At 42.6% G+C, this 72,089-nt stretch overlaps 1 protein-coding gene across 2 annotated transcripts; it reads right to left on the bottom strand.

Moving 5' to 3' along the window:
• Window positions 1-12,199: 12,199 nt before the first annotated feature.
• Window positions 12,200-42,201, bottom strand: SNX18 (sorting nexin 18). 2 transcript variants are annotated; one of them, XM_045438099.1, is made up of 2 exons: window positions 40,127-42,201; window positions 12,200-14,919 (listed from the first exon to the last, which is right to left on the bottom strand). In XM_045438099.1, the coding sequence occupies exons 1-2, from the start codon at window positions 41,745-41,747 to the stop codon at window positions 14,666-14,668; spliced, it is 1,875 nt and encodes a 624-aa protein (XP_045294055.1). In that variant the 5' UTR covers window positions 41,748-42,201; the 3' UTR covers window positions 12,200-14,665. The 2 variants fall into 2 exon arrangements, with proteins under 2 accessions (XP_045294055.1, XP_045294066.1); XM_045438110.1 differs by lacking the exon at window positions 12,200-14,919 and adding an exon at window positions 38,598-38,731.
• Window positions 42,202-72,089: the final 29,888 nt, after the last annotated feature.

Here is a 72,089-nt window from a genome sequence, read left to right on the forward strand (position 1 = left end):
CTGAATGAAATGGTACAGGCAGGGCCAAATTTAATTAAGTTACCTCAACATGGATTGTACTGCTCTGTGGGACTGTAATGTAGACATTGATAATGAAAGAAACCAAGAATGAGAAAAGAGGAAAGGTGGGGAGAAGAAGTTAAAGCCCTAATTGTTTAGTAAGATAAACCTTAGCTGAAGAAGCCAGTGAATGTTCCTAGGAATTTTATATTCTAGTTAAGTAACTGTGTCCTTGTATCATTTTTAATAAGAGCATTTCAACCTTAGAGAATACTTGAGATGGTGCTTAATGGAAATCACATTCGTCTCACACCTGCACCATTAATTATCAGGCATGAGGACGCAAAAGAAAGACAAGCGGACTCAAATCCCAGTTTACATGACTCTGGGAAAGTTACTTAGTTTCTCCACCTGCAACATGGGTCAATTAACACCTACCCCCCCCCCCCACTCCCCGGGGTTGTTGGGAGAATTAAATGAGACGATGCTGGGAAATGCCCAGCACAGCTGGACCTCTATAATGTTTGCAGTTTCTCCCATGACTGCTTAGTAGATAACCAATTGGTTTTTGTGAGGGTTTTTTAGATTTTTTCTTTAAATTGTGGTAAAAAAATATACATGACATAAAATCTGCCATCTCGCTCCTTTCTAAGTGTGCAGTTTAGTAGTATTAAGTACATTCCCACTGTTGTGCAACCGACCTCCAGAACTCTTTTCATCTTGCAAAACCGAAACGCTATACCCATTAAACATCTCCCATTTCCCCCTCTCCCCAGCCCCTGGCAACCACCATTCTATTTCCTTTGTGAATTTGACTACTCTAGGTACCACATATGAGTGGAATTTGCCTTTTTGTGACCAGCTTATTTCAGATAATCAGGTTTTTGGATCACTTGTTTTGACCTGACAAATACTGACGCTCAGACAAAAGTTTTGGCAGCTGCATGTTATATTGCAATATTGCACGATTATCCAACTATTTAGGCAACACGTGACTTTTCAAAAATAAAGGTGATCCATTATGAGTTAGACCATGTAAGTTGCATGGATGGATTTTACACTAGTATGGTCAATTCCCAAATCACCTGCTACCACTTGTGCCTTATCCCTTTAACTGCTTTGTAAATTTCTGGAGGTCATGTGGTGCCTGGCATGTATTAAGAATATGGTAGGGGCTCCGGGGAGGCTCAGTTGGTTGAGCGACCGGCTCTTGATTTCAGCTCAGGTCATGAACTCATGGTTCGTGAGTTTGAGCCCCACATTAGGACTCTTTGCTGACAGTGTGGAGCCTGAGATTCTCTCTCTCTCTCCCTCTCTCTCTGCCCCTCCCCCAAGTGCATGAGCATGTACTCTGTCTCTCAAAATAAATAAATATTTTAAAAAAGAGTAATAATGGACTAATAAATTAATAAATCAATGGATTCAGGTCCAGTTTTATGAACTGTTAGCAAGAAAATGTCTGTCATAGGGTATTTCCTTTACTACTGATTCTGTACCACATCTTTACTCAACAACTGATGTTACTTACAGAATCCAAAAGAGATCAACTTTTGGATCATGGGCACTTCTGTGTCCCATCAGCTTCTTAATGTCAACACATGTCAGATTTGTTTAGTTTTCAAATTCTGTAGTACTAATTGATTTTTAACAGTAGGACTCGCAAAGATTTAAAACATTAAACTATTCAGAACTGGCCAGGGTGAAAAGAAATAGGGGCTCAAATACAGTGCTAGTAGAAATGTAAGCCTTTAAGAGGGCAATTCAAAACTTTTTGTAACTCCCTCCCCTCCCCTTAACTCTGCAAATTAATTTCTAGTTAGTTTATTCCACAGAGATGGTCGTACAAATGTTCACAGATGTATGACTGCGGTACACTGAATAATGGTCCCCGAGAAACGGCTACATCCTAATCCCCAGAACCTGAGAAATTGTGAATATGTCATGTTCATGACAGGGGGTAATAAACACTGCAGATAGAATTAAGGTTGCTAATCAGCCGACCTTAATATAAGGCCCTGCTGGACTATACCAGGCAGTCCTAGTACTTAAATGTGTATTTAAATGTGGATGAAGAAGGGAGAAGAGTCCACGTAGGAGTGATTCAATGTTCGTGTGAAAAGACTCAGCCAACATTTGCTGGTCTTTAAGACGGAAGGGAGCCAGAGGCCAGAGGGGATGTAGCAGCTTTTAGAAGCTAAAAAAGGCAAGAGAAAGGATTATCCCCAAGAGCCTCCAAAGACAAAGGCAGCCCAGCTAACACCTTGATCTTAGCTCAGTGAGATCAGTTTTGGATTTCTGACCTCCAGAACCGGAAGGCTATAAATTTGTGTCGCTTTAAGTCACCAGGTTTGCGATAATTTGTTACAGCAACAATGACCAATACAATGACTATAGATCTTCCGAGTAACATCATTGTGACAAAATTTGTAAGCAACCCAAAGCCCATCAATAAAATCCAAATAAAATATTGTGTCATTACTGTGGATGCCTTTTAGCAAAGAGACAACTACTTGAGGTAACCTCTCTCCCTGGTTTTGGCAAGTGCTTGCTAATCAGTTTAAACTAAAAGAGAGGGGAAATAGAGCAAAGAATTCAGTTAATAAATGGCCCTGCTTGTAAATGCACAGCAAATATAACACAACACTGAGATGATAGTACCTTTGGGTCACCCAGTCTTATCTCATCCTTACAATTAATCTATAAATATGCCAAGCACTGTGCTAACCATGGGAAAGTACAGAGAAAAGAAGCTGAGTAGAGAAGGGGGAGAAGCAGGCAAGAGAATTCTATTAAATGCAAGAAATGCCAAGGCAGAGGAAAGTATGGGCACCTCGGGAGCACAGGGAGGCGTACCTAACTAAGTCAGGGTGGTAGGTGGGACAGAGAGAGCTGCCAGGAGGAGGAAATGCCTGAACCCAGTCCCATTGGGGGAGCGGGAGTCAGCCAGACAAAGAAGACTTGGAAGGCCTTGCTGGCAGAGGAAACAGCTTACAAAAGGCTAGCTGGCATGATGTCCCGTGTGGTGTGTGGGTGGGGTGGCACAGGAGAAAACCAGTAAACTCGAAAACGCTACACAAAGACGTTTACAGAATTAGCTGTTTTGCATTCTCTGAACCTCAGTTTCCACGACTTCATAATGGAATCATAAAACCTTCCTTGCAGGAAAGGATTCAGGGATCTGCCCAGAGTCTCGGGGCCAGAATAGGAAGAGCTGGCTCGTGGGGGTCCCTGCCCCACACTCTTTCCTCCAGGCCACGGCTGCTCCCAGGACAAGTCCCTCTGCCCAGGCAGGCTGGAACCATTTCTGGTTCTCTAAAGCCTCAATGGATAAAAAAAATGAAAGACATTTTGTGGTATATTTTAATCATTTATATTTAACAGATCACTGCTCTTAACACACACAAAATACAATGAAATAAAATTGTGTTATTCAAATGGATGACAGACTAAAATTATACTAATTCATAGTTCATTGCAGGCCATGTGTTCTGGTAATGGAACATTTAAATTTATATAATGAATGTTTTCTTCTTTCAATCTCTTCACTGATTGTCTCTGACTCTCCATAAAACCTCATTTAGAGAGAATCTTTGAGCGCCTTGGAGAATGAGAAGCCTAAGCAGCCTGCCAGTGCTAGGCCCTGTTTATACTGCCTTTAAGAAAGAAAGCAAAATTGTGCATCAGAATTAACGGGGCGGGGGGGGGGGGGGAGAGGGTGCAAGATAGGGGGTGGCAGAGTGGAGGGCTTTTAAAATATACTAAAGCCTGTGCCCCACTCTCTAGATTCTGATTCAGTTGGTTTAGAGTGTGGCCCAAACACCTTTAATAGTTTTGGAAGTTCCCCAGGTGATGCTCATGTGAAGCCAGGGCGGAAAAATACCATAGCTGAATGTAGGTGAGACTGACAAAGGAATCCTTCAAAGTTTTATCAACTCATTTGCAGGTATTTGTTAAGAGATAAACAATGGGAAAAAAATAGATGAGCAAAAGGAAGTTTCAATAAAAAGTCTCATGGAGGACAGACAATGGTACAGACAGAGGAACCCTGGCCAGCAGGCAGAACACAAGGCACAATGGAGGCCCAACCACAAAGAGCAATAGACCAGATGTTTGCACATTAAGAGAGTGAGAAGGAATCCAGAAGAACTGGGAAGTCTGTTAAAGTTTGCCTATTCAGTCTGCAGATGTCATGTGGCAGCATCGAGACCAGGCTGTGATGAGGTCCCCGGGGTGGATAGAGAGGCAACCACTGGGCCCTCAACCCGTGTTGGAGGTACCAGCGCTGGGCAGAAGGAGCCACTATGGCAACCAGGCAGACATAACTGCACTGAGAGAAGAAAAGATCCTCAGACCCTGACCAGGATGGCCAACCTACAGCTGAAATATGGGTAATGTGGTCCTAGAACCGTAGAAGTCAATTTTCTGTGTCAGACTTCTCTAGTCAGGCTACCATACCTCGGAGGCAGTGATGAGGTGGCCCCTAAGAACTTAAGAGTATTCTTAGAACCGAGTTATAAAATTAATATTTAATAATCGGAAGAATCACTCTAAGGAGAATAAATGGCTCTTAAATCAGAGCAAGATAGACCATTAAACTATAAAGTAGGAAGTTTTCCACCAAAAGGGCAGTCATCAGCCATGGAGGCACAGAAAACAAAAGAAGACACTGTTGTTAGGCTTGCTAAGCTCTACACCGGGCACATGGTTCCCTGGTCAAGGCACTCAATTCGACTGTCCTCAGTCTCCACTGCTTCCACTTTAGTGTGGGCCCCCATCATGTCTGGATTATCACGAAGTCTCCTAACTGGTCTTCCTGTTTCTGCCTTAGCTGCCTCCATAGATCATCCAAAGTGACCCTGTCACACATGAGGTAAATCATGGTTTTCTTCTGCTAAAACCCCCCAGGAGCTCCCCATCTCAGAAAAGAAGCCAAAGTTCTCACAACAGCCTCCATATATAACCTTCTATGACCTGGATCCTCCCCACCTCTGGGAGTCATCTCTTCCTGCTCAGCCCTGTACCCACCACCACCTCTCCCCTCTACCCCCATTCCACAGTACCTCCCTGATGGGCTTCTAACATGCCAGGTATGCTCTCCTGCCTCAGGTCCTTTGCACTTGCTGCTGGTGTTCCAGAATGTTCTTCCCCTAGGTATCCACATGGCTCAACTCTTGAGTCCTTCTGGTCTTTACCTCAGGTTAGAAGCCTATCCTGGCCACTTAAAATAATAAATTCTCCCACTGCTCACTACCCACACCTCCCCTCCCCACTTTATTTTTTCCCGTGTCACTTATCACCACCTATATATTACATATTTCACTACTTTGATTATTGGATCTCCTTTACTGGAATGTGAATACATGAAGGCAGGGATCTGGGTTGGTTTTGTTCACTGCTGTATTCCTAGTGTCTAGACCAATGCCTGGAAATTAGGAATTCAATCGATATTTGTTGACAAATGAACAAGTTAATCGAGCCAAGTGTCTGGGGTATCTCTGCTGTGCCGGTGGCTTCATCAAGCTTTTGAAGCAAAATGACTCAAACGTGAGTTGATGTTGGGTAACTACCTTTTCCACAGCAACCTCTCGATGATGATACTTTCCCATGAGGTAAAGCAGGAGAAAATATGCTGGTCAGAAGACATGGGGTCTGGTCCCACTCAAAGGTTCTGCACTGAAGGAGTAAGAGAACCAGCATGACAATTTATTAGTTTTTCGTCTCACTCAGGGCTTCAGCCTCCACAAACAGCTTTGATGGTGGTGAATCCCCAGTCTCGACCTGTGAGACGCCCCAGCCGTCTGCTCAGAGGCCAGCCTTCCTCATGATTCGTGGAGCTCAGCTTGCGCTTTTCTTTCAACTCGCCCAGTTGTGTTGAGGGAGAGCAATCAGCAGTAACCTGGCATACAGAGATTTGACACTCAAAACGACAGTCCTTCACAACCGGCTGGGCAGGGCGTGATGTGCGGTCATGTGCCACGTCGCCGAGGCGCAGATTTGAGTCCGGCAGGCTGGGGCACCGAAGCAGGCCCACAGCTGAACAAAGCCGGCACTGTGGCCCGGCTGTTCTCTCCTCCTGTGGCCGACTCCTCTGGCCGCTGGAAGTGTAACAGAGGTCTGTCTGCGGAAAACTGCCCTCATGAGCAGCCCACCGCCGGTGCTGATGGTGCAAACGCGGAGGGCTAGCATTTTGGCATTTCGTTTCCTTCTTAAGATGTGGTCGGTGTCGTTCAAAAACCTGGTGAGTCACAAAGATCGTCTGTTCTCCAGACCACAGTTTTTTGGTCTTCGCGGCCTGTGCCTAGCCCCTCCCAGGAAGGAGGAAGTCAGGAACAGGGCTTGTCCTCAAGGGGACTACCACACCGCCTCCTTGGTGCTCCAGCACGTCACCCTGTATTCTCAAGTAGGTTGTAAAGTGGTTAATAACACACGTCGCGGAGTCAGGTGCCCCTGGAGTCCGGAGGCCTGGGTCCAAATCCCAGCTGTGCCCCTCTCTGGCTGTGTGACCATTCTGTAACGTCTATAAGCCTGTCTCCTTGTGGGTAAAGTGGTTTTGCAAGAGAGTTCCCTAGATCAAATAACGCAGGTAATGGCAGGTAACAGAACCAAACCTGGCGCATGATGAACACTTAATGTCTAAGCGGTAGGAAGAAGTAGATCTCAGCCCAGGACCTGTGGGTACTTAGCTGCTACGTGCCAGCAGCAAAGTGACAGGGGTGTAGACAGGGGATCAGACACTGGGGTTGGAGCAGGGTGGAAGGCTTCGCAGGACAGGGGGTGAGATGAGGGGCTCTGATCTAGAAAAGAACAGCCCGCGCCACAGACAACAACAGACTATGGTGTTTCCCAGACTATCTCTCCCTGTACAGTCTACACGTTCTCCTGAACAGCACACATCCTGACGCTGCGGCATTTCAACAGGGAATAACACAATGAAGGCTGACTTGGCCGTAACTGTGGGTCCACTGCCCGTACGAGACTGATCCTTCTATGCTTGTACAATTTGCTTCCAGGTCTAGAGGTGTTTACAACTTTTTTTTTTTTTTTTGCTAATGCCTCTGTCAATTTTAAAATTTATCTTCAGTTATTTTTAATCCAATTTTTATTTTTTAAATGGAAAATACATTCATTCAAACTCAAAAGATACGAAGGTATACAAGAAAAATCTTCTGCCTACCCTTGTCCCCCAAGCCATGTAGTTCCCAGATCCCAAAGCAAACAACATTACCTTGTTACCAACTGTTTCCATCTACTGACAGAAACAATCTATGAGTACATAAACAAATATATTTATTTTCTCTTTAAGTTTATTTATTTGAGAGAGAAAGATTGCATGCAGGGGAGGGGCAGAGAGAGAGGGAACGAGGGAATCCCAAGCAGGCTCCATACCCTCAGCACAGAGCTGGGCTCAAACTCACAAACTGTGAGATCATGACCTGAGCCCAAATCAAGAGTCGGACACAACGAACTGAGCCATCCAGGAGCCCCTATTTTCTCTTTTACTCAAGGTATAGCCTATAAAATATTGTTCTGCTCTTTTTTTTCTTGAAAAAACTCCATATTGGTATATAAAGAGCCTTCTTGTCTTTTTTTTCTAAACAACTGACACCTACAGCTTTTAATCCTTCAGATAACTATGCAATTTATCACGAAATCACCTGTCAGCATGAGTACCTAAAAGGCCAAATTTTCTTTTTCGTGGATCTCAGAATAGGAGCCATTAAAAAGCAACATTTTTCAAGAAAGCCCTATTTCTGGGATTACGGGTTTCACTCTCCCTGTAAATACTTTGGTTCAGATGAAGAACATAAGCCCGTGGACTTGACAGTGTCCCCCAGGTGCAACCGGGGGAAGATGTGGCTGGCCCCTGCTAACTCCAGTTGGCTCACAAAGCAGTTCACAAAGGGACCAGGTGATAAAGAATGATCAAAACTAGACTCGGGATGCCAACACATTACACTGAAACACCATCGGTTCTAGGCTGAATCTAATTTGCTACATCCTAACCTGTTTTTTTTGTTTTTTTTTTTCCAAGATTTTTCTCCCCAAGGGAACCATTCTGAATCAAAAATAAAAATTGTATTTTCTAAAACTGCTGGGTTGAACAAAAGCAGAACCAAGTGGCCTGATCAAACTTGGTCTAGGCCAGTATTTTATTTGATTCAGGGCATGGTTACTTCAACAGCCACCCAGAGGCATTAAATTCAACTTCCCAGACTGAATGCATTGACCATCATTTAGAAATGTCTGTCAGGGGCATGAGGTCAGGGCTGAGATACTAAACACTGAGCATGCTGCCCTCACAGTCCTAGGCGTAAAGTTCGTATTTTTAAGGTGTGAACGCAGCAGGCATCAGTATAATTGCGATTCATCTGGTGAACAAAAACAGAATTCTGAGCTGTCCCCAGCAGATATTTCTGGTAAGAGCTCCAGGACAACTTTCTAAACCTACTGGTAGTTAGCTCTTTGGGACCAAGTGGAGAGCGGTATTGAAAAGAGGTTCCCTCTGGAGAGCTGAGCTCCTCACCACCCTAACAGGAGGAATTTGAGGAGTCTGGAAAGTGGTGAAGTAGGCTTCTAGGCGGAATATGCCAGGACGCTGTACGAGGGTTCTGGGAGCAGGAACCCGGAGAGGGGTCTGGACCTGGGGCCGGGCTGCATGGGGGCAGAGACAGCCAAAGCAGGTAGAAAAGGTGGAAGAGCTGTGCCGAAGGCAGGATCTCCTACCTGAGAGCCACGTGTGGATTCCTCAGTTCTCCACAGCAGAGCTGATATGGCTAATGGCTAAAATTCTAACGGCTAAAATCCATCTTACCCCTTCTCACATCCTCATGGAGGATCTTTATTGTTCTTACACTTGGCATGTCTTGGGCTCAGGGATTTTTATTTGTCACTCAATTCTCACAAGATTTCTGTGAAGGGGATACTATATGCCACTGCAGATAGAAAACGGTCACAGAGAGATTGACTAGCTCAGGGTCACACAGTGTCTGGGAACGTGGCTATCATCATTAAGTACCTACTTGTAGAATTTTTGTCACTTCCCATGTTTGTTATTTAAAAAGGGAGTACTGAGAAGTGGTTGAGGACTTTACATACTTGTTAATCTAATACTCTCAATAATTTGATAAAGTCTAAGTAGGCCTATCCTACCCTTGAGGAAACTGAGGCTCAGAGGCGAGTTGGGTAAGCTGAGGTCTTTCGGAGCGGAGAAGCTAGGCTGTGACCCCTGGCATCGCCTCTCTTACTGTAATGCTGTGTCAACTTCCCCACTATGCTTGCAGATAAGTCCACTGACTCAGCAGTTATGAAGCCCTAAGAGACATTTCCTGGAGCTACTGAAAAGTTAAACCTCTATTCAAATAAGGTCCGATGCATCTGGGCCCTCAAAGTTAGAGAGCATTTCCAGATAGGCTTATGGGGCTCACAGAAACAGAACACCATGTTTTCTAAGTCCTTTTGAAGGTAGCTTCACAATTGGAGCTCGGGACAATTGGCCTTGTCCTAGGCAGACTTCTGGTACAAATTCACCCGAGGAAGTTAAACTGTTCTCAACCCATGTAGGCCCCTATAGCAGTTTTGGAAGCTCCATCTCTGCCACAGGCATGATGGGATTGAGACATTCTGGGAATAGAGACAAGCGGGGAACTTGTGATCCCTAGAAAGGCTGTAGACATGACCCAATCCCAGATTCACTGCCCCCCCAAAGCTCAGACGCCTGGGACAGAGGTAGACATTTGGCTGGCTTCTCCAGGTTTCCTGCTCCTAGGTCCCTAGCATAGCATCCTTCTGTACTCTGCCCAGAAGTCTATTCCATCACTTCCCAGGCCTTCCTGCATGCAGCATTCTGTTGCTGCTACTTGTGACCAAGCAGAACTTGCCACAGCTAACTGTGACCCTGGCCAACTGGAATTAAACATTTGACATTAGTTCCTATGGTTCTGCCAAGGCCATTTTTATGGCAACTGAAACCTGTTTATGTTTGCACAGAGGTGGAGTTAGAGAGAGGGGAAACCATTGGGTTTTGGTTCCTTTTCTTCTCTCCCTTAATATCACTAGGGAAACATTAATACCTTGCCTGCTTCCCCCATTGAGACAGAGCAGAGCGGCGCATTGACAGCCAGGGACGCAGTGACAGGACCACAGACTCTCATCTCTCCCAACAGAAATGACTCCAAAAAGGAGACTTTCTAAGCCTCCCTTTGCGCCTTCGAGCCCAGGGCACAAAAAGCAGAATCCCTGTCAATCCAGCAGTGGGTGGGGACCTGGGAAAGTGTTGGGGTTCCTGAAAAGCAGGGAAATGGCATCCAATGTAATCCAGTTTAAGTTAGCATTGGCTTAAGCCAGATCCCCATCTGACTCTCGGCTCCATCACTCAGTTGATGTAATCTTGGGCAAAAGATACGAGGTATCTCTGATCCTTTTCATTAATCTATGAACAGGAGATGGAATCTCCAGGTTTATTGTGAGGACTACCAGATGAAGTCCATATTGAGAGGTCCCAACCATTTCCTTTCTTCCCTCACACACACTTGCAGAGAACCCATCCCACCACCAATCCCACAGGTGATTTGTCCAGCTTGGGTCAGGTGTCCCCCACTGGCCTAAGGAACCCAAATAGATGTCTGGGCCATTTTAGACATACTGGAAGATACTGAGAAAGCCAAGCCGCGGGAAGGGAAAAAAAGAATAAAACAGACTCATAAAGAAAAGAAGTTGACAGATTACAAACCCCACATAGAATGCAAGCTTAGTTCCAGAGGGGACTTTGGCCTCATGTGGGATTCACCAGGTCCCTGTACTCATCCATGATCCTTTATATCTTGAATTAGGATGGTTTGAGCTGGCCTCTTTCTGGAAACCAACACAACAGACCCCAAGAGAGATTGTGTGAATTACTTTACTTATTAGGTATGTGTCAGACTCACAGTCACTATTATTTCAAAATGATTCACTCACCGTTTACTGCTATGTGCTTAATAGTTACATAAGATACTGACAGAAGCAGACCCAGTAGGACGACAGGGATGGCTTATGGTTTTAAACTAGTCAAACTAGCTAGTTTCACAAACATTTTCTATGACGGGCACAGATGGAAGCTTAAGACCATGAACACACTATTTTTCTGTATAAGTCTTTCACATTAAGTAAATGCCTCCTTAACTACTGGAGAAAAGATAATTATAATATTCCACTGAAGCTGAGAAATAAAGCAAACTTTGTTTATTTCTTTAAAAGATAAGGACTGATCTGTACTAATCATAACATTTTGAAGGAAAAAAAATGTTCGACACTTTTAGTCTATAAATAACTAATACCCTAATTTTTACTTCTTCTGTTAGCCAAAGAGAAGGCTGCAAACGAGAAAACTGGATAACGCTTATTGATTTAAAAGTACCAGACATGGTTATTTGTTTCTGAGGAACTGAAAACCTAAGTGGAAAAAAAAAAAAAATGCCTATAGCAACGAGCTTGGTAAAGAATGACATTTAAAGGTTGACACATAAATTTTACATGCTTGACTTGACAGACTACATTTTTCAAGTCCTTAATTATGAGAACAGCAGCAAAACTTAAGACAATTAAAAACCAGCACTGAAGAATCTGCTGTGTTGTTACAAATACACGTAGGACATCTGTGTCAGTGAAGCCCAAAAAACGAATCTATTCTCAATGACAGGAAAACCTCAGATTGCGAGTAACTCATTCTGCGAGTGTTTCACAAGACAAGCAAACATTCCTAATAAACTTTAACTTGATAAATGAGTGACGTCTTGCAATATGAGTAGTCCGTGATGCTGAACGACACATGCTCACCACTGAGTCAATGGTTCTTGAAATTTGCTTTGATATACAAGTGCTTTGGATTACAAGCATATTTCTGGAATGAATCCTGCTCGTAAACCAAGGTTTAACTGTACTGCTCTATTTAAGCCAAAGTGCACGGACTCTTGTTTCACTTTCAAACGTGTTCCCTCGTTCTGGGTTTAAACTGTGCCTTTAGGTACAACAGACTGGGCGAATAATGGAGGTTGTATATATTGCACAGCTGCAAAACCAGTCTCACTGCATGACAATTACAGCACATCAACTAGTCCGTCTGTAATTAGGATAGCAAAACCAGCTCAGGCGGACACCCTCATGTCATAAATACATCACGTATCAAAATTATAAATTATAGAAATAAAGACAAATAATGGCATGAAGGGCATGATAGTTTATTTTTTAAAAAATTGTACCACACTGATCATAATGACCAGCATACACATTATGATGGCTTTTCTCTTGGGTATTAACATTGCAGTATTTTTGTATACTGAAATGTTTCAATAGGACCAAGAACGTTAGAGAAATAAAGATCTTAGATGAAAATGAACACTAATAATTCTGGTGTCCTACCCCACAGAATTCATTTAAACCCCTTATGAATCAGTGGCATTATAATGTTATGTAGTTATGAAGAACAAAAGTTCTCTTCTAAGTAGGCAGCATGAACTTATACCTCCTTGTACTTTAATTTTTAGTTTTTATAATTTAAGCTATGTCCACCCTGGCTAAAGCACAATCATAACAAGACACCTCAGATAATTTCCATGCTACCACTGCACATCTTTAGTCATTTTACTTAAAAAAAAAAAAAAAAAAAAGAATCAAACCACCATCAAAATAAAGAGGCAAATAAAACTGATTTTCAAATCATTTGAAAAGCATAGTGCTTATCTGTCCAATACAGACTCAAATTTAAATTAAATGCTATAATTATAATCTCCAAACTTCTGCAATAAAATTAACATAGATATATGGGTTTTTTTTTTATAGAACTATATTTTGCAATCAACAAGATAAAGTTACTTTTTAGAGAACAATATATTTGGTTACAATTCCACAATTCCACATATCTGTAATAGAAACAAAGCCACATGATGTTAAATCTGGCTCTAAGTTACCTAAAGTATAAAAATTTGATCAAAATTACAACACTCTGATCTTAAAAATTCAACCCATATGAGATTTTTTTTTAGAATAAATGTGCTGTTGAGTAATTATTTCAATAACCGTTTCTTTTTTGAGTGTCTGAAAACTGACCCTGTCTTTTTTAATCAGTGTGACTCACCAATATTTCAAATTGACCTCTTTACTTCTGTGTTACCATTTCAATATCCAGGGATTTGTGAGGCAGCATAAGTTTGACTTCATAAAAACAGTAGATACTTTGACCTTTCAGTGACACTTTTTCAATCTGTAAACTCAAGAATCACATTATTTATAGCTCAGCAACTATAAAAACATGGAGATTTTGGCATTTGAAGCCAGAATCTCTTTGTGCTTTTTAAATTAAGCTGCTTTTGAATCTTTTTGGTATTTATCAGCCATTCATATTTCCCTTACAATAATAGAAGAATATATTTAAAATAATTTTTAAGGTTAAATGTCCTGGGGGCTTACAATATGAAAAAAAAAAACAACAATTTTTTTTCCTTCAGCATTTGGAATAGTAGTAATTATTTCTGGTCCCTCCTTAGATCAACCAACGCTACTTTCAATCACGTATAACACTGAATTTTACAGACATCCCTGAAAAGTTTTTGATTAAGTAAACGAGTGAATCACAGTGGAGTCTCAATCAGTTAACAGTGTAGATCATTAAAAAAAAATAACACACACACACACACACACACTGAATATTAAAATCTTCAAGATAAAAAAAAAAAAGAAAGAAAAAGAAAAGAAAACCCTCTTAAGAATTAAATTAGGTATGTGTCATCACTGATTCTGTGCTTGTGTCCCCAACTGATTAGACTCCTCCTTCTCTGTGTTATAAGACATGTTGGTTTTGATCTCCACGCCAAGTTTCTAGGACACTTGCGTGAAGAGGCTATGCTACTACAGCATCTAAGGAACAGAGTGGCACCATTTTATTCCCTAATAGACTTCATATTCCAAGATGAGCATCAGGTCTCCCTCGGTTGCCCTCACCAGCATGTGTCGGGAGACAAAACTTGCCAGGCAAACTGATGACAGCTGACCGCCCACCCCGCCCCCAGCGCCAATATGAGGTTACCAACAGGTTTGTCATTGTATGCACTGGCCTTTCACTCTTTCAATCAAGAAAAGTTGTGGTTACTTACAAAAAAAAAAAAAAAAAAAAAGAAAAAAAGAAAAAAAAAGGGAGGGGGTGGAGAAATGAAAAACCAAGAGTTTAAAGGCACAAAGTCGCATAGCTGCTCTAGTTGGAGTTTGTAAACAGAGAATAGGTTGAATTTAGGTAATCCCAATCTATGAGAGTAAAAAGGCATCCGCAGCAGGCTTTTATCCAGCCAGCTTCTTTGAGACCCTTCATGGGTTTTGAGGTCTACAAAGTATGCACTAAAATACCCATACTTCAAAAAGCAATAAGGCAAATAGTATAATCATTATTCCAAAAGTTACAATGGTAGTGTAGGCATACATAGTATAATTTAGTTACAATGTGTGGTACTGTTTCTATTATATAACCATATTAACTGTTTCTTTCCTACGTAATTATATATTCAGCAGAGCTTCAGTTGAACACAAAACCATCCTTGTACCACCACTGATAGTTGGCAATAGCTCTTTGATAGCAGTTTTTATTCTGCTGTAGAAATATCCTTGAACTGAAAAAAGTCCACAACCCAATGTCCAGTCATTAAACACTATCATATTTGTGAAGAGCTTCTTCCAACTTCTGTGTCACTTTTTGGAAAAATATTATTTGCTGTTGTAAGAAATGCTGCATCTGTGATTTAAAGTCTCTTACTCGAATTTGATGGAAGTGGTGAATTTCAGCCAAAGTGGCAAAAGAAATAGTGTTACAGCGATCTTGAATGCCATCAGCCTTTTGGACCTCCATCTTCCCTTCTTCCACGTGTCGCCTACTCTCCTTTACTTTGGTAAGAGCTCCTGTAGTTAAAAAAAAAAAAAAAAAAATTAAATACACACACACACACACACACACACACACACACACACACACACACACCCACACATATCCTAACAACATAGCTACATAGCAAACAGACTCCTGCATTATAAATACTTGCCTACACTATTTCAAGCCTTTTGGAACTTAAAGGGATGAGTGTTATTACTTATTAAAAACAAAGGAACCTGATAGGGTTACTGAAAACACCACCGTTGCTGCAATTTCACTTCTCAAAACTAGCACCTGCCATTGACCAAGTACCTATAACAGGTTTCATCTCTTCCAGGGAGAGATACTACACAGAACAGATAATAAACTGCAAGTAATGGTCTCTAAAAATACAAACCAAGAAACTGCGATTTTCATTTAAGAGAAAGGGTGTGACACCATTGCACACAAATATATTAAGAAAGCTATCTATAAACACAATGCCCCACAGAAGATGCAAATCTACTTCCTCAGAAAGTCTCACTGAAGAGATACCGTATAAGACCCTAGAACCACACTCTGAAACTTGTTAGTGCCAACTTGGGTTGTATTTTAGAAATTATTCATGTCATGAAGGGGACTTGGAAATGCGGACAACGTACAACTGGAGGCCACCCTCACTGGGGCTGGCCAAACCTGTATCTTATTGGCACTGAGGGGGCCATTCCGTGTTCTATCAGGAGACCCACACCTGGAGCATGAGGCCTGTGAAGTAAGAATTTGCCACCTTTTCTTCAGGGCTGTAAGGACCAATGAGTTTTGAGTCTGCCCTAATGATGATCTGGGAATGAAGCCAGAGGTGTCATAGCCTCTTGTCAAGAAATGTCACCAGAGGAGCACCTGGGTGGCTCAGTCAGTTGAGCATCCGACTTTGGCTCAGGTCATGATCTCACCGTTAGTGAGTTCAAGCCCCGTACTGGGCTCTGTGCTGACAGCTCAGAGCCTAGAGCCTGCTTCGGATTCTGTGTCTCCCTCTCTCTCTGTCCCTCTGCCACTTGTGCTCTCTCTCTCAAAAATAAACAAACATTAAAAAACTTAAAATTAAAAAAAAAAAAAAAAAAAAGGAAATGTCACCAGAGTATGTACAAGGGAGAAGGAAGGGGACGATCACTCTGGCAGGTGCCACGTGAAGACACAAAAAGCCAAGGATATTTAGGGGTAGGAAACAAAGGACCTTCATGGGTTCTTGGAAAAGAATGATGATCAAGTTCAGATCATTTGCTCATGGCCACCTCAGGAATTCGGCCTTCCTGGCTCCATCTAGCAGTTATTCTACTAAACCATGACGAAGGATGAGAGAGAAACCTCTACCACACCTGGCTGGGCAGTCTTCACCATGATGACACCAAGGGGGACAAAAGAAGGGGGCCTGTTTAGGAGGAGGTGGGAAAGCTGAGGAATTCTGTTTCAGAAATATTCAGTTTTAGCTAAGGATGAAATACACAAGGGGAAAAGCCCTGTGTCTAAACTTCTTCAAATCTCCTAAATAATACAGAGTTAAACCTAGCATTACATAAAACCCTTGGAGGGTAAACAGTGTGTTTGTTTTGGGGGGAATTTATTGACACAGCTCAAAGACCTGAGAAATTAAAACCCACCGACAAGTGTCACACATACATATGCAGGTATGTGTATACATTTTCATTTATTTATTCTACACGAGGTCTTTAAGTGAAAAGCAGTAGAGACCCCACTTAACCCCATGGCAGAGACAAGGGGTCTCCTCTGTAGAGAGAAGTCATGGGCATTAACACGGCTTCAATTCCACCTGACCAATTCCACCAGGAAGCCGTCCCTTTAAAGTGTGGCACTTTTCACTCTTCTGCCGTTGCCCCCTGGCAGGGGAGCGAAGCCATAAAATCCGCCTGCTTGTCATTTATATCAAAGAGAAAGAACTCCTCCCCATAAAAGAGAAAGAAATCATTTTTCATAGCAAATTTATCTTTCTTGTATGTGTCCATCTCTCACAAGTTACATACAAAAACTGAAGTGGAAAAGACCAGGAAAGCATAATGAGACAGAATTAAAGGAAACATTTTTTAACAAGATGACTGAGAATATGAAATTATGAAATGCATGTTTAAAATGGCAAAGAGAGAGAGAGAGAGAAAACAGGAAGTTAAGAGAAAAGTCTCAGGTAATTTGACTATTTTATGATGATTCCACTCGCAGGTGCCCAAGCCCACTGGGCACACACCAAGGACATGCAGCATCCTACCCTGTGCCTCCGTGACATGTCTGTGCACACGCTGCCACACTGGTAATATGCTCCAAGGATCACTCATTCTAGTCATCAGAGCCTGCAGAGTAGAGCCCTGCATATGGGGGCTCTGAAGCCTGGCCCAGAGCTGGGTGAATGTCCAACTCTAAATGACAACCATATTCTTAGAAACTACCCCCATGATACGGCATTGCACATTGCGCATCTCTAAAAACCAACTTAAAAGACAATGAGTCTCAGGTGTTTGCAATTTATCACATGGGCATACATTTTCAAAACTCCTGGACCCAACAGCAAGTATTCAATCTTGCTGAGGCCTAAGGACCTTTTGCCATTTAACACCTTTAAGTGTCTTAAGTGTACATCCTGAAAGAGCTAACGGGAATTTAAGACTCGTTTTTCTCCCAATCATCAATTTAGTAAGTCACACAAATCTTCCTACCTTCAAGTCCCAAAAGGCTCAGCTCTGGGGCAAGGATTTGATTTGTTTAACAAATGTTTATGAAGGACCTGATGTCTACAGAACACATTGCTAAAACAGAGAGATTCAAACATTTCAGCATCAAGTCCCTGCCCTCCCTCCCTTCCTTCTCAAGGAAGCCACCTGGCAAAGCCCACGGAGGACAGGCACACAACCAGGACATGAAGTGAAACAGGGCCACAAAGTATGTAATTCTGCATGGGAGTTAAATATGTCTTTCTCAAGATAACATGTGAAATCGTGTCACGAGGGAAAATGCTCAGAGGGCCTACTACATGCCAGGCACTGTGCTGAGGACAAGGTTGGGCGTGGGAAGTTGGCAGGAAAACAGGTATATAAAAACAATAAACAGTAGCTTCCCAAACCAGCCAATGATATATGCTAAGCATTATTCTAAAATTTGTATGGAACCACAAAAGACCCCAAATAGCCAAAGCAATCTTGAAAAAGAAGAACAAAGCTGGATATATCACAATCCCAGATTTCAAGACATACTAAAGCTGTAGTAATCAAAAGAGTCTGGTACTGGCATAAAAATATCCACATAGGTCAAAAGAACAGAATAGAGTCCAGAAATAAACTCACATTTTTATGATCAATTAATCTATCACAAAGGAGGCAAGAATTTACAATGGGAAAAAGACAATAGTGTTGGGAAAACTAGACACCAAAACAATGAAACCGGACCACTTTCTTACAGCATAAACAAAAATAAACTCAAAATGGACTAAAGACCTAAATGTGAGACATGAAACCATAAAATTCCTAGGGAAAAAAAAAAAACACAGGCAGTAATTTCTTTGACATCTGTCAAAAAATTTTCTAGATATGTCTTCTCTAGCAAGGGAAACAAAAGCAAAATTAAACTGTGACTATACCAAAATAAAAAGTTTTTGCACAGCAAAGGAAACCATCAACACAAAAAAACAACCTCCTGAATGAGATAAAATACTTGCAAATGATATATCTGATAAGGGGTTAATATCCAAAATATATAAAGAACTTCTACAACTCAACACCAAAAAATTAAATAATCCAATTAAAAATGGGCAGAGGACCTAAACATTTTCCCAAAGAAGACATGTAGATGTCCAACAGACACATGAAAAGATGCTCAACATCACTAATCATCAGGGGAAATGCAAATTAAAATCACAATGAAATATCACTTCATCTGTCAGAATGGCTAAAACCAGAAACACAAGAAATAACAAGTATTGGTAAGGATGTGATGAAAAGGGAACCCTTGTCTTGGAAGGAACGCAAGGTAGGAACCTTGGTGGAATGCAAATTGGTGTAGCTACTGTTGAAAATAGTATGGAGGTCCCTCAAAAAATTAAAAATAGAATTACCATATGAGCCAGTAATTCTACTACTGGGTATTTGCCCAAAGAAAATGAATACACTAATTTGAAAAGATATATGCACCCTTATGTTTATTGCAGTATTATTTACAATGGCCAAGATATGGAAGCAACCCAAGTGCCCTCGAGAGAATGGATTAAAAAGATGTGTCACACACACACACACACACACACACACAGGAATATTACTCAGCCATAAAAAAAAATAATGAAATCTTGCCATCTGCAATAATATGGATGAAGAAGGTATAATGCTAAGTGAAATAAGTCAGAGAGACACAAATACCGTATGCCTTCACTCATACATGGAATTTAAGAAACAAAACAAAGGGAAAAAAGAGACAAACAAAACAGCCTCTCAAATACAAAGACTGGTGGTTACCAGAGGGGAGGTGGGTGGTGAGGATAGTGGAACAGGTGAAGGGGTTCAAGAGTACACTTACCTTGATGAGCACTCAGTAACGTATGGAATTCTGAATCTCTACGTTGTACACCTGACACTGTGTATTAATTATATTTGTATAAAAAATATATATAGGGCATCTGAGTGGCTCAACTGGTTGAGCAACTATTAATTTCGGCTCAGGTCATAATCTCAGGTCGTGGGATCGAGCTCCGTGTAGGGCTCTGCACTGAGCATGAAGCCTGCTTGGGATTCTCTCTCTCTCCCTCTGCCCCTCTTCCCCTAGGCACTTCTCATATACTATCACTAACCCTACAGCAATTTTACAACAGACATTACTCTTATTTTCACAAGGAAACTGAAGAAGCTACTCCACCTCTTTGAGCATCAAATTTGCCAGGTAACCAGGTAAGATATGGAGATAGGATATGAATGCATGATTGACTTCAAAGTAACCACTATTTAGAAATATTTAGAAAAGAAATTAAAGCCTGAATGGGCAAAAAACCCAGGTGGACCTAGGTGAGCAGGGTGCTGGGGGATAAAAGCTGGGCAGGTGAGGATCAGGTATTTCTCCTTCTTCTCTCCACCCACTCCCCATACCAACCCCCCCCCCCCCCCCCCCCGTGGCTGAGGTTCCTGCACCATAAGCCACCTCCCTTATGAAGTCCCTGGCTTCTGTTTTGATATACAATTCAGAAGGCCTTGTGAATATGTAAAAGAACTATATAGGTTCTGAAAATTTCCTTCTGGAATCTCATTTAACCACATTCAATTCACTAATTGTGCCTGTAAAGCAATTTAATATTTATAAGATGTCTGATCTTCTTGTCTTGGTAACAACACTTAGGTGTCACAAAACATTGAAAAAGCAGCACATATTTCATGATTTTGAAAAATCTAAGCCCAAATATACATGGGCGGGGGTGGGGGGGAAGGCATCTCTTTCTCTCTCTTGTTCTCACTATCTGCCTAGATCGTATAGAAAGATTACATAAATTAAGAACTACAACCAAAAATAGTAACATACAATCCCTTTAAGGATATACAGCCTTTGCTTCTTTGCTCTGATGTAGTTAGTCATCCCAGAAAAAAATATTTATTTGGCAAACTAGGAAAGACAGAACAAATCACTGAGGAGAGTAAGTACCCAAAGGCCAATTCCACTTGGAATTCTGGTTTAACCCACTTAATGCAATTCAAATCCATTAGCATAATGTATCAGGATTACAGCAGCAAGATGACAGGAGATATAAGTGACTTTTTTTTAAAAAAGAGACCTAGTTCCTGTTTTAGGGAGCTCAAATTATTTTTTAAGGTGACTTATGTGCCTAAAACAATGAAGGACCTATACAAAGTGGCATATATTAACTTCACAGAAGTACAAACAGGAACTGGTTTGTACACTCACTATACATAGTGAGTGCCATGTATAAGCAAGGAAGATTAGTCTCCACAAAACTGTACCATAAATTTACAGCAAATTTATTTTTAAAAATATTTTTAATGTTTATTTATTTTTGAGAGAGAGCGAGCACAAGCTGGGGAGGGGCAGAGATAGAGAGGGGGAGGGAGGGAGACACAGAATCCAAAGCACCTCCAAGTTCTGAGCTTTCAGCACAGAGCCTGACGGACACGGGGCTTGAACTCACTGAGCAGCGAGATCATGACCTGAGCCCAAGTCGGCCACTTAACTCACTGACCAGGCGCCTCTAGAACAAATTTTAAAACAACCTCTTTTAATTGAAATGTAGCTGACTTACTCCCAGATCTGCCTTCAGAAGAAAGAAGATTAACAGTAAAACAGGTTGACAGCAATATACTTTTTAAAAAATCATTAAGAGTTCCTGAATATATCCTGAGTTGAAGTGACAGCAGCCTAGTTCCTCCTCTGAGTATATAGCAGCTGGCTGTTAAAGTTCAGGATGAAAACAACATCCTAAACCAATTTTAAAAATAATAATAAAGTTACCTTTTGTAAAATATTTTGCAAAGTTTAAAAAATGTATTATTTCTTTTAAGAAGAAAACCATTTTGGTCTTAAATATTCATCTCACAACCCTCCAGCTAGTTTTTCCATAGACATTTAACACACAGGAAGGGTTTAGTGTGATTTCTTTCTTACAAGAAAGATAAAGTCAAATTACTAGGTAAGCTAATTGTATAAGTTAACTGACGAGTTTACTGCCTGAGAATAAGCGGGAGAAAAAAACAAAGTGACATCTTTTAAACAGCTCAAGCTGTCCATGTGAACAAATTGCAAGGGTGTTTAAATTCTTGGGGACTGACCAACAGAACTGCTTTCTGAAGACCCCAGAAGCTTCCCTCTACCCTATCTCTACCCACTGTGCTTGTAAACCCTGGGTCCTGTCAAGATGAACACAGGAACATATTTTTCCAATAGAACTGATATTACAAATACTGGTTGGAGGTGAATGAAATAGTATTATTAGAACTAGAATTTGGGTTTTGTCATAAGTAGCTATGTTTCCACAGTTGATTTGACAATTCTCAAACTGGGAATTATCTGTACGTATTTCTACACTTCACATATTTTCATATTGAGAATTTTAAATATCACAAGAAAGGCAGAGATAGACAAATTTTGAATCAGGTGTAGCCCCTAAGGAGTGAAAGTCTGGAGAAAAAAAAAATATCGGGACAGAGTTAGATCAGTACACACTTGCTACTTTTAGGATCGCTTTAAAAATTGGTTTGTAGCTGCTTAAGAAGCAACAGCAGAGGTTTGCTGTAACCAGCTGCGAGCTGTAACGAGGCATTACTGCATCATGTAAGCATTCTCTCAGCTGTACTGGTTTTTACCAAACCCAAGAGGAGCGTAAATAAAAGCCAAAAGCGTTGCCCAGAATCTAAAGAACAAAGTGAACACACATTTTTATCATAGAATAAATATAAAAACAGGCAAAGGTTTTCAAAATCTCTACCTTTTAAGTGGCTGATTTAGGAGGAATCTGCCTCCTGCCAGCCCCCTCCCTCATAAACATCAGACCGCCACACTGCTTTCAAAACAGAAAAAGGAAATGAAAGAATACAGCAGAGACATTACACAATAAAGTCTAAGGTACAAAGTGGTCACTGCTGGATTAAACAAGAGACCTGGTAATATTCATGGTCAGGACAACAGTTTTAAAACAAAAGAAAAGTTAAATAGGAGTGATCAGAGGGAAAAACATTTTAAACTGGGGAATATAAGTACATCATTATGAAATTGTTTCTTGGGCTAACAGACATAGGTAGTTGCGTCTGGAATACGCTATGAACTGAGTAAGATTTTATTATGAAAAGAGAACATAGGCAAGTATTAAATTCTGAGATTAAATAAGAAGGGGCTGACCATACGGAGCAATGTGAGTACATTCTTTCCAGAAAATAAATAGCCAGTAGAATGGTAACATAGAAGGAAATAAACTTGTGAGAAGGTAACACATGAAACAGTGTATGTTCTTCAAACGTATTTTTAGGATAGGAAAAAGTTATTATTGAAAGCAAGGCAACATATTTCAACCATTCCCCATTACTATGCTCCCAAACAGGCAAGGGTAAGCCAGCTGCGCTCCAGGACAGGGGCTGAGTCTAACACAGTTGTTTCTCTCCCTCAGGGAGTGCTGTGGAAGGAGGCAGAAAGGAACACAGAGAAGCCTCCTCCCCAAAAAGGCTTACAGGTTAAGAATGAACTTTCAACTGAGCACTCAATTATTAAATTAGCTGGGTGGAGTATTAGAATTTCTCCACAAAACGGAAAGTTCACTGAGGAACCAATAACCCTAAGACTTGATTGCAAAAGGGGGAGCAGGAACCCTGAGGACTTCCTTCTCCTCACTCCACCCCTGACAAGATACCCACTGGAGAAGTCAGTAGGGCTGAGTCTGAGGTGACAAGGGCAGAGCCGGTTCCCAGAGTTTGTGAGTGGTGGGGGGGAGGGGAGGGCTGGCTTTGTTTTTATGGTTGTTGTTGAAGAGCTGAAAGGACCTTAGAAGAGTCTTTGGTACAATTTCTCTCAATCTTACCAGTAAGTAGCTAAGTGGTTTGTCCAAAGTACCACAGCTAGCTCATGACAAAGAAAAGAATCCCCAACCCCTACCTGCCAGCCAGTCCTGCCACTTTGCATTTAACATTCCCTGCAGGGCCTCTGCTGCACTCCAGTGAAGAGGGGTCCCTCCCTTTCCACACTGGGAGTGATAAAAGGAAAACTAAACGAGTATTTTTTCACTTTGCTTCGGGACCTGTTATTAACAAAATCTCCTGGACTTCTTTGGCATTGTTATCTGCCTCTGCACATGCAAAATTCCCAACAGATTCATGCTTATACTTACTGCAATTGCCCAGGCTCAAAGAGAGGCACTCTGCCCCCTTCCCCATCGCCAAAGTTCTGCAGAACTCAGGTCCTAAATTCAATCCCACCCCTCTCTGACCATTTTCTTTGAATCTTACCAGTGTGAGCCATCTTGCACAGTTTTAAAGCACGCTCAGGCTGGAAAGAGCGAAGCATGAAATAACTACATCCTGGTTCATAATCCATATGTACTCAATTTCCAAGGGATTACATTATGCATGTTTCTAAAGAATACAAAATAATTACAACTAAAGAACTTAATCATATGACAGGGCTCATTAATATTATAACTCTAAAGGACTCCAACTCAAACAAATTTCATTTTATAGATTAATTATGATCCAGGAAGTCAGCACTATTTTCAAAAGCATCATATTATTTACATAGCATTAAATTATTTCCATCAGCAAAAACTGCTTAAGGAGCATTTCTGTGTCATTTTGGTGTTTGTAAAAGAGCAGTGAAGGTCTGGTGTCATCCAGCCAATAAGCACGAATCAAGGGCCCACTGCAGGCTGAACTAAGCCACCAGCAAATGTAGTCAGTCATAGTACACTACACTGTATTATTTCCTTCTGATTTCCAGAGAGACATCACTTTCCTGGCAACTTCTGACCCAGCAAAGTGAGATGGGCGTGTGGGGTGGGGAGCCTCTCAAACACTTCCCTGCTTCAGGCATTTTAACCCGGGAGAGCCCTCAACTCAGTGGTAGAAGTTGTGTGGCCTCCTTTCAGTTTCCCTCTCTGTGTCCCTCTCTTCCACCTCCTGGGCCCTTCGGAGCTTGCTGGCTGCCCCAGCTGCCCCCCACCTCCAGCTGGGGCCAGTGTCAGCACCTGAACTTTGCCTTCCTTTCCTCAACCAAATCTCTTACACTCAGTATGTTTTGTCCCTCCTAAGACCAATTATACAAAAGGCCTAGTCACTAAGCAACAGGGATCCAAAGGCTACATTTTCTCCCTTTTAAAAAAAACAAGAGGAGGAGGAAAAAAGAAGCCAGCACTTTATTTAATTTTGAAATCATGAATGTGGCAAAAACATTAACTAGATTTTCTGTCTTCCCAGGGCCTTGCCCCAGAAAACCAAAGCCACGGTATGGGGGACAGAACAGGAGGTGGGCTGAAAGGCAACACAGCAAAGTAGAAGTTGCCCAAGACTGGACTAGGCCTGTTTTTCTTCATTCCCTCCAACACATAAAACTTTGAAAGAAAATGCTAATTTGGTCAACGTGGCCAATTTGCTCTTATTCTCTCATCACTGGTCCCCACACCCTCTCATCCCTGCTAACTCCCCATTAGCTTCTGCCCCACCCCCTTCCTTCCTCCCTTTCGGTCTCCACCCACCCACTGGTTGATTACTCTCTCCCCTTTCTGCTCCAATATTTACTTTTTGGTATTTTTTTAAATAAAACATCTCAAAAAATAAAGGCCAATATGCACTTAACAGAGAGAGGCAGAATGGCTGTCCATCCAGGCAAAATAGTCTGTGAATCATACCACTGTGCAAATCTGTGCTCTGCACTTTGCATATCTCTTTTCCCTCTAACCCCGAAAGAAAAGCAATTATCACTCCCATTTTCAGAGGTGGAAAGTGAAATTCAGGAAAAGTAAATAACTTTACTGAAAGTATCAGGCTGCATGTGACCTGGGTCTGCCCAGCTTCTCAACTCAAGTAGTTAGTTCCCAACTGAGACTGCCCCACCCATGACCTCAAAGACCCTCAGAGGAGCCCCAACACAATGCACAAGGGTAGCTCAGCGACAGGCCCCTCAGAAGCCACATCTCAGGGATAAGCAACCCACGAACCATCTCCGGGTTCTCAAAACTCGATTCCTGAGTCAAATCATCCCCAGTGGGCTCCTGGTTTAGAGGACAATAATAACCTCCAGGGGGTGCCAATAGTAACACTGAACTTAAGTCAGTGAAAGCAATTTTCTGAAGGGACTAAAGGTCCCTACAGCTGAGAACTATCAAAATCCAAAGGTAAAATTAATATAAAATTCACTTTCAATTCATAAATATAATAAATGGCAAAGAGAACTTTTGAGTAATTTTAAAAATGAGGCTTCGAAGAGAGTCAGACACAAGGGTAACGAACTGCAAAAAGAAAAAAAGAAAAAAAAAACAAAACTGGCTGCCAGATGATGTAAAAATCAATCATTTAAAGAATCTAGGCCTCTGAGTTTGGTCTGGTCCTGAGATAGTTTGTTCTAGGGAAAAGCCTTGTGCCATGCCGACGAAGAGGCCAGGCCCTTTCAGCTCAGCTCCATGCAGCAGTCAGCAAACGTGGGAGGGCAGGAATATGGCAGGAGCAATGGGAGCACTCACTTGAGTGTACCTTACATCCGAGGACTGCTACTAAGCACATACCCCTGCAGTGCACCCTGCTCCAAAACTGAAGGGGGAATCACACGATTATACCTCTTGTGGCTTACTTGGCAGGACAGGTGGCTCTTTGCGAGAAAATTTTATATAAAGCTTCTTGTGTTTCAGCTTATATAGAATATCAAATATGTGACAAAGTTGCCAGGGTTGTAGATTCAAGAGAACTCTGTAAACATGGTATGTTTTTACTTCAGAAGAGTCTGCATACAACAGTGAAAATGCTGACTTGCCTCTAGCCATGCAAATATAAATAAACACTTTAAAATGTGAGAATAGGAAAAGAAAAGCATGTATCGTTTCTTTTTTTTTTTTTTTTAAAGATTTTATACCCATAGAATCCTCACAGATAGAAAGGGCAGGCTTGATAATTATGAGCATACAATAAAACTTTTTAAAACAACCAATTTTGTAAAACAAAATCCATATGATGGTTTAAATTCAGAGAACACAATCGATGCCTACGGGCTGCAGCTCATAATCCCTAATTTCCTAATTCTTTTGTTACCTGATACACATACATGGATGTACAAATTAGGGCAGCATTAGGTATGTTTGCAAGCTGCCAGCACTTTGGGTTTAGATGGCCTTTGACCTATGATAAAACATACCTGAACCAGGGAGAGTGAACTCTGGAAACTACCTTTAATAGTTGTGTTTTTTTTCTAGGAAGATAAAGGGAGACATAAACTAAAATACCTAAGAGAAGCTGCTAAACAGACAAGCTGCTCCGCACAGGGCAGAACGGCGGTGAAATGGCATCAGCTCTTTACAGATACTGAGGAAGCGTGAGCCCCAAACCCAAAGCCAGGTCCTCGACCGGATGAGTGCCTCTGAGAGTGCCACAGTTAACACTGTACTTGGAAGAGTAATTTTAAAGAACTGATTTCTTGCTTTCAAGTATTCTTCCCAAATAACGTCTCGTTTTTAACTTTAGAATTCTAATTGTAAGCCACAGTGTTACAAACTGCCACTTAGCTATGGTGGCACTAACTGGTGAGCAAGCAGCACAGCATTCATCACCGTCCTTAGTGCCATCCACTGTGGCCACTATGACTGTGTGAAATGGGGTCACTTAGGTCAAGGGGTTTTAAGGTGGAGCCAGGAAGCCATTAAGGAGAAGGGCCTTCTGCACGTCCTCCCGCCCTCACTGGGTGGAGCCATGAACTTGCGAACTGGGCCAAAGGGCCTGCGTTCCAAGGACTCAGCCCAAACACCTGTGGCATGCTCCAGTGAGGCTCTGCTGGGTGACAGCCTTAGCAACCAATTATATTCAACCCAGATTTAGTTTTCTGCCACCAACACCAATAGAAATTCTTTGTAAGCCACATTTATAAGCATTCCTTTTTGATTTAAAAACCCTTGATTTTGTTCTCTGGGAGGCACTGTTTGGGTTGCTGCCCAAATCTGTGTTCATGGAACTGTAATTCTGGGACCCCAAACAAATACTTTTGTTTTCATTTTCAGCTCAGCCTCTTTCTTCAGCTGACATCTAGCAGTTCACATCGCTTTACGATCACTGAGCTTTGGGGACAATTCCTAAATCAGCTGTTTCAAACTTAAAAACACCTCTGACCCTGGAGTTTTCCTGCTTCCTCATGCTGGCAGGGATCAGGTTTCCAGGGGTGACAAGTCTTCACTTGGTCTGTATCTGGGCTCCCTTGAACTAGACCATAAATAACCATCTGAAGACAAAACAAAGCACTCAGAAATACATCATTTTTAAAAAGACCTGAAACACAAGTCATAAAACATGAAAACTTACAGAGGACCCATGCTGACACCCATGTATTTAAAGATATCTCACTGCAGACAACAGGTAGCTTTTGTGATTTTCACAAATGTCAATATACCTAAATACAATAAAGGCCCAGAAAATAGGATTTAAGACTCCCTTCAGCCCTGTTCCTTCTCTTTCCTTGTAATCCTGCTCATCTTCTTCACCTGTCTATTTCTCTTCCTGGCATCACTCCTTTCTGTCACCAAACTTAAAACGTGGAAGGTAAGAGTACATTCCTTAGGAAAGCCACTCCTCACCAAGTCTGGCCACTCTACTTGGCAGGTATCTCAAGCTCACCTGCTACTTTCCAAAACCACCCGCATGCCTGGTCTGCCTCGACTACTCCAACAGCCCTCTCATCTCCGCACTGAGCCAACAGATGGATCTTCCGGACGGCCTGCCCTGGGGCCAGGATGCACAGTGGTGAGGGACACTTCTAAGAGCTCACAGTTAAATTTTGTGGCTCATCTCCTGTCTGCAAAATGGGGATAATGAGGGTATTTACCTCAAGATCTCCTATGAGGTTTATATGGATACAACGAACATAAACATGAAGCATAATGCCTGGCGCATGGTAAGCCCTCAAAATATGTTTTCTTTTTTTTTTTTTTTTTAATTTTTTATCATGATTCAGACTTCACTTTTCAGTTTCAAACCTTTAGTGGCCGTTGCCTGTCTACAGAATACAAAATGTTCTAGCAGGCATGCTAGTTACTGCAGCATAAAGAACACTAGTTTTCAATCAAGGCAAAAAATGAACTCAAATTCTGGCCCTGCTATTAGCTGTGCAATCCTGAAATTCACTTAACTTTCCGGAGCCTTAGTTTTCAAAGGTCTCACATGGGGATAACACCCCTTTGGGGAAGATAATAGCTGTACTGGGTTGAACAGTATCCCATCACCACCACCCAAATGCACATCCACCTACGGCCTGTGACCTTACCTGGAAATCGCCTTTGCACATATAATTAGTTTAGGTGAGGTCATCCTGGATTAGGGTAGGCCCTAAATCCGATGTGACTAGTGTCCTTAAAAGGAGAGGAGACAAAGAGACAGGCACACAGGGAGAACATCAGGTAAAGATGGAGGTGGAAAGTGGAGTGGTGGGTACAAAGGCCAAAGAACAGCAACGATGGCGTAGGATTTCCCCCAGAGCCTTTACAGGGCACGTGGCCATGCCAACACCTTCGTTTGGAAGGTTGTCTTTTTAGCCATGTTACAGCAGCCCTAGGAGTCTAATACAATAGCTAGGAATTCACGCATAGAAGTATTTGGCATGCAAAATGATGACTCCATGTTATACACGAGGAAACTGCAACCAGTTACACAGTGAAGCTGGTGGGAACTCCACTCCACCTGTTTGCAGGATGCATGCAGTCAGACCCGCTCCTACATGGAATTAGACACAGTGTATGTAACTGCCCAGAATACTGCTACTCACACAGTAAATACTCAAAAGATGGTAGCAACTACTATTACTACTCATACCCCAGCTCCCTAACCTGCCTGACCTCCCAGTTAAGGGTAAACAAACATTTTCCTTAAGGGTCAGATAGTAAATACTTGAAGTTTTGTATGTCAAGGCAAAACCGAGGCTTTTATACCCATTAAAAATGGAATCATTTAGAAATGTAAACACCACCCTTAGCTGAAGTGCTGTAAACAGGGTACATGGGTAGGTGTGCCCACAGGCTGTAGTGCAGACCCCTGCTCCAAGTATCTCTGTTGGTAGCTCCAGTCCCTTGTCTGCAGGTCATTTTATACCCCTCCCTGTCCCTTACCCTCACTCCTGCAGGCACACAGCCCCTTCTCTCTCCTCCTCCCCAACCCCACACACAGGGCCCCAGTTGAGGATTTCATCATGTTTTGCCTAAGTCACTAAGAGCCTCCCATCTCACCTCACCCACATGCCACCCTTTACACCTGTCACTAGGACCTGTCCATCTAAAGTGCAGGCCTGAGCGTGTCAATACCCTATTTGATCTTTCCATGACTCTCCCCTCTATCCCCTCCAGCACGAGCTGTAAACCGAGTGGCACATTAAAATCCCACGGGGAGCTCTTTAAAGAACACCACCACTGTCTAGGCCACAGGTCCCTAACATTCTGATTCATTAGAGCCAGGGTGGGGCAGCTGTATTCACTCAGGGCAGAATCTGAGAGGCAGCCAGGATCTAGTCCCTGATTTTTGTACATGATTGATTCCCTCTGCCCAGAATGCCTTCCTGCCTCTGACTGCTAGGCAAACTTCCAATTTATTTTCAAAAAACTTCTTACAGTGAGACTGGAAAAAGCCACCCCTGAACTCTATCCTCTCCCCATAGTTGATTACCCCATCCTCTGTCCTATTTCACACCATGGCACATGCCCACGACTGCACATGCGTCATACTGTATGGTGACAGCTACTCAACCTGTCAGCTGGCCTCACTGACCTGAGCACTGGGCATGCAGCATATCAGCTATTATATGCTTATCCTAAAGCATGTCCAAGATCAAGAATGCACTTTCTGACTATTTTCCTCTGAAAGTCAAAATATGACCATCTACTGAAGCGTACGGGTGGCTCAGTCAGTTAACTTTCTGACTCTTTTTGATTTCCACTTAGGTCATTATCTCATGGTCATGAGATCAAGCCTCAAGTTGGGCTCTGTGCTGACAGCGTGGAGCCTGCTTGGGATTCTTTCTCTCCGCCCCTCCCCTACTCGCATGTGTTCTCTCTCAAAAATAAACAAACGTTAAAAAAATATGTATCACCTTGATGGGCACTGAGGAGGGCCCTTGTTGGGATGAGCACTGGGTGTTGTATGTAAGAGATGAACCATGGTAATCTACCCCCAAAACCAAGAGCATACTTTACACACTGTATGTTAGCCAATTTGACAATAAATTATATTTTAAAAATACATGTATATCATATATATATATATATATATATATATATATATATATATATATCCCACCATCTTTCAGAGGAAGAAACCAAATGCTACCCACCTAAGCTCCTAACACAGTTGACAATGATTCATCCTCGGGACTCCTGTGCACTCTTACAATAGGCACTAAGTTAAGTCGACCTCCTGTCTCCCAGTTCTCTGCACACACATCCTATTTCCATTATAGAACTGCACCTTCCATGAGGGCAGGCACCTACTGTTCAACATCTAAGCTCAGTGCTTTGTGAATCCAAGTCAGTCAACAAGATGAATGTGTGCTCTAGATCTTGTGCTTGGAACTATGCAAAAAAGGGACCCCGACAAATGTGTTAAAATGAAAGCTTACCAAAGAGGAAAAAGTGTATACATATAAGTTTAAACATCAAGAATCAATACAAAGTGAAATCATGAGGTACATAATATTAATTTTTCTGGCACATAAAATAAAGCATTTTAAAACTTCCTCTCTTCTCAATAAGTTTAGGAAAGTTACTTCATAGATACTAAAGTTGAAGACTTTTTGTCTTCTTCATTTATTTATTTTTCAGAGAGAGAGAGAGAGAGAGAGAGAGAGAGAGAGAAAGAGTGAGCATGTGGGAGGGGCTGAGAGAGAGGGAGAGAGAATCCCAAGCAGGCTCTGCGCTAACACAGAGCTTGATCTCAGGACTGTGAGTTCATGACCTGAGCCAAAATCGAGTTGGATGCCCAACCGACTGAGCACCTCAGGCACCCTGGGTGCCTACTTTTTTAATTAAACAAGCATTTAATAAGCACTTATTATTATGCATGTAAAAAATAGTGGAGCTACATACTAGAGGAACATAAAAACATGACCCCAACACACTACCCCACAACTAAGTAATGTATAGTCTTTGGCATACCAGTTAGCATTCTCCCAGCCACGCCTACTCAGAAAGGACTGGGCTCCAAGTAGGAAACTCCAAGGAGGGAACTAGATTTAAGACTTGCCTGTCCATGCATGTATTGGAGTGGGGAGATGTCAACAGAATGTAGGAGCCCATCAACCTAAAAGGGTTAAATTCTAGTCCTGATTCCCATCCTCACCCCTGTTCCACTCATAGCCTTCCTCATTTCAGTGGCTGGAAACTCCATTCTATTGTTGGTCAGACCAAAACCTGCAGTTACCCTTGATGATTCCTTTCGCTCTCACATGCCCCTTCTGATCCCTTAGGAAAACCTGTTGATTCTAATTTCAAATTATATCCAACGTGGGATATATCTCCTCGCCATCTCCATTGTCTGCGCCCTGGTCCCCACGTCCATTGTCTCTCACCTGGATTACTGGAGTGGTTTCCTACTGGCTCTCTGCTCCTACCTTTGACACCCTACCTTCTCTCCATTCTACTGTCAACCAGCAACTGGAATAAGTCTGTTAACAGGTCCAGGTGGATGTCATTCCTTGGCTCAGAGTCCTGCAATGGCTCCTATCTCACTAGGGCTTTTACTCCAAGCCCTGACAATGACGTACAAAGCCCTACTAATTGAACCTTGCAAGACTTCATTTCCTACCCAGATCCTCTTAGCTCCATCACCTGGCCTCCTACTGCCTGATGGCACATACCCACCCCAACACCTCTGCTCTAGCTGTACCCTTTGCCTGAAAGGCTCTCCCCCCAGATACCTGTTTGGCTAACTCCCTCACCTCCTCCAGGCTTCCATTTAAACCTCACCTTCTCTTGGGATGAGCACTGGGTGTTGTATGGAAACCAATCTGACAATAAATTTCGTATTTAAAATAAATAAATAAATAAATAAATAAATAAATAAATAAATAAAAGCAAAAAAATAAACCTCACCTTCTCAGTGAGGCCTACTTTGATCATCCTTCATTCATTCATCCTTTTTCATTTATACTTCATTCTGCCTCCCCATGCATACTTGCTCTGCTCCACTTTTATGTTTTCCCCTACCACATGCATTATAATGTACTTACTGTGCTGGTTTTTCACTGTGTCTCCACCCTGCCAGAATTAGAATGTAAGCTCCACAAGGGTGGTGATCTTTGTTTTGGCCAGTGATGCAATTCTAGCATCTTTAATAGTGCCTGAACTATGATGGGCACTTGCACATTTGTTGAATAAAATCAGGTTTATCTCTGAGACGATACTCTGAATAAATCTAAGATCTTGGCTCCCCTCCCTAACTGCTGTCTCGCTACCTGGCAAATAACACATAAAATTTCCTTGTCAGGAGAGGAAAGTCCAATCACAGTGACAGATAAAAACTTCTACAGAAAGGAGTAGAAATGACAAATGAACTAACACTCATTCACGCTAAAGTTTAATCACGCTACAAATACAAGACCAACAATACAAGATTGTTTCCACTTTTGGAGAGGAGATAGTATTTTGAACTCAAAGTGAAGTACACTTTACAGGAGGAAAAACCCACCACAATTTCTCTCTCTGGTGGCCCTACTAATTACATCCCTTGTTCTCCAGCTGTCCACCACACCTCAGCCTCCAAACACCTGGGAGCTCTCACCAGCAGGTAGGAGATCAGGTATTTATCACTTTCACATTCCCAGCACCTGGTAGGCTAAGCCCTCTCAATCTATGCTTGTTGATCTGAACTAGAAGTGCACAAATTTTCTTTCACATCAGCTGATCAAGAATTTTCATGCTCGCAGGTTACAAAGTAACATAGGCAGATAGAATGCTATTGAAACTCGTCTGAAACAATGCCTACATGTTCATCATATATTTTCCAAATATTTTCTTTGCAGTGTACGGATGTTACTTTTTTTTTAAGTCAATTAACAAGCAACACCTAGGAGATCATGAATCTCATACTGACAGATGAGGGAACAGAAGCTCAGAAACGTCAAAGTGATTTGTGCAAGGACACAAGTAATTTAGAAGAAGGGAGTGGCTACTGATAAGAAACCATTTACACAAACTCTTTAATGTGAACCACAAACCACTGACTCCAAGTAACACTGGCCTTTATTTCTGTTACCATTTCTTCTAGTGTGCAATGCAGGACAGCCATATTAAAATGCAATACTTAACTGCTATACCAATGACTTTTTATAGTTTTTATACTTTTGCCTGCAATTCTGAGGGCAGGAGGCTACCAGAGGGAAGAGAAGATTACTGGAACTACCTTTTAAAGAAGAGTGTTTCCCATTTGAAAAGTCCTTTCTATTTTTCAAATTAAGCATTTAGTAATAACTACTGAGAAACATAATATTTAATCCTTATGACCTTAGGAGGGAGCGTTCCCAGTTTACCAATGAGAAAACTGAGACATAGAGGTTAAAATCATTGTCCAAAGCTCCCCTCACATCCACACACTAGCCCCCCAGATTCCATACTGGCCCACAGTGAGGAGACTCCGAACATGGGCTCTTGCCTTGACATGGGCACCCTTTGTTTGTGGGGCTAACTAAGCTCCCCTGACAGACTCGGGCCAGCCCCGTCTCTTCTGCATTGCCTTGGAGGGCTCTCAGTAACCCGGCACATTACCTCTCTGCCACCAGTCAAAGAACGCAGTGAGGATCTAAGTCCCATCTGTCCTTCCTGCAGATGTGACTCTAGTCTGTGCTCTATAAATAGTGACAAATGGTACAGGTCCTTGGAGTACAGTCTCTCTAAACAAGAGCTAAGCATTACTGTGCCATTTTATTTGTGACAATCATTTAGTTGGTGGTATCACAAAGTTTCAGAAATAGATGGCAAATTAAATCTAACTTGGTATTAAACTTTGGTTTTAAAATGCTTTGGGACAATATGGCAGGAAATTTTTATTCAGCCTGAAGAAAAAGATCATCATTTAAAAGAAGGGTCATGCTCATAAGGGAATTGACACCTTCTCCCAGAACTTCTTCCTAGTTTGGGTTCTGATCTTCATGTTTGGAAATCCTAAGATGACCAGACAGGAAACTGTGCGGATGACATTTCCTAATTAAGAGGGAAGTCCAACAAACTCCAAGAGTTATCCGAGGAACGTGAGTGGGAGTGCAGGTTCCTGCCTCCTTTTGATTCTGCCGTCATCAGCCTAACAGACTGGGATTCCCCAGTGTAATTTCAAGGATTCATGCCTCAAAAAGAAGTCTGAGAAACCAATGACAGGGTGATCTGAGCAGTATCCCTACCTAGCTTCATGACCAAGACCATCTGTGGCCAGTCACATTGTCATTTTAACCAAAGAACTCAGGCATCTATTTCAAAAGCCCCAAAGGTAACCAACCTCGTTTTTATTAAGAAAATACAGACAGGGACAAAGGTTATGGCTAGAACTGAAGTCTCCTTAAAAAATAGCTGGAGGTGTAAGTAGGGGAGAGGAGAAATGGGTTCAATTAAGACGGGGCTAAAACAAAACAAAACAAAAAAAAAATGAATGACCTCAATTTCCAGCCCAGAAGTTTTAAAACAAGGATGCATTTGTAAACAGCCCGCTTATTAGACCTTTTCTCTATATTCCTGGCACCACCCTCTCAGTTCTATTTTTAGCCACAGGAGAATGGGGAGCAGACAGGGAAGGGCTAACTGTGGCCCAGCCTTACCTTGGGTGCCCTGCCAGGACTCTAGCTATCTTTAATTAATGTCTGAGGGACATAAGACGGACCCTACACGTGGTGAAAGGAAGCACAATGGTGAAACTCTACCCCACAAGACTGATAAGGCCCACTACTGGTGTACCATTCCTGAGGTCCTGGGGCTATTTTTTGTTGAAAAGAAGGCGCCATCTGGAACGTTTACAGAGAGCAATGTGGACCCTGCATATTTAATTTGAGAGTACAGAAAACAGGACTGCCTGCCTGTTTGTTACCTAGCTCAGCCACCCTCCTTCGCAGACTCACAAGACATTTTACCAACAAATCACTTTTACGTGACATATCTCTTCTCGGGAATCAAGAAATTTCTCTTCAAGTGCTTCCTTCCCAGTACCTAGTCCATATTCATAAATAAAGATGAAGCCCACACTTTTCACCACACTTTCCCTTTCACAGTATTCCCCAGGAGATAAGCCTAAAGCTTTTAAACCCCAGCAACTCACTGCCATCCAGAGTAAGCTTTATTAAACATTAGGGATTAATCATATCTTTGGAAACAGAACAGAATAAGCTAAGAAACTGACAGTGAAGAGATTCTCTGTACCACCCAACTCACCAACATCAGCATTATAAAAGCATACTATGGCAGGGAGGATAAAGAGGAGATAAAATGCTACCATTTCAAAAAAAGAAAATCAGACCACAGGGTTACAAAGCTGGGCAGTGACAGACATGTGACTAGACAGGAATCAATGAGCGCCCTATGAACAAAGAATTTAAGGGACTCCTGTTAAGACAGAGCAAAATATGAGCAACATTCAAACATATTCTGAATTCCCATCTACTGTACTTCAGACTACAGCAAACTGCCTTCTTCTATGCTTGACTCCATTAACCAAAATTGTCTGTTTACCTAAGACTCCGTTAGTTGATGAAAAAACATTAGAATTCTAGAATTCTCTTTTAGCTAAAGAAACCATATGGCTTTCTTCGCTTTTGCAGGAAGTGCTTATACTAAAACCATTATTAAGTTTAAGCAATGGTTTCAGTACTAAGTATAGTCAGAAAAATGCCAGTCCACCACATTTAAGAGTATCTGAGTTTTCCACCCTCGTTCTGGAGCTGGTTCCTCCCTAGTCTCAGACATCCACTCTGATACCAGTTATATTTTCTGAATGGGAGATGAAGGCAGGATGCAGAGCAGATGAACATCTTCACACCACAGAAATATTACTCACTGACTGAGTGCCTGGGAAGTTCTGTAGAGAGAGGTCTAGCAGGGCCTGCTTCCCCTCCCAGTTTTATTACTTCACATGGAAAGGACGGGATGCCAAGTAAAAAGAAAACTATCTGAAGAGTATGTGCAAAGATCATCAGCTTACTGGAGAAATTTGAAAGGACTGGCAGTTAAACCACAGCCCACTGTTTAGCACAACACTGTCTAATAGAACCTTCAGCAGTGATGAAAATGGCCTATTCTGTATCTGTTGTCTAATGTGCAGGCCACTAGCTACAAAGCACATGAACCAGAGCTAGTGTGATTAAGGAACTGAATTATACTATTTTATTTTATTTTAATTAAATTTAAATAGCTATATGTGGCTCACAGACCCAGCATCGAATACCACAGGTTTGGAACACTGGAAAAGCTGACCACAGCAGTCTCCTGGATAAGAAAAAAGCTCAGAGGAGACTAATGTTCCTGTCCTTTCCCCCCAGGAATTAAGGGGGAAAAAACTTAACTCCCCTTCTTAACTGTGTTAGTATTAAAAAAGCACTTTCTAATCATTTCTGTCTCATCTGAATGTGGACCTAATATGATTAGAACGTGTAAAACGTAGAAGAACTGAAACTGCTTTTCTCTTCCTGTAAACAATGAGGGCTTAAGTGTTGAAATAATTATTTTGAATTTTTAAGTTTCTCCCTAGGTTGAACTATGAACTTTGAACCACATACTTAAAACAAAAGACTGTTTAAACTGCTTAAAGATTTTTATTGTTTTTTTTCTTCTTTTGGTTCTCCTCTCAAAAGTTACAGTAAAATCTTTGATGTGATTATACTCTGAGACCTTAGAGGGGGAAAAAAGAAAACCAACCTGTAAACAAAGTCCCCAAGTGCTCAGACTAAAAAAGACTCATTCCAACAGCAACTGTGTAGTTAAGCGGGGGGGGGGGGGGGGGGGGGGGGGGGAAGGGGAGGGTTGAGCTGCTTTTTACAGCCACAAGTTCTGAACATCCAGAACATGTTCAAAAAGCTTTAACATGACTTACGAAATTTGTCTCATCTGTATTCCTAAAAATTGCCAACACTAGCATCCTTGATACACAAGCTTCCTTGATACAAACTGGTTGTAAGCAAATGCTTTTTAGCCTCCTGCATCGCACACTATAGCTTTAAATAGCAGTACATTCTAAAGACCTGCCACCTAGGGACACACATTCCCTGTACGTTACACACGAAGGCTACAGCAGAAACAAACTATACTTACTAATATTAACTGATTTTCTTTCTGAACTTCCTAAGGATTATGTTTAGTGCCCTTGAATCTGTTTAGACAACATAAAATGGTACTGGGTTTTAATGAAAAAAGTTTCTCAAATCCCCAGAAATAGATGACAATTTTAATTCTAGGATTTGAAAAAAGTAAACTATAGTTTGATAAACTACAAAAACTACTGCTGTAAACTCATAATAGACCTCAGAACAAATACCATACCTTTTCTAATAGTTTCAACAGCAGGGCATTTGACAAGGCTGTGTGTGGTCTGAAGGACAGGAAAGCCAGTGAGTAAACCTATGCCACCCTGTAGCAGCCAGTCACCTGTGTCTGCCTGCAGATGACTGTACCTGCCTCCACCCTTTCAACTATTTACCAATAATTTGCATAAACTCACAAAATACGTAAAAAGGCAGCATGGGTCCAGGTTGATATGACACAATGGTATTTAAATATAAGGTCTTGCACGAAAGGCTCAAAGAGTCAGTCCCACCAGCACCAGCCAGAAAGTCAAGGATTCACAGCAATTTACACACAAAAAAAGGCATAAGGAATATAGATGCAGGTTCCATATGGTTGTTCAAATAGCTACCTCAATCTTAGATTGCATTTACAAAATGTAAATTGCCAAGAAAGTTACTATTCTCTACCAAAATCAGTACTGCAGATGTTTCAGAATACTGCATTTTAGCAGGACCAAGGACAAATTCAAGGATTTGGAAGGATCCCCTCCTTGGTGGGTGAGAAGACTAGTCACACACTTGGAAGGCGGCGGGGGGAAGAACAGCACAGGGAAGGGAAGGAAGCAAGACTTCTGTCTCCAAAAGTGTAAAGGGCCAATATGTTGAGGAATAGAACAACTTTCTGTGGGTCTAGGGAACACAAAGACAAACAAGAGAGGCAAATTTTAGTTCAATGTAAGGAAGAATATGTCAAAGATCAGGGCTGTTCATAATTGGACTGGTGCACCTGGAAAGGCGGTAACCACCTTACTGAAGGCCAGACCTCACGACCCAAAGAGGTTTCCAACATCATAGGAAGTCAGATTAGGTAACTCCCTCCCCGCCACAAATGCCACACTGAACAGAAGATATTTACCGGCAAGACCACCTCCCTAACTCCAACACCTCCCCATTCTCTCACTCCAAGCTTGACGGTTCTAATTTATTTTCTAAGAAAATAATCCGCAAAGGTTAGTGCTTTAACAAAAATTAGGGACACTAACAACTAACAATAATGAAACAAACTCTGAGAGTTGGGCAGCTAACAGTGGGAAACCAGGAACACCGCCCTCAGATGAGACACTCAGATGCTGTGCATTCTTTGTAGTTTCCCTACATCATTTTCCTAGATAATACTCTTTTACCTTCAGTCGGTTAATAGACTCCGAATTCAAAATGACTGAGCTTAAAGAGATTTTCGTAAAACTTCCTGAAATTAGGGGCACCTGGGTGGTTCAGTAGGTTAAGTGTCCGACTTTGGCTCAGGTCATGATCTCATGGTTTCATGGGTTCGAGCCTCACATCGGGCTCTGTGTTGACAGCTCAGAGCCTGGAGCCTGCTTCGGATTCTGTGTCTCTGGCTCTGGGCTCTCTCTGCCGCTCCCCCACTCACACTCTGGCTCTCAAAAATGACTAAATGTTAAAGAGAAAAAACTTCTTGAAATTAGAGTGAGCCTTTTTTTTAAACCTCATTCTACAAAGGTTGCAAGAAGCCTAGGCAAGACATTCTTAAACTGCCCCAGCTAGAACCCTCAGAGAATTGATTATAATTCCTCTACCAAACTAGGGATTGAGAGGTGTGGAAGGAAGATACGGGGCTTACTTTATTCGCAGATATCCGTTCTTCTCCCATTATCTCCATGCTTCCTGAAACCCATCACTAAGTAAGTGACCCTGCAGTGTTCAAATGGATGCCTAACGTGGTTTGGATCCTCTTCTAATTCTACCCTAGGTACAAGATTACAGATCCCAGAAGCTCATTACCCAACCATTCAACTCGAAAATGATAGCACTGTCATAAAAAGTACTCTCAGAACTTTCTCTGAAGAGTACCCACTCCCTGTCTGGAATTTCTTTAAGGAGGCAGCTACCTGCCCACAATCCATCATACACTCAGAAAAACAGGCCAGCTGTCCACATCTCTTCTTGATTCCCAACCCATAGAACACCAGTCTGAAACAGAGACTGGTATTTCTGTCCAAATCAGAGGCCCTTTCAGCCTCAACAACACATTCCAGACCATCTGCTCTAACGGCCAAGCTTTACCTTTCTGAACGTGGATGATGTCGGGGAAGTTGGCCAGGTGCCCCTGATACAGCGCTAACAGGTCCATGACGGGGTCCAGGTCCTGCCTGGGCTGCTCGGCAAAGAGCTCGCCGATGGCGTCGTAGGCATCTCCGGTGAAGGCGATGGCCTGGTTCAGGCCGGCGGAGAAGGCCTGCTGGTCCAGCTCAAAGGCCTGGCTGAGGCCGCGGAAGGACTGGCCCACCTTCTGATACTCCTTCTTGAAGCCCGTCACCTGCTTGCGGGCGAACTCGTTGGCCGTGTGGTTGAGCTGCAGCGCGCTGTCGTCCATCTTCTTGGTGAAGCACTTGAAGCCATCAATCTTGCTCTCCACCTCCTGCAGGTCGAGGGCGGCGGCGGGGGGCGTGCTCAGGGTCAGGAAGAAGTTGGCGCCCACCATCTCATCCTTCTCGGCCTTCCTCTTGCCCTGTTTCCAGGCCTTCTCATCCGTGCTGCTGGGGCACGTCAGGAAGTGCTGGAAGACGTCGCACTGCGCCAGCACCGGGTGGCTGGCCATGTGGTTCATCCACCAGATCAGGCCCTTCCTGCGCTTGGAGATGAAGTCCTCCTCGAAGCGGCCCGTGGCCTGCTTCTCAGGCAGGTGGGGCACCGAGATGACAGGGAACTTCTCCGCCAGACGCGCATACAGCCAGTCGAAGTGCTTGTAGCGCCGGTGCACCGGCACCTGCGTGTGCGTGGGCACCAGCTTGTAGGAGATGTAGCTCTTCATGCCCTTGAACTTGGTCTGTTTGGTGGGGTCGTCGATGGTGCACTGGAAGGGGTAAGGGTTCTCCTGCCACTCTGGGCCGTAGGGCCCCAGCACCACGCACAGCTTGTCCCCGTCCTTCACGAAGCCCGATGCTTCGCCCAGCACGAAGGCCTCACCGCCCGACTTGACGAAGGTGGAAAAGCGGTTGAGATTGCGGCTTACAGTAGCCGAGCTCTTTGCCCCCGACGGGTGGTGCTGCGGAGGTGCCGGGCCGCCGCGGGAGCCCAGCGACAGGTCGGAGCGCGTAGACAGGCGGTAGCGGCCGGCCGCGCCGCCTGCGGACGACGAGCCGTCGAGGTCCGGGTACGCGCCGCTGCCCAGCGCGCCGGGCTCGTCGGCCACCGTGGAGCTGTCGTCCCACTCGTCGTCCCAGTCATCGTCGCTGCCCTGGCTGGCCTGGTAGCCGCCGCCGTAGAGCTGCTGAGGCGACGGCTGCAGGGCGCCCCCGCCGTACGGGAAGCCCGCAGCCGGCGGCTGGAAGGTGCTCGGCGGTGGCGCCTGCTGCGGTTGCAGCAGCGGCTGGAAGGCGTCGGGCGGCGGCTTGAAGGAGGCGGGCGGCGCGGCGGGCAGGGGCTCGAAGCCGCCGGGCGGCACGTTGGCGTAGCGAGCTGGAGCTCCCGGACCCCCGTCGCCCGCCGGGCCGGGCTCAGGGGCGCGGATCACCTGCACGTACGAGGCCGGGAAGAGGCCACGGTCGCCGCGGCTGTTGACCCCCTCGAGCCAGCCCTCGATGTCCTGTTCGCTGCACAGGCTCAGCACCTCGTGTTCCCGCAGCGAGATCTCGCCCGGGTTCTCCGACCTAAAGTCATACAGCGCCCGGGCGCGCAGCGCCATGGTCCCGGCGTCCCGGCTAGCGGCCGCCGACTCCCGGCGCCGCGAGCCCGGGGCCGGCCGAAAGGACCCGCGGTGTCGCCCGCGCCCCGGCGCGCGAAGTGGAGGCCAAAAGATAGCGCGCAGCTCCGCGCCCCGGCCCGCCGGTCGCGCCCTCCGCGTCGCTCGGCTCGCAGCGCCGACTGCCGCGCTGGGCCGCCGCCGCCGCCGCCGCCGGCCGGGGGCGGGGCCCGCGGCCTCCCACGTCCCCAGCTGCGCTAATCCACGGCCGAGAGCCGCGCGCCAGGCGAGAGCAAGCGATGGCCGAGCCGCCGCGCCTGCCGGCGGAGCCCACTCGGCGGCCGCCACTGCCCCCTTCAGGCGGGCCCTGAGCAGTGAGGCGCAGGGCGAAGATTTCCACTCAGAAAGAAGTGAATTGTCTGAGATGTTTAGGCTCTTAGGTAAAAAAAAAAAAAAAAAAAAAGTATCCTAGAAAGTAAATTAATGTTTGCGTTCCTGACGAACGTTCCCACTCTGAGCGCTCAGTGAATGCTTCTAGAATAACTGAACCACACATCTAATAAAGGAGTTTCAGTGAATATTAGCGACGGCACTAAGAAGAAGACAAGATGCCTGTGCCGGGGGCTGTCCGCTCCTCTCCCTTTCGTCTTCCACCCGCTGGAACCTTCTGGCAAGAAGGGGAGAAGAATGACAAGAGCAAAGTAAGGAAGGTGTTGTGCCTGACAAATGAAGAGGCTAAGGGTGGTGTGGGAAGAGAGGCATCAGGGCGGGAGAGTTTCCAGTAAAATACGTCTGCAGGGAGAGCTGGCATTTTGCATATGTCCCTTCTGCTCCCTGAGCCTCACGTAGTGCGGGGAATGAGAGTTTACACTTCGGAGTCAGGCTACTGGGTTCGAATTCGCTTTCTGACACTACCTAGATTATGACCTTGAGCAAGTCACTCACTGAACCTCCCTCCCTCCTAGGGTTGTTGTGGGGATTCGATAATCATGTAATCCCTACTTTACAGAGGGGGAACATGAAACAGAGGGATTAATATATGGCGAGTACTATACATGGGGAGCACAGTCAGGTGTTTGTTGCTGCTGTCGCTAATGTTACTGCTGTTTGGGAAAACAAAAACCCCGTTCTCCTTCATAAAGAGAATGGGGTCCTAAAACCACAATCCCAGGGCGTAGCACCAGAAAGGACCCTCATGTTCACACCCCTACTCCTAATCTGAGATCAGTGACCATCTGTGTCCATTCATCTCTGTCTCACTGTATTTATATTATCTTTAAGATACGTAGATTCAAAAAAGAAAACTCACTTCCCGAGATACTAATCAGCTCCCATCTCCGAAGTTGCCTTGTTTCACATCTTCTTTTCCTTCAGTGTATAATTTGCCCCAAGTTTTTTCTTCTCATAGTCCCCTTTTATTAAGTCTAGCCTAATGATTCCTTTAAAGACACCTCTAACTTGGATTCAGCATTCATATGTCATTAATTTCAGCCTGTCCTCTGACCCTTTTCAAGCAAATCTGGGAAACGGGCCAGAAGAGTTTACAAGTATTGTGAGGAAGGGCTGTGGTATTCTAAGCATCTTGTGCAAAACCACCAACCCAGTATACCAGAAGTACTCCCACAGTGTTTATCCCTAATGCAAAAACCTTTATTCAATTCTGTAAGCAAATTCTGAATTACAACATTTTTAGTTGAAAACTCTGAGTTAGGATCCTTCTTACAGTAAGCAAGAGAGGTCATTGAATTTCATCGTCAACAATTTATGTGGTCAGAAACATGAAGTCGACATTCACGGAACATCTACAATACAATTGATTTTGTTTGTTAACTGTGAGAAGCTAACCTACCATATTTAGGATAAGTACGTTTAATTTCACCCTTACCATTCATCTGGTAGTTACTTTTTTAGGTTAAAGCGTTCACTAAAGTAACACGAAACTTGCAATGCTTCAGGTTTTGAGACAGAGAGACTAAAAATCTATTTCAGGGGTGAAAATTCCAGGACTTTGAGGTGATGGCTTTTAAAGACCGGTTGGGCTGCTCCTTAGAAACAGTAGTTGAGGAACTACTGGATGTCAGAGGTTGTTTGCAGTTCCAGAACAAACAAGCATTCAGTTGGCAGGAGTCTGATGAGAGGCCAGGCATCAGGCTTGGTGAAGGAGAGAAACGGGCTATCCATGGTGCCTGGCTCTGTGGCTCCTGGGTGACAGGAAAAGTTCCTTAGGGTCTTGGATATTTAGAAAATGTGCTCAAGTATTAGAAAATTATAACTCTGCACTCAGGGAAGTAGATACAGCAACACATTTTTAAAAGAGTTCTCTGGAAAATGGAGACTATTCATAATTTAGTTTACACAATCATTTTTATAACCATCAACTATTTCTATTTCCTTGTGCGTTTGTAAAAACACATCATTCCGGGACACTAAATAGCTCCACACGACCGTATCTTCACACTTCTTCCTTTGGCCTGTGAGGCCTTATGTGGTGGCCTGGCCCTTGCTTCTCTTTCCATTTCTCTCTTCAACTAGAGTGAAACCACAGCGGTTTCTTTTCTATTTCTGGAACAAGCCAAGCACATTTGTGCCTCAGATTTATTTCTTTAGAGCAGTTTTAGGTTCATAGCAAAACTGAGCAGAAGGCACAAGAGATCTTCCATATAGCCCCTCCTCACTGTCAACATCTCCAATCAGAGTGGTGCGTTGGTTTCCATCGATAAACCCACACTACCACACCTTTATCCCTCAAAACCCATAGTTTACGTTAGGATTCACTCTCGGTGTTGTATATTTTATGGGCTTGGACAAATGTATAATGACATGTATCTACATCTATGATTGTAGTAGCATACAGAGTAGTTTCACTGCCCTAAAAATCCTCTGTGCTCTGCCTGTTCATCTCTGCTTCCCTCCTAACCCCTGGCAAACACTGATCCTTTTAATGTCTCCATAGTTTTGCCTTTTCCAGGGTGTTATATAGTTGGAATCATACAGTATGCAGCCTTTGTAGATGGGCTCTTTCACTTGGTAATATGCATTTAAGCTTCCTCCATGTATTTTCATAGCTTGATAGCTCATTTATTCTTAGCCCTAATAATATTCCATTGTCTGTATGTATCACAGTTTATTTATTATTTGTCTAACTGAACAATATCTTGGTTGTTCCTAGAATGGGGCAATTATGAATAAGCTGCTATAAACACTCCAGTGCGGGTTTTTGTGTGGGTATAAGTTTTAAACTACTTTGGGTAAATGTCAAGGAATACAATTACTGGATTGCATGGTAAGAGTATGTTTAGTTTTGTAAGAAACTGCCAACTTCCAAAGTGACTACCATTTTGCATTACCACCAGCAATGGATCAGAATGCCTTGTCAGCATTTGGTATTGTCAGTGTTCTGGATTTTGGCTATTCTGATAAGCGGGTAGTGGCACCTCATTTTAATTTGCATTTCCCTGATGACATATGATGTAGGACATCTTATTTGCCATCCGTATATCTTTTTTATGATTAATTTTTTTAATTTTAGAGAGAGAGTGTGTGTGTGAATATGGGGGAGGGGAGCAGAGGGAGAGAGAGAGAGAGAGAGAGAGAGAGAGAGAGAGAGAGAGAATCTTAAACAGGTTCCATGTTCAGCACGGAACCAGATGCGGGTCTTGATCTCCCTACCATGAGATCACGACCTGAGCTGAAATCAAGAGTCAGTCACTAAACTGACTGAGCCACCCAGGTGTCCCTGTATGTCTTCCTCAGTGAGGTAGTCTGTTAAGATTTTTGGCCCATTTTTAAATTGAGTTGTTTGCTTCCTTATTATTGACTTTTAAGAATATTTTGTACATTCTGGAAAAAAAAGAAATTGTGTACATTTTGGAAAATAATCCTTTATCAGATGTCTTTTGTAAATATTGCTGTCAGTCTGTGACTTGTCTTCTCATTCTCTTGATGTTGTCTTTTACAAAGCAGAAGTTTTTAATTTTAATGTAGTCCAGCTTATCAATTATTTATTTCATGGATAGTGCTTTGGAATTATAACTAAAAAGTCATTGCCATACCCAACATCATTTAGGTTTTCTTGTTATCTTCTAGGAGTTTTATAGTTTTGCATTTCATATTGAAGTCTCTGATCCATTTTGAGTTAATTTTTGTGGAAGGTATAAGGTCTGTGTCTAGACTGATTGATTGATTTTTGCATGCAGATGCCCAGCTGCTCCAGCACCATTTGTCAAAAAGACTATCTGTGCCTCTTTGTGTTGCCTTTCCTCCTTTGTCAAAGATTAGTTGACTATATTTGTGTGAATCTATTTCCGGGCTCTATATTCTGTCCCATTGATCCCTCTATTTTTCCACCAGTACCACACTGTCTTGATTACTTCAGCGTTAGAGTTAAGACTTACAGGTGCTTGGGTGGCTCAGTCGGTTAAGCGTCCGACTCTTGGTTTTGGCTCAGATCATGATCTCACATTTTGGAAGTTCAAGCCCCATATCAGGCTCCGAGCTGACAGTGTGGAGCCCGCTTGGGATTCTCTCTCTCCCTCTCTTTCTGTCCCTCCCCTGCTCACTCTCTCTGTCTGTCTCAAAATGAATAAATTTTTAAAAAATTATAGAGTAAGACTTAAAATTGAGTAGTGTCAGCCCTCTTTGTTCTTCTACTTCAGTATTGTCTTGGCCATTCTAGGTCTCTTGCCTCTCCAGGTAAACTTTATAATCAGTTTGTTGATAGCTACAAAATAATGCTGGGATTTTGATTGGGATCACATCGAATCTACAGATCAAGTTGGAAGGAGATGACGTCTTGAATCTTCCTATCCAAGAACATGGAATATCTCTCCTTTTACTTAGTGCTTTGATTTCTTTCGTCAGAGTTTTGGTTTCTCCTCATATAGATCTTTTACATGTTTTGTCAGATTTATACCGAAGTGTTTCATTTTCAGAGGGTGCTAAGGTGAGTGGTATTGTGCTTTTAATTCCACTTGTTCATTGCTAGTATATGTAGGAAAACAATTGGCTTCTGTATATTAACTGTGCATCCTGCAACCTTGCTGTAATCACTTTTGAGCTCTAGGGGTTGGAGGAGGGTTTAGTTGATTCTCTTGGGGATTTCTACATAGCCAATCATGTCATCTGCACACAAAGAGAGTTTTATTTCTTCCCAATGTGTATGCCTTTTATTTCTTGGTTTTCTTTACTGCATTAGCTAGGACTTCCAATATAATGTCGAAAAGCATTGATTCCATTTTCTCTGCTTTCTTACATATCAGTTAAACTTCTTTTTTAGTAGTTGGCCTAGAGTTTGCAATATGCATTACAAGTAATCCAAGTCTGCTTTCAGTTAACACTATACTGCTTCACAGGTAGTGTGAGTACCTCTAATAACAAAATAATACAAATTCTTCTGGCCCCTTGTAGCATTGATATCATTTATTTTATGTATAAAATATGTATAAGCACACATAAGTGTGTGTGTGTATACATATTTATTTTTATCATTTATTTTATGTATGTATAAGCACACATAAGTGTGTGTGTGTATATGTATATATACATATATACATATACACACACACACATATATACACACTCATAAACATACATAGTTGAATAAAGCACTGCTGTTACTATTTTGAGCAGTTATTTGTTAGATCAATTAAGAAAAATAGGAGATTTTATTTTACCTTTACTTATTCCTTCTCCAGTGTTCTCCCTTTCTTTAAGTAGATCTGAGTTTCTAATCTATTAACCATTTTCCCTCTCCCTGAAGAACTTCTAACATTTCTTGCAAAGCAAATCTACTGGCAGCAAATTCTTTCCATTTTTATTTGTCTAAGAAAGTCTTAATTTCTCATGGCACAGAATTCTAAATTGGCAGCTCTTTTTCTCAACACTTTACATATTTGACTCCACTCTCCTCTTGCTTGCATCGTTTCTGAGGAGAAGTGAGATATAGTTCTGATTTTTGCTTCTCTATAGGTAAGATATTTTTTCCTTTGATTTCTTTTACGATTTTTTTTCTTACTCTTTCATTTTCTGTAGTTTAAAATTATGTGCCTAGGCGTAGGGTTTTTTTTTTTTTTTTTTTTTGGTATTTGTCTTCTCTGGTGTTCTTTGAATTTCCTGGATCTATAGTTTGGTATCTGACATTAATTTGAAGAAATTCTCACTTGTTGTTTTAAATAATTCTTCTGTTTTCTTCTTTCTACTCTCCTGTTATTCCTATTACATGTATGTTACATTTTTTTGTAGTTGTCCCAAAGTTCTTGGATATTCTATGCTGGTTATCTTTTTTTAGCCTTTTTTTTTTTCTGTATACTTTTCAGTTTTGGAGGTTTCTATTGATATATCCTCAAGCTCAGAGATTCTTTCCTCAGTCATGTCCATCTACTACAAGGCCATCGAAACATGCTTCATTTCTGTTACAGTGATCTCTAGCATTTCTTTTTGGGCCTTTCTTAGAATTTCCACCTCTCTGTTTACATTGCATTTATTCTTGCATGTTGTCTACTTTATTCATTAGAGCCCTTAGCATACTAATCACAGTTGCTTTAAATTCCTGATCTGGTAATTCCAACATCCCTGACATATATGAATCTGGTTGTGATACTTGCTCTCTCTTCCAACTGTGTCTTTGGGGTTTGTTTGTTTGTTTGTTTGTTTTGTTGTTGTTGTTTGTTTGACTTTATTTTTTGGCCTTTTAGTATGCCTTGCAATATTTTCCTCATAGCCAGGCATATTTTGCTAGGTAAGAGGAACTTTTGTAAATAGGCCTTTTATTATGTGTGGTAAGGTACAGTGGGGAAGGGAAGCATTTTATGGTGATTTTTGGGCCTTTAGTGAGCCTCTGCCTCTGGACTGTGAACTTCACGTGTACTTTTCAGGGCTTTTTTTTTTTTTTTCCTCTTCCATTAAGTGGGACAGGGTGGTTAGAGTGTGCTGGAGTTGGATATTTCCTTTCCTCTAGATCAATTAGGCCCTAATAAAATCCCAGCAGGTTAGGCTCAGGTTAAATAGTTTCTCCTGAGGTCGCACCTTGTTAGAAGAGCACAATGCTCTAGCATGTTTAAAAATGGTTTCTTTTCCCCTTCCCCTGCCAAAAGCAGTAGAGGATTTTTCTCCAGTATTCACTGTGAGGACCTGGTAGAGATCCAGGAGGTAAAACTCACAAAAATGTGGGGACTCTCTAATGGCTGGGTCTCCCCGGAGTTTTTAACTCTGAGTTGTCCGCAAGGGTCCTCCAGCAATTCATCAATTACAGTTCAGATGTTCCCACCCCAACACTGTTTCCTACAGAAGCTTCTGCTCTGCCAAGGTGTGATTCTCTATATTCATCTGTTGGTCTCTCCGATATGGATGTAGTGGTTTGTGCTGTAACTTCACTTCTCTTATGAATCTAAGAATATTTGACTTTTTTCAGTTTGTTCGTCTTTTTACCTCTCCTGAGAATGGAGTAACAACTTCTAAGCTTCTTACATGTCAGACCAGACACCAGAACTTGCCTCAGGTTTTGTCCTTGATGTTTTTTGTTTGTTTGCTTGCTTTTTCTGTCTGGAATCCTCTTCCCCCTGAAATCCACCACGCTGCATTTTCACTTTATTCAGAATCAGTGTAGCTCCTCTATCCCTCCTTTCTTCTTCTGCCTTGGAGAACCCAGAAGTAAGGTGGAGACGGCCTAGGTCCCTGAGTGACCGACACCAATCAGACTTTCCGAGAAGAGAAACCTTTGTTGGTTCAGCCACTGAGATTGCGTGATTTGTTTATTGATGCAGCTGGCTTTAATTATTGTAACTAATACTTGCTCTCTCCCTTCCACCCCCAGCCATCATTCAGTGCTTCTTTTCTGTGTAGCACTTACTACCTACCGTAAACACATCTATATAGTAATTGTCTCCCTTGTTGGAATGCAAACCTTTTCAGAGCAGGAAGTTTGTCCCAGGCACTGAAGATACGGCAATGAATAAAACAGACATGGTAGGCAATTAACAAATACTTCTTCAGTGACTTTCCTCCCTGGAGGTCAGCTCTTCTCAGTAACTCTTCATGTATCTGGGTCTGTTTGCCTCTGCCCCTCTGTGTCCAGCTGTAAGGAAATGCTTCTAAAGCAATTAAATGACACTTCTCGTTACATTAGCAATCTTGAAGCTAGCTCAACAATCCAGAACAATACTCCAGATTTTCTGAGATTTCTGGGAGTTTCACCATTGGTTGATTTATATTTGCATTTGGCTATTTGTATAGTATTACAAATTACACTGTATTTATATTTACTTGAAAGTTTTTTGTATAATAAACCAAACATTATACAAATATATACATAGGATTTCATAAGAACATTCACCTCTTAAAATCTTATTTCCTGCTGTATTTTCACTGCAACTCTTCCATGGACAGAGCAGGTATTATCATCCCTAGTGTCACAGGGCAGGAAATCCAACTGCAGAGGGAGCTCAGCTGAGATCACGTGGCTGGGAAGCAGGCCAGTGACTACTTAGCTGTCCTGAGAACTTTCATTGTCTGAGTCATAGGTCTGCCCCCTGCTGGCTCTGTAAAACTGTTATTATTAAAGGGTATTGGCTGCTTGCTGGAAGCTTTGTAGCTGAGAATTAATAGAAGGCCTGGATTCAAAGAAAGCGCCATGTCTGAAAGGAAGGCTACTTACTGTACTTCTGTGTCTACTTGGTTTCACAAGGATTAAAACTCTTTGAGGACAGGGATTTTGTCTTCTTTATGCAGTACTGTATGCCCAGCATAGTAAATCAAATAAATGTTAGGGGCACCTGGGTGGCTCAGTTGGTTAAGGGTCTGACTCTTGATTTTCGCTCAGGTCACAATCTCATGGTCCATGAGATCGAGCCCGGAGTTGGGTCCTGTGCTGGCAGCACAGAGCCTGGTTGGGATTCTCTCCCTCTCCCTTGTTCTCTACCCCTCCTCCACTCAGGCTCGTGCCCTCTCTCTCTCTCCCTCTCTCTCCCAAAGTAAACATTAAAAAATGTTTTAAATCCAATAAATATTTCTCAACTGAATGAATAAATGAATGAACAAATGAACCTTTCTCAACCTTAGTTTCTTAGTCTGAAAAATGGGAGTAAAAAAAATCACTTCATGTGATCTTAACTGGATTTAATGAAATAAGTCCATATTATGTTCATAAGTTCACACAATGCGCATGGTATAAAATTAATTGTAATATAATTTAAAGTATGTTCTAATGATTAAAATTAATTTATTAAATGGTGTGATTCATTGTTGAGGCGACTTGGACATATTTTCACATTTGGATTTTATGATGTTCATTTCTGTAGGGATATGTATAGCTGAGACTGTACCCCAAGTCTCTAAAAATTTATCTACTACTATTAAAGAAATCCCTCATTTTTCAATACTGGACCTCTTTCACAGAGCTCATTCCTACTCCAAAATCAGGCTAAGGACCTGATCCAATATTCATTACTTGACAGCCCCTTTTATAAATTGTCCTCTTTCCTCAAATATGTTTCCTAGATTAACTCAGCTAGTGACTAATGAGCATGTTCTTGTAGATCTTTTCTGTCCCCCGTTTTGAATTGTGGCCTGTTTTTCTTCCCATCATCAATATATATGCAATGTCATAGTTTGTAAGTCTGCTTTTCTTAATGTTTTATACCAGGAGTCACAAATTGCCAAGCCACTGCCTGAATATGACCCAGTGTTTAGTTTAAAATGTGGGAGACTTCTCACTCATTAAAAAATAGGGATTTCTGGCTCCTTTTGGAGAAAGAAGTCAGAAGATCTGGCTACACTGGGCCAGTACTTCTGCATAGCAGTTATAGCTGATCCCCTTTCGACACGGCTGTTATTGCTAATTCACCACAGTCCCCACTCTCTTTGCTGTCTCATACCCAGGACTATCTCCCATCTCAGCCCCTATACACCTAGAAGAGTTTGTCCCTTACACATTTTCCAGGGTGATAATGATCACCCCAGTGGCATCACCATGGATAATTCAGATCTCTGTCTGCCATAGCCCCCTTGTAAGCTCCATACTCATTTCCAAATATGTTCTGGACATTTCCTACAGAATATCTGCCAGTCTGTTCTTCCTTCTTTGCTAGCTTCCTTCCATCAAGCAAATAGGCACCAGGGTATAAAGAAGATCCTGCTTTATCCCTCATGGAGCTGGTTGGTGAAATTGGCGCTCATGGAAACTACATGCTGTGTGCTATGGTTAGGGTGTATACAGGAAATTATGGAACTTAGCAGACCAGGGAGGTGGGGTAGTAGTCAGGGAAGGCTTTCTGAAGCAAATGGAAACTAATTTGATTAACTGAAGCTAAAGTGGGATGGGAGAAAGGTAGAGGATGACATTTTTTCCCAGGAGGGTTGACAGAAACCAGACACGTAAGAGCCCATTCTGCCTCATTCATTTACTGTACCAATATTTGAGTGCTATGTGTGAGCCACTCACTGTGTTAGTGGTAACCAAGACTGAAATGGTCGCATGGAACTTATACTTGAGAGGAGTCAGAAACCAAGTAGATGGAGGGCCATTGGCTGAGATGAGACATCCATGAGAGCCAGGGAAGATGAGAGCAGTTTTGGATGTTGACTTTGAAGTGCCTGTGCCCTGATGGAAATGTCCTAGGCAGTTGCACAAAAGTCTGGAACCCAGAGAAAGATTGAGGCAGACATGGAGTTAGAAGTTAGTCCATACGTGGTAACTGAGGGGCTGTGAAATAGAAAATAGAGTGAAAGAGCATAGACACGAGATAGGAACAGTGAACCGACAACAGATAGCCTCCCTCAGTCATTCCTTTTCCTCTGCAAGCCTGAGAAGGAAGGATCATATAGGTAAAAAGGAATTGTAGGAAGGCGATGTATTAGAAAATAAGAGAAAAGCATTTCAAGGAAGAGAGGGAAAAAGTCATAACAGAAAAAAAAAAAAGAAGACCATCCATTTGGATTTCACCAAAGAGATCATTCATCAGACTCCCAGTGTCCCATCCCTGCTGGCTGACCCCAGATGTGCTGCCTCTTGTGTTTTTCCCTCTGATATTGTTAGCGTGCAGAGATGCTCCCACAGAGGAAACTTCAGTTGCCCCTGACTGCTACCGTTCCTTCATCTTCCACCTGTACCCTGAATTTAGCCCCCCTTCACCCATTCTACCACCACCCAAGTTTCGGCTGCATTTCTTACTGTAATGGATTGTTGCAAACGTCCTCTGAAATGCTCTGGTATTACTATTCACTTTAGCCATACTAGCTTTCCCATCATTTCCTCAACAGGTTACATGTGCATCGAGATTTGGGCCTTTCACATAGGCTCTTTCCTCTGCCTAGAGTACCCACTTTTCTTCCTGTGTGGGCAAAACTAGTCATCCTTCAAACTCCTGTTCCTCTTCTCCCAAGAAGCTTCTCCTGGCAGAATAACTTATCCCTTCCCTTGAGTTCACAGAGCATTCTGTTCATACCTGTTTTGTGGCATCTGTACCAGTGTGTTACTTATTCATTACCAATCTGTCCATCTGCCCCATTTACATGAGTTTCAGGGTGAACACTCCAAGAGTTTGAGGTGGTGGTTTTCACAGACTGGCATTATCCTGGGTTCATAACTATTTCCCTGTGGCTGTCCTAATGGCAGGAATACTGGAGATACTCAAATATTTCATGTTGGAAGTAATAAGATGTGTAGTAGCTGTAGGAAATATAAACATGAACAGTAGCCAACTTTAGGAGAAGAATTGAAGGATGTGTTTCCAGATAAACATGGTAATTTTTAGTTCCTAGATGTGGCAGTGGAAAGAATCTGCTGGGTTTTTTTCCTTTAGTTAAAAAAAAAAAAAAAAAAAGTCATTTGTAAAGTTAAAATGTAGGAGATTAGGAAGAGGGGCAGGAAGGGAAGCATTCTGTTACTCCAGGGAAAGAAGCTAGTGCTCTGAGAGAACCCTTACTTCCCTTATTGCTGATAATGCTGGCTCTCTCTGCAGCAGCTGTGCCTATCTTTCTCTGATTAATTCTAATGAGACCTTTATCTCATTAACATATCAGAACTCCATTCATTCACCTTGCCTGGAGGTCAGAGATTACAGCAGAATCTAAAATTCAAAGAAGTGGGGGCACCTGGGTGGCTCAGTCAGTTAAGCCTCCAACGTAGGCTCCATTCATGATCTCAAGGTTCTCAAGCCCTGCGTTGGGCTCTGTGCCAAAAGCTCTCGGAGCCTAGAGCCTGTTTCTGATTCTGTGTTTCCCTCACTCTCTGCCCCTCCCCTTCCCTCTCTCTCAAAAATGAATAAAAATATTTTACAAATAAGTCATTAAAAAATAAAATAAAATTCAAAGAAGTAAATCAACAAGCAAACCTAAAAGAATAACAAAAAAAAACCTAAGTGAAATTTTACTAAATATTGATTTTCACAATATAGTGACAGCTCCTCAAAGACACCTATCAAAACATACTAGTGTCTAAGACAGGGAGTGACTTGGAAGAGAAATAATATGTACATAATAGAACATTTATCACACTAAGAACTTAACATAGCAATTTAGGAGAGTATTGCTAATTACAAATTAGATTTCTGTAAGGGTAATCTAGCAATCTAATCTACATGGGCTGGGTAGAAAGCAGACCTATTATTTAAACATGAGAGAGGGGCACCTGGGTGACTCAGTGGGTTAGGTGTCCAATTGGTTTTTTTTATTTTAATTTTTTAATGTTTATTTTTGAGAGAGATAGAATATGGGAAAGGAGCAGAGAGAGAGGGTGGCACAGAATCCGAAGCAGGCTCCAGGCTCTGAGCTGTCAGAACAAAGCCCAATGCGGGGCTCAAACCCACGAACCGTGAGACCATGACCCGAGCTGAAGTTGGATGCCCAACCGACTGAGCCACCCAGGCACCCCAGGCATCCAACTCTTAATTTCCTATCAGGTCATGATCTAACTGTTTGGTTCGTGAGTTCAAGACCTGTGTGGGGCTCTGAGCTGACAGCATGGAGCCTGCTTGGGATTCTCTCTCTCTCTGCCCTCTACCCCCACCCCACTTGCACACACTCTCTCAAAAATAAATAAACATTAAAAAAGTAAACATAAGAGATCGATGCTTCAATATGAGCTATAGATAACATTTTAAGTAAGAAGTCATCAATTCAAATGCCTGCATGGGACAGGCAAGTCATGTAAATAGGCCTAGTGGAGGGGTCCAGAGGGGTGGGGAGTCAGGGGCCTGTAGTGACCTGAGGAAAGTGCACCTCATCTAAAGAGGACAAAGACTCGGCCCCTGCCCCTTGGTGACATGCCAGAATACAGGCCCTATATTGCCATATGGCTTGATTTTTCTAAGAAGCAACTAATCTTCATTTGTATGTAAAAATGTCCTGATTTTTAAAATATTGTGTGAGTCAAATGACATGTGTCTGAAGGCAACATTTGCACTATTGGCTTCCAGTTTGCAACACTGATTTTGAAAGTCCAAGTTACTTCTTACCTGCCTTAATCCTTGCTGGAGAAAACAGCCCTGAGCCCTGAGAAGTGATGCTGCGTTGCATGAACTGTATTTCTCCTGGAAATGCTTTAAGATCTTCAAGGAGGTCAGACCACAGCACAACAGACATCTGGAGGAGAAATGCCCATTTCCATTCAAGGTAGTATAATTGATTTTCCCCAGAGCAGCTTTGGACCAGCTCCTCCTTTGGAGAAAAACTCTGCTCCCTTAAAATGACAAATGTCATTTAAATGTCCCCTGTCATAATAAGAGAAGGCAGGCTGCTTAGCACTAAACATTTTCCCCATCCCATTCTAAGCATATTGACCCAGCTGAGAGAACATGTTTATAAAAATCAAAGGGGGGGGGTGTGTAGCAGAATGGATCAGATGCCTTTTCAGTGGCAGAGACAATACTGACATCAACAAATTTGCTTAAAGATCTACAGAGCCACTAAATGCCATTATGTTTAACCTGACTCAGAACTATACCTAGAGAAGAATTTTAAAAGGAAAAAGCATATATTAGATTCATTTAATCTAGGGTACTACACACGTACACTTACATCGAAGATACCTGTTTTATAGCGGATAAATAAAAAAAATAAGATTCAGGTAAATAAAATATTTTAAGTGAACAAGGACAGTTTTCTTTTTAGGAAATCTTGTGAATGAATTCTGTAGGAAAGAGTCCTTTTAATATATGAAATAGGATATGTAGAGGGTCTTTATAAATTTATATTCATATATAAATTTATACAAATAAATTTATATTCATATATAAATTTATACAAATTCTATAAATTCATGTTTCTATATTAAATATCTGGAGATGAGTCTGGTGGCTAAATCAGGCATGCAGAAAAATTACCAACCTGAAATATTTTTTTAAACAGCATTGTTATCCTGGGAAGCACATAAGAGGCTTAAGCTTCATGCCTTGATGCAACGAGGCAGGACAGGTTGGGAGCCGGCAGAAGACATAACACCGTGTCATTTCGGTGTCTAGAAGGAAAGGATATTTGCACTGCCAGGTGGACTGTTAAAGCTGAACTCTCAGGAGCAAGAGACTAGCCCCAGTGAGCTAGTCAGGCTTTCCTGTACCCCAGCGGACTCTCAGGGGACCCAGCTTCAATGGTAAGCCAAACTCCTACTGGGAGGAAAAGGGGTGCATAGACCTACCTAACTAAACTGCAGTTTTTCTTTTTAGAGGAATCCAAAGAATTCCTGTTTGTGCATTGCCTGTTTGTGCTGTTTATTGGAATCTGGGCTTCTATAAATTTTAAGCCAAGAGGATCAGCAAATTGAAGTGTGGTCTGGATCTGAAGTTTTTTTAATTTTTTTTTTTTCAACGTTTATTTATTTTTGGGACAGAGAGAGACAGAGCATGAACAGGGGAGGGGCAGAGAGAGAGGGAGACACAGAATCGGAAACAGGCTCCAGGCTCTGAGCCATCAGCCCAGAGCCTGACGCGGGGCTCGAACTCACGGACCGTGAGATCGTGACCTGGCTGAAGTCGGACGCTTAACCGACGGCGCCACCCAGGCGCCCCTGGATCTGAAGTTTTTTAAGTGCAAGTACTTGGAGATGCTGCTTGCTGGGGGGAGCACTGAGAAGGGCAACTCAGGCACAGCATTTGTCCTTCATTCAACCCTCAACTGGTTCTAATGAGAACCTATGATAGAAAAGAATCTCCATCTCTGGCTCCGACTGGTCTATAAATACTTTTCTGGTCTTCATGGAGGGGCAAGGTATAGGGAGAGAAGAAAGTTGCAATAATACCAACCTTAGTGGTTAGTATGACTTGACTGAAAATTTTCAGGATATTTCTGTTGATTTTTTTCCCTGTGTTCAGAGAGTCTTAAGAACTGGCCACGCTTAGTTCACCAACAATTTAACAAATATTTCTTGATCACTTAAATGTGCCTGTACCAGAGATAAAAATATTAATAAATCATAGAAGCCTATGGGGATGGGGACAAGGAGAGTTGATGTGGAGAGAAATAGACACAAACAGATCATTTGATCATTTCAGTACAGTGTGTTAGTCAAATGCACATATGTGTAGATATATATGCAAGTGCATATGTTAATATAGACAAATATATATGTGTATACTTATATGTGGGTATGTGTGTGTGTGTACATATAAAATACCAGGTGCTAATTTTATGTAAGTCACTGTGTTAATTATATTACAAACATTATCATACTTAATATTCACCCAGAAAGGTTGTTTTGAGAATTGTCATTCCCAAATTATAAAGGAGGAGAATGATTTCCCCAAGGTCAAAAAGCTGGTAAGTGCAGGTCGGCCTGGTGCCAAGTCTCGGTTTCTGGCCACCACTCTGAGCTTCCTCTCATCTGAAGGAGACAGAAGAGTAGAGGTGATGGCTGAGGTTTTGTTTTTTCTTTTGTTTTTGGTGTATGTCTTTTGCATAGGTATCAAATTCACAGGACTCAAAACTGAACAACATAGAGTGTAAAGTAAGTCTTGCTCCCATACTGACTCTCCCATACTCTCTACTCCCAACCCTCTTCACTATCCCTATCCAAAAACAAAAACTTTTGTAGTACCTTGCTGTTATTCAAGAGTTCCCTTACACAAACATGTTTATCCCTCCTCCTTCATTACACAGATAGGCACACTATACACATTGCTCTGCCCCTTGTTTTTTAAATTTAATGATATATCTTAGAACTACTTCCGTGTCGGAGTTTAGTATCCTCATTCTTTCTTACAGCACCATAACATCACATTATATGGATGTACCGTAATTTATTGAAATGTCCCATTCCCCATTTGATAGACGTTCCTGGGTACAATCTTGACCATGCTACCTTATGGAACTGTCTTACTGCTGGTAGAAATTTTTCTGTTGTTTCTTTTGGGTTTTCCTGGATGACAATATCCTTTCCAATATTATACTTCTGATTTCCTTTTCTTGTATCATGTCCTTGTCTATTACAAGACCTGAGTTTTTAAAGGAAAAGGGCTTAGTCAAAGAGAGGATTAGTATTTGAGGCAGAGAAAGCATCAGAAGCACAAAGATACAAAACACCATGGTGGGTGCTGAGAAATACAGGAAATCAGGAATGTTGTAGTGTAAAATAATACAAGGTGAGGTGTAGAAGGAGTGAAGGGGAACGCATGCTATAAGGAAACCGTGCTGTATGAGGATGGGAGGCGTTAGCAATGAGGGACATGAAAGGATCAGTCAATGTAAGACAGATCCATTGAAAGTGGCAAGCCTGAGGGAACTATTGAATGATTCCACGTGAAACATGATTAAGGTAAACAATGTCTGCAGGGAGAGAAAAGGATGAAGAGAATAATACTTAGTAGATAAAACTGGCAAGCCTTGGTGACACCGAGGCATGAAGATGGAGAATCTGGATGGATAGAAGTGTCTATAAGTGAGATAAAGAGAGCAGAGAGATAAGGAGAAATTTGACTTTCAAAATGGCAATCTTGAAGTGTAACTCAGTAAACAAATGGGAGGTACTATGGTATCCCAACTTTACTACCCGAGTGGCCTGATGGGTGTGTTGGTCTCTTGACAAGTGGTAAACTTTGGACCTAAACACAGATTTGTTAATGCTAAAATCAGCAATCATTCCACTGTGTGTGCTGCTTTCTAAATAAGCAGAGTGTATGAAAGAACATAATTGAAAACAAGCACAACTGATTAAAATGAGGAGAAAAGCTTCAGGAGAGAATAGTAGAGTAAGTGAGCTAGATAGACAGACTGGGACCACATAGCAGAATCCAAACAGTTGGGGCTTTGATCCAGTCTGGTGACCCAAATTTAGAGAATACAACAGAAAATAATAGTTTTTTTTAGATTGTGCACATTTTAGGTAATCCGTCTCCACCAGCTCTGTTGGAAAGGTAATCTACCATGAGCCCTGGACATCCCCGCACATACTTGCTTGGTATGTCAAGAAACCAAGGCCCTAAGGCCCTGGCCACACTTTATCTAGGCCGTTTGTCAGGATGTGTTTGCAGAGAGCAACCTTGAGGCATGAGGTAAGGTCTCCCTCTGGGACAAAGGGGAGGCTGTTTACTGCTGGCTATAAAACAATGGGTTACCCAAGCTCAGTGTCCTCTGCTGTAATGCAGTTCGCTGCATGTGCAGGTGGCCATCTGGGCCCTGCTGGATTGCCCCTGTGGGATTTGGTGGAGGTGGGGAACAAGAGGAACCAATGCAAATGTGCTGGTGGTGATGCTGTTTGCTGTGCCCTGAGTATTAAAGTCTTTTCTCTCTGAAGTATAAGTAGATGTCTTCTGCCAGCATTCATGAAACAGTAGCAGGCTAATTTATTAGCTTAGAAATAAGATGAAGTCATATCCTGGATCCTGAACATCTCTGCCCCTGACACTGTTGAGTCACGGTATTCAGTTTGCCCTTATCAGCTTCTGGGAGCCCCGTTAGCAGCCAAGAGATAGATATATCAAGAAAAACAAGGCCAGGGAGCCCACTGGCCCAGGCCCTTTTGTGCCTGAGTGGGCCCCCCTGAAGCCTTCTCTCTTCATCTTCATTGTTTCTTCATGGTATGAGAGGACATCATAGCTTATGGCACTGTCATTATGAATGTTGTTTTTGTAAGCTGAGAGAGTGAGGCTAGACTGTTCAGGGCCTTTCTAAAAGCTCACCACTGAATTTCCATTCAACCATTTTTTTTTTAACATTTATTCATTTTTGAGAGACAGAGACAGAGCATGAATGGGGGAGAGGCAGAGAGTGAGGGAGACACAGAATCTGAAGCAGGCTCCAGGCTCTGAGCTGTCAGCACAGAGCCCGATGTGGGACTCGAACCCATGGACTGCAAGATCATGACCTGAGCTGAAGTTGGACACTTAACCAACTGAGCCACACAGGCGTCCCTTTTTTAATGTTTGTTTATTTTTGAGAGAGACAGAGACAGAGTGCAAGCAGAGGAGGGGCAGAAAGGGGGGGGGGGGGGGGACACAGAATCTGAAGCAGGCTCCAGACTCTGAGCTGTCAGCACAGAGCCCAACGCAGGGCTTGAACTCACACACCGAACCATGAGATCATGACTTGAGGCAAAGTCAGACGCTTAACCAACTGAGCCACCCAGGTGCCCCTCCATTCAACCATTTCTATACTCCTGTCTCTCCAGTTTACTGACTGTGCTCCCCACCCTGACCTTTTGCCATGCCACCGGCATCAATCAGTAGCCCAGAATCACCATTACTGATAGGAGCAGAGAGAGATCTGAGAGAGGAAATACAGAATCAACTCAGGAATTCATAGCAATCTGTTAATTGCTCTCTCATTATTTTTATAACACTTTCTCCATGGTAAGTAATCCTTTGCTTTAGCCTGAGACCCAAAAGGCCTCCCACAGCCATAGGAGAAAGTGTAAATCAGAAATAAACCAGCTCATACAAGGCTTGGCTTATCATCATCTGGTGGTTCACAAAACCTCAAGGCTTGAACTTGAGTTACGCTGATCCCAGATAGCCAGCACCACTCAGAAGCAAACATTTCTGAGGATGATTCATAGAAGTCTCAGCTTCAAAATATTTCTATGAACTATTTTCAAGTACAACCCCAACATTCAATGATAGCCAGAAATATGAGGAGACAAGACCATGAATAAGAACCAACAGAAGCACTAAACAACAGTAGACAAGGAATCTATGGGTTGGAATCATTAGACACAGCCTGTATGATGATGGTTTCCATATCCTCGCACAGATTTCCATGCTTGGCTGATGTAATCTGGAATGGCACATAAACTTTCCCCTAATCAGTCCCTTGTTCTCTCCCCTCCAGTCATTCCCATCTTCTCCTAAAACTTCCCCCTTTCATTCTACCCCTTCCAGAAGCTTCTCTGTCTCTTTTCCCTCAGACATCTTCTCTTCTGCTTTCTAAGGTACTTAGATTCCCCTGTATTGGTTAATTATGTAGGCTCTGGAGAAACCCTGCCTGAATTCAAATCCTGGCTCTATAGTTTCTCTAGGGTAAGTTGCTGAACCTTTAAGCCTCCTTTCCACATCTGTCATGTGCACCTACCTCAGAGGGTTGTTATTAGGATTAAAGTACTTAATACAGGCAAAGTGTTTATAATGGTACATGGCATTGGACAGTGCTCAGTAACTGCTAGCTATGAAACCCACAAACCACTAAGCTTTAGTGTTAGGGTTATATAGTCAGGGCACATAACCAGCTACTTCCAGAGGGAGCTTCTCTTCTGGATGTCATTTTATTCTTGGGCTTCTGTCATGTCAGTCTTCCCACCAACACTGGCCCCAGGCACCTACTGCCTCTCTAGAGCTATGGCACAAGTTTGGACAGAAATCCACCACCCACCCCACTCATCATGAATCTCCTTAACACGAGCGCCACATGAGGGGGTCCAAGTGTCTTTTTACTTTACCACAACACTGAAAGAAAACACAAGAGAAGGCAAATGAAACAAACCCTTCAGCTTGCGAGGTGCAGGTCCCTGTTCCTACCATAACTCTTAAGCCTCCAGCACCCCAGGTTGGGTGCCATTCTCCTGCCTGTCTCAGAGCAGAGCAACTCCCTCACAGCTTCTGAAGGCAGGGGATGGGAGGTTCTCATGGGCTTTTCTCCATCACCCTTCGCTCTAGCTCTAGAGGCCTCTTAACATGCAGAAGAAACTATGTGCCTACCATGAGAACCACCATTGCACAACTTGACTGTTCTGTAACTGAGGCTGAAGAATGAGTCTAATTGGATTCTGGTAGGGGAATACGGGTGACGGGACTCTGGTGACTGTCCAGAGAAACAGTGACTTCACCCAGGTGGGCGTTAGCTCCTCTGTATGAGGAGATCATCCCCACGTCAGACCAAACATTACAAGAGCACCATGCAGGTCCGGGACATGTTTGTCCTCATGTGCCCTCTTGCCAGGCTCCCTGCTTTGCTCTGTATCCTGGGGCCTGACCTCTGATGGCTGCATTTTCCTGGCTCCCCAGTCAGCTAATGTCCAACGGGGCTTGGCCACTGGATGTGGCGGAGGGAGACTGTTGAGTGGGAAGAAGAGAAAAACCAGAGTATCTCCCCATCTCTGTTCACCTGCTGCTCTTCATCATCCAGCTCTCCCCCCAACAAGCCCACCATTACCAAGGTCTGTGGGTAAAACTGGCCTCTGACTTCTAGCAACACTGCCTCTTCCTCTTGACCCTCTAGACTTGGAATAGAAGTGGCTTCCTAATCTCTGGGTTGCAGCCTTGGTGGTTCAGTGGTAGAATTCACGCCTGCCTAATCTCTGGGTTGCCTCACTGGCCCCTGTTTGTCCTCCTCTCCTCCATCATCTGCATTAAATATTGCACGCATTAAATCACCTATTTCAAGTGGTCATCATGGTTTCTGCTTTCCTGGGGAGGACTGGACTGATCAAATATCTTCTCAACAATATAACCATGCCCTTCATATAGGAAAGAGATACACATATGATAACATGGGCTAACATTAACCAGACATCCTTCTCTTTACCTGATGCAACAGTGTTGTAAGGGAAGAAGCCAAGCTTCATTTCCTCTCTTCATTGTTTTCAAGCTCACTGTTAAATTTCCTGGCTTTGTACCACCTCTTTGAACCAGCTGACCAGAACTTCTTTAATTGTGTTACCATTCACAGCACTGTGTTGCCCACGTTCCCTCTTCCATCAATATTTCTTTTACGTACTTGTCATCTTTTTGTCAGGAAGCTTCACATCTCATGGTTTCAGCTCTTAGGTATATGTATAAAATCTCAGATTCATACCTCCAGCCTTGAATGTTTTCTAGGCAGGCCCTTGGAAAGAAAGGATGAGAACATGTGTTGCCATGACCTGCCCATCCATGGCCCAGCCAAGGCATAAAGGATCAAGCTGTTTTTTCATTCTCCCATCTCCTCATATTCACACAGTGTCCATTCCCCCAAACTGAAACCCTTGAAATCTTTGGACTTCATACAATGAGCAATATAGAATTGTCCTCGAGCAGGAGCATGATAGGATTAATCTTTTCTTTTAGTCTCCACCTCCAAACCTCTGTGCCTGGCTTTTCAAAACCCCCACTTACCAGCCCCACCTACCTCTAAGCTCAACTTACAGCCTCCAAAATCCCAACCTTCACTCTGATCAGGCTGGTCTCTTCTCTGAGCCCCTTCACAAGGAAGGACCACCACAACCCTGTCTCTTGGACTGAGAAATCACAAAGCAGAATGATGTGACAGCATGAAGTCCAGGATCAGACTGCCTGGTTTCAAACCCCTGTTCTAGCTCTTACAGACCTTGGACAAATTGCCCCTCTCTATGCTTTGGTATCCTCAGCTGGGAGAAATAATACTATCTGTATCATAGGGTTGTTGTAAAGAGTAAGCGTCCTAACACGTGTACTTAGAACATTCCCGACAGGTCACATGTGATTGGAAAACTAGGTGGCGAGGAACTTCTTTGCCACCTATTCTTTGACATAGCTTGGCTGTGTCACCATGTAGTTATCAAGCAGAAATACGACTTTCTGATTTTACCCAATATTTTATGTCTTATTCCAATTGCACAGAAGTACAGACTCCTGTTAAGTCTGAGAAAAGAACTGCTCTGTTTACAGGATTCCTTTTCCTCCCTCCCCTCATCCAAATTCAGTCCCATCCTCTGAGAACCAGCCTGAGTCCCACTTCTGTGAAAGTCTCTCCCATTGCTCCAGCCTACTCCAAACTCTCCTTTCTGAAAACATTTGTATGGTAGGTCCACACCATACAAATTAGCAGTGAATTGTTTTTGTGAGTCAGTGTGTTCTGTTGGGGTTTCCAGGGGTCCCCTCAATAAATAGCTCTCTGCTTTTCAAACTGAGTTCTCAATAAATGAAGAACTATACCAAGAGGTTTGCAGGTAGAGCCCACGTTATCACCTTTATTTTTGGCTGAGCGTAATTGTAGGATATAGTATTGAGTGATGGTCCAGTGGGCCTCTGACTGCATGGGGAAATGTATCTTTTCCTCATGTAGTTGCCCCCAAAGCTACTCCACTCCAGGGAAATCAGCCCACCTCTACCACAGACGACAAGCATGTGAGTGCCAGGGGTATATTTAAGGAAAAGTCCTCCTCCTACAAACCAAGAAGTGGGATAAAACACCCCCTACCACCAATCCTGCAAGGACTTTTTTTTTTTTTTTAAATTTTTTTTTTTTTCAACGTTTATTTATTTTTGGGACAGAGAGAGACAGAGCATGAACGGGGGAGGGGCAGAGAGAGAGGGAGACACAGAATCGGAAACAGGCTCCAGGCTCCGAGCCATCAGCCCAGAGCCCGACGCGGGGCTCGAACTCACGGACCGCGAGATCGTGACCTGGCTGAAGTCGGACGCTTAACCGACTGCGCCACCCAGGCGCCCCCAAGGACTTTTGATACAAACTGTTAAACTCTTTGAGGGCAGGACCTATATTTTAAGCCTCTCATGCAATCTCTGTACTACTGAGAAAGATGTGCACATAACAGCTATTCACTAATAATAAGTTCAGGCTGTGTTCTTTTTTTTTTTTTTTAAACGTTTTTATTTATTTTTGAGACAGAGAGAGACAGAGCATGAATGGGGGAGGGTCACAGAGAGAGGGAGACACAGAATCTGAAACAGGCTCCAGGCTCTGAGCTGTCAGCACAGAGCCCGACACGGGGCTCGAACTCACGGACTGTGAGATCATGACCTGAGCCGAAGTCGGACACTCAACCGACCAAGCCACCCAGGTGCCCCCAGGCTGTGTTCTAATCACTTTCCATATATGAGCTTAATCAGTCCTTATAACAACCCTACAAAGTAGCTGGTATTAACACTCATGTTTCATAGATGAAGAAACTGAGGCATAGAGTTCACAGTGTCAATAAGTGGTAAATCTGGAATTTAGACAAGTTGGGCTTCAGAATTCATGCTTTTAATCACTATCTGATACTGCTGTGATTGAATTTCAAGGGCAATAGTGTTGGTAGAAATGGGGATTGTGAGAGATCAGAGCTGGTTGGGAACAGCTCTGATAATAGCAAGTTAAGGGAATGATAATAGCAAGTTAAGGGATGGTGACTGACATCTAATACTTAGAATCACTGGAGAAGGTTCTATGGCACATTTACTTTTTTCTAAACTATCAGAAATCCTGTGAAATAACCAAATTATGTACTACTACATGAACTTGGAAGGAACTCTGTGAATTCATTCCACTGAACTACTGACATAATTTCTTTATGTAATACTTAATCAGGAGCGCAAAAATGAATCAAAGAGGCTCACACTTGATTGAAAAAGAAATAGTTTCTGGCTCTATGACTTTATTGCTCATATGATTAAACTATAATTTGTATTTTAATAGACAAGGAGGTTTTTCTTTATTGTGGTACAGGATGATGTGAAAGTTAAAATCCTTTCCAAATATTAATTATATTTCACCTTATAGCTTTACATTGTATTTCCATGATCAATTGCAGTCTGAATCGAAAGAAAGAAAGAAAGAAAGAAAGAAAGAAAGAAAGAAAGAAAGAAAGAAAGAATAGAAAATAGCCTTCATGTATTTTGCCTGTGCACCACTAGAGGACAGTATCTAGTCTTGTATCCCTAAGTGTTTTGCTTTGTTTCCTGTGTGTTTAAGGAGGCGAGGCGTGAAAGGAACTAACATTCTGTTGCAGGTTTATTATCGTGAAGTCATCTAAAGTAGAAATAAATTTCAAATCAAACCTGCTGATATGCTTTATTTGATGGTGACCACTGTTCCTTCAGTGCCTACTACAGGCACCATTCTGTGCCAGGTGCTTTAGGTATATTACCTGTGAATTACACAGCATTAGCCTTATTTCACAGGTGAGGTAATTGGAGATCAGGAAAGTCATATACCTTCCCCATGGTCACACAGTTGCACAACAAGGACTTAATTTAAGCTGTGAACCCTGACTAGGATTGAATAAAAAAAAGAAAATTTCCATAATGCCAGTAACTGATTTCCTGACCAGAGGCCCAAAGAAGTTATTCCATCTAATAGAGCATTTGGCAGTTCAGTTTGATGATGGGACATTATAAGGAGTGTAGGATAAATACCAGCAACAACTCTGAATGTCATTTACAGCTAAATAGAGTCCAACAAAACAGCTAGCTAGATTGCTTTTTTTAAATTCCACTTAATCTGATTAGTCCCCACCCTGTTTGCTTAAATGTGGTGTAATAATTTAAGGGCCAGATATAACAAGATGGTTTAGTTCATAAAGGAACGATATTTATACCTTAGGCCTGTGGATGACTGTCATCAACTAATTTTTTTGGGTGATCCTGACATAAGTGTTTATGCCTAGGAAAGGGGCCATTTTTACATGTAACATCGATGGATCTTGATAGTATTATTTCTGGTATGAAATTGTGCTATAATTCATTTTTCCACAAACATGGCTATATTTAGCAGTGATTTGCATTAAATTTATCCCATATACTAAATAATGACTCCATAGAAATCGATCAGGCCTGCACTTTATGCTATCAGGGTTAATATCAGTTCCAGTATTGTCCTGAATCTTCACCTGTTAATTAAGATCATAATGAGCTTAGAATTATTCATTATAATACCTGTACATTTCCTGGTCTAGGATCTGTTTAATAAGCAGCTTCTATTACTTTCATATGAGGAAATGGAAAATTTCAGTCCTGATGGTACCAATTATATATAGAAAAAGGCATCCAGATTCATCCTGTATGAAACACATCCCCAAGATGAAACTACTTAAACCTTAATCTTCAAGGATATGAATAAAGCGCACATACTGTCTATCTGTGAGATACAGGACTAAGACTTATGTTTGTTCTGTAACCTTAGCCTACCAAGCCATTTCTGTATTAAGTTTGTTCAATGGAAAGTCATAGAGCTAAAAAAAAATCTAGAAAAAAAAATACAAGGAAACTTGGAAACTTTATATTAATTTCACATATATTCCAAACACTTATTTCAATTGAGTTAGACATCGGGCAACTTTCAGCAAAGAAATATCTTAGACTTGCATCAGATTTTTAATTCCCCTTCTCCTCTGGAATCTTGGAGCAGCTGTCCTCCCCAAATGAGCCAAATGAGTTAATGTAGGTTTGTTTTTTAAATTACCCCCTATTCCAGTGATAAATAAGCTAGTTAATTCCATTAACTAAAAACCTCTGAAAGAGAGTGACAGCATCTAAGGATTTTTAAATCTGTCTGTAGAAGCACAGCCTACCATGCAGAGCAGGTCTATCACAGTATTGGTGGAAGAAGTAGACTCAGGCACGCACAGGAGACAGACCCAACTATAGTCTGTTTTGTTTCCCAACTTTCCAAGGCCTTGGGCCTCTCTCTTGGGCCTGAGATTTATCCTTTCTTATTCAAGGCAACAGTTGTCATGTTTGACAGAAGCAAGATCCAGGTCATAGCAGATCAGGTGACTGGAAGTTCCAGGATCTGTGTCAGGATTTCCCATGAGGTCGTAGGCAAGCTATCCACTAGGGCCATGGTCCTCTGAGGTGCCTGGAGCATCCACTTCGCTGTTGGTAGAAGGCTTCAGTTTCTCACTACCTAAGCTGTTCCATAAGGTTGTTCATGCCATGGCAATAACTGCTGTGTCAAAATCCCCTCTTCCATAGAATGTGGACTTCCTTAATGATTTTAGCCCAATGCTATAACTTTTCAGTCACTCTCAGTTTTTAAAAGAGTTACTGATGGCTGTTAAAACAATGACTTTCTATCTTCAAGATCCAGTGATTTGTTTCAAACCTCTACTTTCATATGCAGTTAATGGCTGTCTTCTGTCCCACCTCCTGTCCTAATCCCTACAGCAAAATGGGGGTGTGGATGTGGTCCAGCTCACACACACCTACCAGTGTTATTCCATCACATACCTTACAGATAATGGCCAGGGAGGAGGGATAAGAAAGGGAGTAGTGCCCTGTGGGACCCAGCTCATTGTCCTTGTGCTCAGTGTGGACAGATGGAGACTGACAATGTCATCTGACAAATGATTTGCTCCCAAGAAGCAGCTCACGGTACTAGGGGCCCCTTATGAAAGGGATTCGTTCTCAATTTCAGGCCCAGCTCCCGAGCTGGCAGCCCGGTGTCCTATTCCTCTGATATGTACCCCTTTTCACCCAATACTGTGCTTTCCCAGATAAAGCCAGAGCTCTAAATATGATCTACTCACCCCAGCCAACTCCTAGGTCTTCAGGATTATGTATGATCCATCTTCCAAATCTCTTGGGCTTTGAGTGAGGACAGTCTTGCCCCTGCAGTCCCCCCTCTATGACATCTCTTCCAATATCCTTATCCTCTTATCCTCTACCCTGGTAGCACAGGAACTGGACAGTGAGCCTAGCACCCCATAACTATCCAGACAGGGACTGAAACCCCCAAACCTATGAGCAGTCCTGTTGATAGCTCCCTCCCTTGACTTCGAGGAGGAGAAGCAACCCAGACCCACCCCTGCCCTTGTTTGGGGAATAAACAGTTCTACATGAGTGGTGTACTTCTACAAAAGGCAACAGCCTTCTCCCTTTCGACCTCATAGTAGGGAATGAGATGGTGGTGCTGGTTCTGCTTCCTGGTTCCTCTTAGGCCCTGTTGAAGGATAGAAGGCTCAACAGCTGTCTTCTTAGCAATTTAGAATGTGGGGTCTTTAGTCCACTTGATCCTCAGCTGTGAGCTTTAGGTCTGTGTTAGTCACCAATACTCAGCAGCTGTTACCCGTGTTTAACATTAATCATCTTTCCCCCCAGCCGCACTCTGATCCTTCACTGCCTATCTTGGATGGTGATGTTTCCCTGTAGGGTGATCAGTTCCCCAGGGATGAGGGACCTGTTTCAGTATAAAACCATGATACTCCTTGGCAAATGGGAAAGTTTGGTCACTCTATCTCCTAATTTCCATGACTCCAACCACAACCTGTGAGTAATTCAATTCCTTCTCTATCTTCATTGCTTCTGCTCTGTTAATTAATTATGCTTCCTCTACATCTAACAGCCGTGTATCTATGCGCCCCCTTTTTTCATTCTGCAACTATCTAAACTTCCGCTAGTGATTCTGAACCTTGGTTTCTCATTGGAATCACCAGGACAATTTAGAAACCTCTGACATCTGGATCCTATCTCCAGAGATTCTGATTCAAATGGTTTAGGGTTGGCCCTGAAAATTTACCAGGTGATTATCATGTCTATTATCCCACGTGAACTACTACCACTGATGATGATCTTCCCAGCTTAAGTCATCCTTTTCTCATCCGTCCTTCACACTGTAGCCAGAGTTCTCTTTCTAAAACACCAGGCTAATTATGTCACAGCCCTGCTTAAGACTCCCCTGTGGGCCCCCACTGCCTTGAGGCTAAAGCTCAAACTCCTCAGCAAGACAGAAGGGGAGCAGCGCATGGGAGACACAGCAGGAGAGGCAGGCAGGAGCCCAATCATGTAGGACCTCGAACCCTTGGGCTAAACTACTTACACTGCTTCACACCCCCCCCCCCCCCCATGCTCTATGGCAACACCATCTGTTGTTCATTTAAAAACTACTTACTGAACACCTACTATATGCAAGGCATTAGAGATACACAGGTCGTAAAACAATCCTCATCCTTATCCTCCAGAGCTAGTAGACTAGATCATAAAGTGACCACAGCCACAGCCCTCAGCCCATGTAGAACTGACCATGCCCTTCTTTGTACCTACCTTGTAACCTGAATATGCTTGTACACTAATATCTGTAACCCTTATTAAAGCTCTCTGTTCATATGTATGTAACTTTTAAAAAGCCTTTGTGTAAGTGCCTTGAGGTCAATAATTATAGTGCTTCCATTGTTGTATCTGCAACAGCGAATGTAGTGCCCAGTACGTAGCAAATGTTCAATCAGCAGTTTCCCAAATGAAAGCCAGGAAGGATGGTGTAGTCTGACTTCCCACATAACTGTGTTAGAGTCCTGAATTCCACTTCCTTCATCCGTTAATAATCCCACAGTTCTATGCTTTCCACAAGAATGAATGAATTCTAAAAGAATTAATCATGTATTCAGAATGGTCTAAGTTAATTTGTCAAACAGGCATTGTGTGTGCCTGGAAGCAGGAATCCTCTCTCACAGGGGAAGTGAAGGGATGACCAACTTATTCTTCATATGGCTCCTAAAAATAAAATAATACCTCAAGTCATCAGTTAAAATCTTAGCAGAGATTAGCTGCATTTTAGTATGGCCTTCTACCAGGATACTGGCACAATCGAACACAATCTGAAGATAAAAAAGGAACAGTACTTTTAAAAGTAGAAAGATGTGGTGAAGCTTGTTTTGGTCAGGAGTTGTAGCCCCTTACTTGTGTAATTAGGAGGACTAGAAGGAGCCACAGAAAATCTTACGGCTCTGCTAAGCCCCCGATGGAACTTGCACTGGGAATTCCCAGACCCTGCAATCCAGACTGGTGGGACTCAGCCTTGACAATGCTTCCCAGGAGCAGGGAGAGCCATGCTGTTGCCCTCTTAGCCTCTTCTCCTGAGTTGTCAGTTACTCTGGAATACACTTCATTATCAGTACCATAGTTTTTATTCAATTCAAACTCCTCAGTGCAAAGAGTGTCCTATTTTCTCCAGGAGTAGGGCATAGAGTACTCTGGGCTGTATACAAACCTCACAGCCTGTAGCTCTAAAGACCCAACTGAGTCTCTCACAGGATCTCCAAAGTCTCCTTGACTCACATACTTGTCTCTGGTCCTTCGGGTCATCTGAATCTCGCCAATAATTGGTTAACACCTTTATATGTTTTATTCGCATTTGCATTTTCTCCCAACACTTGATAATTTAAAAACTGCAGCCACACAGTTGGGTACTACCTAGTGTAGTTACTCCTCCCCTAAACTTAGTACCAATATATTCTTTCCCCAGGTTACTGGTTAAGTAGAGAGATCAACTATCCTGGTCGTCCTGGGCCCGAGTGGATTTTGTACAGAGAACTGAGACGGTTGGTCATCCTGTACCAGGCGTCTGGCCTGTAAGAGCCAAGGAGTAATTCAGCGACTCTAGGTGAAAAACTGGGAGGGAGTAAATGCTACAGAGAAAATGAAAGAAAGGGAAGCAGATGGGCAGAAAGTAAACACAGGGGGGAAATTAAGGCATTTATGGAAGAGGAGAATACAAGAAGAAAAACAAAATAAGATAGAACCCAAGGCAAATGAAACCTCACCGATATAGGAACTAGTTAAAAACATCTGGGAACCACCATAGAGAGAGTAGAGATAGAAACTAAGGACAAGCACTGTGCATGCCATGTTGATGAACAGTGAAGAGAAAGGAAATGAAGAATAAGACTTGTTAAAACATATCTTTCCATACATAGTTATTTCTTTTCTTTTAGCATGTCCATTCTGGAAAGAACAGTGTACGTCTTTCCCTAGTGTTATATTTAAAACATAGTATTGTGTAATGTTTGAAGAAAATAATAGCAGGACTAAATCACCTAAAATAATTACCTGCATGGAAGCAGTTCTCCCTTATCCCCTCAAAGAGGGTGTTATCTGCTGGAAAATGACCAGATCAGCCTATATGCAGTCTAGCTCCTTAGGATATCTATATTGTTAAGTTAACAAACATTAATCAAGTGTCTAAGTGATCTGTAGAGTTCCATTTAAAATTCTAAGCAATGTTATCCTGTTTTCAGTGTTTTACTTTTGTGTGTTGTGTGTGTTGGCTCGAGCACTGCGTGATATTTAGTGTCCTTGGCTCCAGGGCACTAAATGCTGAGAGGCACCCAGGCATAGGTGGAGAGCCATTTCCAATTTGCCCCATCATAAACATCTCTGGGGACAGCAACCAATTACAGATTCAAGGGCACCTCACCCTCCACCTGACTCAGAATCTCTATTGGAGAAACCTGGAAATCCATATAAGAGTGTCGGGTGATTT

This window comes from Leopardus geoffroyi, chromosome A1 (genome assembly GCF_018350155.1).
Source record: "Leopardus geoffroyi isolate Oge1 chromosome A1, O.geoffroyi_Oge1_pat1.0, whole genome shotgun sequence".
NCBI lineage: Eukaryota > Metazoa > Chordata > Mammalia > Carnivora > Felidae > Leopardus > Leopardus geoffroyi.

Excerpts from the sequence above, each read along its gene's own strand:
- SNX18 (XM_045438099.1), bottom strand. The coding sequence starts at position 41,747 with ATGGCGCTGCGCGCCCGGGCGCTGTATGACTTTAGGTCGGAGAACCCG. Across the intron at positions 14,920-40,126 it reads CATCATCCACGTTCAGAAAG|GAGCTCTTACCAAAGTAAAG; the intron begins GTAAAGCTTGGC and ends TTTTAACTACAG.